This window comes from Pseudonaja textilis, chromosome 6 (assembly GCF_049901715.1).
Source record: "Pseudonaja textilis isolate UNSWEBS1 chromosome 6, rPseTex1.2, whole genome shotgun sequence".
Taxonomy (NCBI): Eukaryota; Metazoa; Chordata; class Lepidosauria; order Squamata; family Elapidae; genus Pseudonaja; species Pseudonaja textilis.
In genome coordinates, this window is record NC_141995.1 from 29,354,145 (window position 1) to 29,426,233 (window position 72,089).

The 72,089-nt window shown below is 35.4% G+C and overlaps 1 protein-coding gene across 4 annotated transcripts; it reads right to left on the bottom strand.

Moving 5' to 3' along the window:
• Positions 1-8,612: 8,612 nt before the first annotated feature.
• PCDH10 (protocadherin 10) lies at positions 8,613-56,128 on the bottom strand. 4 transcript variants are annotated; one of them, XM_087936140.1, is made up of 6 exons: positions 52,511-56,128; positions 50,532-50,590; positions 49,854-49,960; positions 39,881-40,186; positions 15,401-15,476; positions 8,613-9,194 (listed from the first exon to the last, which is right to left on the bottom strand). In XM_087936140.1, the coding sequence occupies exons 1-5, from the start codon at positions 55,160-55,162 to the stop codon at positions 15,442-15,444; spliced, it is 3,159 nt and encodes a 1,052-aa protein (XP_087792266.1). In that variant the 5' UTR covers positions 55,163-56,128; the 3' UTR covers positions 8,613-9,194; positions 15,401-15,441. The 4 variants fall into 4 exon arrangements, with proteins under 4 accessions (XP_087792266.1, XP_026553593.1, XP_087792267.1 ...); XM_026697808.2 differs by lacking the exon at positions 15,401-15,476; XM_087936141.1 differs by lacking the exons at positions 8,613-9,194; positions 15,401-15,476 and adding an exon at positions 34,968-35,115.
• Between the last annotated feature and the right edge of the window lie 15,961 nt (positions 56,129-72,089).

The window sequence follows — 72,089 nt, forward strand, 5'->3', positions numbered from 1 at the left end:
ATCTAGAATCCAGCCATTATCACCAAAGTAATCTTTATTTTCCACCAACCTTTAAGTAAGCAAACAAAAAAAAAAAACCTTGGCCATTAAGCCTTTCTTCAATCTATTCAGGAGTCTTCCAAATGCCAGGCTGAGAAACATAAATTAATCATGTCTAGGGAAAGACGATATCTTTCTTTTTTCAGTAATCAAGCTTGTCTGTTGGTTCTATTTTAGTTTCATTCTAAGGAAAGGAAATTAATCTTAATAAAATATAAGAGTGGAAATTGTTCCCTGAACTTGCACTGATTCAAGTTTATATATTTAAACAGCACATGGTAGGTTAAATATGCTGTCTACTCAGTGAAAAATTCATTAGCAAGTCTTCTTTTTTAAAAAAAAAAAATAACTTAAAATTTCCTGGGGAGAAGCTTGAGAGTTAGGATAGTGAACACCTTAAGAGAAACAGACACCTTATTCTGCCCCTAGACACCTTAAACGACACTCACCCATTAACATCTGCAGTGAGAACAAACAGATCTTTGCAAAAGTAAAAATGGCACAATCAATCATGGCAAGAAATACACTACAGACGACATGACCATTCAGCTGTATGCCATTTAAGCAGCTACTATGACCTACTTTAGGAAGTTTAACTGGTTTATCAGAAGAAGTCAGTCAGAATACATTGCACTGCTTTTCAGTTGATTTACAGTAGCACAACACAATACATAATCTTCCAGGTTTACATAAATTCTTGAGTAATAACCATAGAGACCATAAACATTGGGCCTAGGATCACTAAACACAATTAACATGTAAAAAAATAAATATTATGGAAAAATATTTATTTAGAAACATTAGCATGGACAATCCTTGCAGCCATACTTATAATTTGATTATAATGTAACTGGTTTATGATAATGTCTGGATGCAGTAATCAATGTAGCATATTACAACTCAGATAGTATTTATTAACTGGCATTGCAGTTCTTACGATTGGTCAAAAAAAAACAACCCAACTTTCTTGCCACAACTGTTTTGGTTGTTCTGATTGAAAAAACTGCTAATCTTGATATTCTGCTGAGATACAGTTAACTGATTTATATTCCACCGAACACAATCAACTGCAAAATACAATGTTATAAATAGTACAGTTCAATATTACTGTTTTATTCATTATGACGTGATCTTTATAAACTTTCCCCAACCTGTTTTATTACAGATGTTTTGGAATTGCATTCTCAGAACTCCCAGTCAGCAGAGGCCAAAGGTTTTAGCCAAATACCTGAAAATTCTAAAAAAAATGAAGTTTTTAAGGTACCAAGCTGGGAAAAGATGACTTACATGGTTATTACTCATGAATTTAAAGCAAACCTTGAGATTATTCAAAGAGACAGTGGGTAGGGGCGAAGTGGTTATCTCTCTGAATCATATACATGAAAGGTGGCCTCAAAACATGCATTGGGATATCTAATGTCCTTTTTCAATTATAGTTTTTCAGAGAAATATTTAAAAGAGATAAGGACTTCTACAAATGTGTTTTAAAAAGCAGTGGTACCCAACGTCTGGACCACAGACTGCTTTCGGTCTTGGTCTGTTAGGAACCAGGCTGCACAACTGGAAGTGGGTAAGTGAGTGAAGCTTCATCTGAATTTGCATCTGGTCTCCAGCACTAGCATCTTCGGCTCAGCCCCACATCATATCATCAGACTTTAGATTCTCATAGGAGCAGAAACTCTACCATAAACGCCACATGTGAGGGATATAGGTTATGTGTTCCTCCTCCTTCTGGAAGAAAAAAAAGTATCTTCCACAAAAGTTTGGGGCCATTATTACAAAGGGTCAAGAACTCCAATCAAAACAAACATTGCTTAGTTGCAGGGCTTAATGGGTCTCATATTTGAACTCATTCCATGGAGTTTCTGTAAAAAAAACTTATACTTTGCCAGCATTAAGAAACTATGTACTGTGTATAATATACCACAATATACCTCATGGAGTTATTCGGGGGGATGAAATGAGGAAAGATTCTCACATAACTCACCTTGAACTTTTGGAAACATAATAATATAGAAAAATAAAATGTCTAATTCCTTGAGATTTGTTTTCTTTGCTTCAGAATGAGTAAGACAAAACTTTGCTTAAACTAAAGCCATGATGAGCATTTTGTTCATAATGTAGGTAGGTGGATTTTTAAAATACTAATCTATGTTTTAAGTGATCCTTTATTTTTTTGATTAACTTGAGAAATCAAAACAATGAAAGAAAGGGGGTTTGGAAATGATGAACAACATTATGTTTGAAATAATTGTCCTTCGCTTCCACTTCTCTCAGTTGCCATATTCTGGGCTTTTTTTGTACTATACTTTGTATCTATATTTTCTTTTGTAGAACTGAATCCATATAATTTTATTTGGATGGTTTTTTTCCCCCAGTCAATAGAATACTGTTCCTTTCATTTAAATTCTAAGTTCACTTTAGTTCAAGAAAGTATATGTGGAAGAGAAAGTTATCCTCTAAAACACATATACAGTAATAAATTTGAACTCTGTGAGAAAAACCCAGAATGAATTGCACATTTATACATATCTATATATTTTTCTGTTTTCTGTGTGTGTATATAAGTGTGTGTGTGCGTGTGTGTGTGTATGTGTATCCATTTTGTATCAAGACTTATCAAATTAGAAAAGAAACAGAAGATGGAAGCGCATTTTTACTCCCATTTCTTAATGTTTCCGGACATCAAAAACCACACAGTAACACCATAACTGTGATCATCACATAAATTTATCAGATACCTAGAACCATGAATATGGTCAGCTGATTCTGCAGACACCTGTTAGATAGAGAGGAAAGTACTGCCCATCAATTTGGAGAGACTCTCCTCTTTTACCATGAAGTTACACAATCCACAGACAATCTCATTCAGGATTTAATTGATAAGGATGAAAAGTCTTTTGCTTTATCATTGAGTTCCCACAGATCAATAATAAATGCCCCAGGCAACTAACCTGTGGGGATAGGGATGTGGGCTACTGGGTTAAACACTGAGTAAAATTTACTTCTTTTGACTAGCTATCCTGTCTGGCAGAAGCAAAAAGCACTAGCTCCATCCCCACAGCACTGCTCATTTCTTTTTTGAAAGAGTGCTCAATGCCCACTCACAACAAGCCATCAGTCAGCTAAGCAATGATTGGCGGGGGGTGGGGAGGAAGCTGCTAAGTAAGATGAAAGAACCATTTCTCCCAAGAGCTATTAAAAAAGTCAGTTCTCTTCTTCAATGTGCAGTTTCTTCCTCCCACTGACCAACTGTTCAGTGGCTTCATGGTGTTCCTGGTAACCTAGCAGCAAAAGCTACCACCAATTTTGGTTTTTCTTCTCCAAGGGAAAAAAAAAGAAATGGGGTGAGAAAATTGTCTTGGACCTCAGAAGACACACAGAACTAACCCAAAGAAACCAATTGTGATCTGCATTGCTGCCAGCATATTTTCTTTCCTTTAAGCTATCAAGTTGTCATCTTAAGATAAAAACACTACTTTAATATAAATGTAAAACCTGCTTTCTCGTGCATAAGCTGAGGGCAAGAATAAACATGAGTGTTTGTGATATGGTCAGAGCAAGGGAGGCAAAATCCAAAAGGACATCAAATTTAATAAAAATTATTCTACTAGACTAGAGCAAAACAGATGCAATTCTCATTTGTTTTAGTGTTTTTTCACAGAAAATCTGCTGCATAATCTAGAGTTTTTAAAAATCTGCTTCGTTTAAAAAGACCTATTCTATGTGGTGGTTCTCTTGTTTAATGATTACAAGGTATAAAGCCACCCCTTTGTTTTTCAAAATTAAATTGCAGATAAATAAATCCATGAGTGTAGGAAATGACACAGTGAAAAAACACCTGAATCAGATAAAAGAAGCACAAGCCAAACTTTTAAAATATGCCAGATGGAGTCTATAAAAAGAAACAAACCTCCACTTTGCAATCCTATTTTGTTAGTTGAAATCACTTTCTACCAGCTGTTTCAGAAGACTGCCAATGTAACACAAATATATCACCAGAAGAAAATTAGCAGAAAGGAGATTCGGCACGAATTATATCCAAAACCAAAGCACAATAAGAAAACAACCATAATGCCAGCACAAAGTAGGTACATTCAAATTCTTATTCTGTAAATTGCTTGGTGTTATTCTTATTGAAGACAAATAAATAAATATATCATCCTGATTTGTAAAGTGGCTTATAGAAACCTGTGCAAACATGTTCATTAACAAACTGATCATGGGTGAACAATATTAATGGTAAAATACTATCACCATTTTAGAGTTCATTGGAAGCTAACTACTGAGTCAATTTGTTCAGCTCAATCATGAAAAAAATGACTGTTCAGATTAGTATAGAAAAATTCCTATTAAATAATGTAATCATATCCCAGGGATGGATATCCCCAAATGGGTAAATGGTTACTAAATGTATATTGGAACTTCAAACTTTATTTCATTGAAATTTACTGTTGGAAAGAGAGTGTTCATAACACTGTATAAATTTTTGTTTAGGCTAAGCATACCTCCAACCTTAATAAAAAAAACTAGTAATAAATGATGGAAAATCTGTTTTTTACATTAAAATATATCTCTATTGCATTTCTATTTTTCCATGTAGTAATTAAAAATACCTTTCAAAAGATTTGTCTATGGAGATTCTCAATCATCAAAGATATGGTTTCTTATTGTGCTTTTTCAAGAGGCAATTTGACTTTCTGGATTTTTTTTGGTTTCATTTCTCATTCAAGAAGCTTCTTCAGCTCTGAATGGATGTTGGGGAATGGAAAAATGTTTACTTCCAGGTGGCCTCAATGAAAGAATGCAAATGACTAGCTGTCTGCAAGGAGTATAAATCCTTTCATTCCCCACTATCCACTATCCTCCTTTTTATAATTATATAAAATAATTTATTATTTTTATTAAAGCAAAAACAGTGACTCCTTACATTATACCAAATAATGCTGTGCAAATCTTTTGCATTTGCAAAAATGCAAAAAACACTTGCTAATTATAAAGAATATGGTCAGAGACAGGAAGGAGGCAGATTAGTCATGCTATGTGCAGAATTCCAGAATACAATTATTGGAGTGGACCTCTAAGATTTGTTATTTTGTGTATACATTTGACACTGAGAAACAATTTCATATTTATAAACATGGCTCAAGAAAGCAAGACATTACTTATGTTTTTCCTTGTCTTCTAAGGAAACAACCATTAGTTTTAAAAATATAAAGGATTTTCTTATAGATGATAGTGAGATAGATTGTATGTATTCATAGACAAATATGTGAATATTAATGTATTATCTGTAGATTGAATTTTTTTAAAAGCATATAAGTTAACAGCACATTCTTCACTTAAGTCTTGAGAATAGTGAAACTTATCCCACAGAAAATGGATATAAAACTTCAAGTTAAGATGTTCATTCTTTTCCAAGGTGCTGGATCACATACAGTATCTGAAACAAATATATTTATGCTTCCTTTAAGAATCCAAAGTGGCTTCCATAGATTTCTTAGGCAACTAAATATATTGTTTTAATAACAGGTCTGCATTCACGCAGTCTGGGATCCATTTAGACCTGTGAAGACATTCAGCTTCTAGATTAGTTCTCTCTAAGAAGATAATGATTTCAGGGGAAAAAATAAATTCTTGAATTCATCTTGAATGTTTATATATTATACAATAGCTATGTCTTCACACTGCATCTAAAGGATCTAAAGCTGGGAAAGTTATCTTCAGATTCACATGATGAGTATTAAAATGTGGAACAAATTGATTACCATCCTATTCCATTCATGCAAGGAAATTAGATAAAAATCCCATTCCCTTTTATAAAAAAGCACCAATCCATCAGGATGACTGGATACAACATTCAAACCACATTAAGTTTTTGACAGTTATATAATTGTTGCTTGATTTTACCACATTGGTTTTATGTACTTTCATTTAAATCATGTGCTGTTGGAGCAAACTCCAGTTTGTACTCTTTGCTTGTACTTAATTTCATTTTTTTCCCTGTCAGGCATCAAGTTCAGCGATTGCTAAGCATCAAAATATTTAAATGAAGTATTTACCATATTATACAAATACCATGCCACTTTTTCATAAAGTTGTGTTAGCAAAGGAAAATGGTTATGATTTTATTCAACTTGTGAAAACAGAGCATCATAAGAAATTTTCTTTGAATTTTCTTTCTTTAAAACTGGTAACCAAACCTGGAAAACCTCTTTATGTGTGTAAATCTCTCTGGCTTTCATTGTGTAGTTTATATATTTGGATGAGAGTAGGAAAACCTAAATCATGAAATGAACTGATGCATATACATATCAATTGCGGATAGTTAATCACAAAGAGAGATGGAATTACTGCAAGTGATGTAAACATTTTCACCAAAAAAGTTGCATGCAAAATGTGAGGGAGATTTTTGGTAAATAAAAAATACTTTAATAGTCTATTTAAAAAAAAAGAAAATGTGATTATTTGTCTCCACAAGACTAGAAAGAATTCTAATTAACAGAAAACATCTCTACAGTGAGAGGCTGTAAAAATAAAGCAAACCAATTCCAAGAGGGGTTTTCAATTTCTTGCCTTAAAATCAGCAACAAGTTGACAGACTGTTCAATTCTTCACACATTTCATTACTAAAATAGCCCATTTCCCCATAAAACTAACAAGGCATAAAGGTGACCAAACTTCTATTACCTAAAGCTAAAGATTTTACGGCTATGTTTCTTCAAATTAAATAATTGTTTTCTGTGTTTCCCCCCATCCCCACGGTTTAAATATATTTATACATTGTTCAAAGGATTGCAATAAATTTCTGTCAATATACAAATATTTTAGAAAGAGGCATTCAAAATTTTCAGCAGAAATAATTCTGTGAACAATTTGGAAACTGACATTAGTTATCATTCCATTGCTGAAGTATTTTATGAACATACTTCCCATTCATACTATAGGAATATTGCAAGAAAAAATATTGATAAACTAAAAGGTAGACGTTATTCCATAGTTAATGTGAGTTTGAATGTCTTACAGACATGGGATGCACTCATACCTGGAAGTACAAAAGTATTCATGTGAAATGCTCCCCTCTCTATTGTCATGAATGAGGACATTGACATATAAAGAAATTCCTTTCGTGCACTGCTTCAAACATGGGGTCCAGAATCAAAAGCTATCCATGGATAAGTCTCTTTTGTTTTTAATAATTTTAGGGCTATCTTTTTTCACCCTCACTTTTACTAAATCATAATTTGGACAGTTTTCAGATATGAATAATGAAGCAAATAGTTGTTCATAGGTGTGATCTCAAATTTCCTGAATAATAGAGGATGCTATTCATTAATTCAGAAGCATGCTTGCTTTCAATTTCAACCAAACCAGGAGTTCACTTTTTTATCTGAACCAAGGGCCACACTTGGGCTGAGTAGGTTTGATTTCATTAACACTTAATAAAAATAATAGCTAATATGATTTCTGTTCAGTCATGTTTTAATTATGACTTCCTATTACATTAAAAATGTGGTAAAAAAAAAATTCTGAGGGCTACACCAAAGCTTTCAGAGACTGCACACAACCCTATGACCTCAAGTTCTACAATAAAACAATTGTCTATATCACAGATACTGTTTTAAAATTTTCTTTGTGCACTAGTCAAGGAAGGAAGAAAAGAAGATAGGCAGGTTTTTACAGTTTTTCAACTTAAAAATTATAAAACAAAGGTAAGCTTTGTTTTCCAGACTTATGAATGTTTGACAATTTATTATTTTTCTAGTTAAAATACCCTTTCTGACATATGTCAAACCATGAAACTCTTATAAAAATAACACTGATGGGATTAAACTGGTTAACAGTGAAATTGCATAAATTAAAATTAACTTCAAGTTGCATTAGTATTAAAAGGACCAATTCAAATTAATTTCTGATTATGACTCTGTCCTTGACTGTTCTTTAAAAAAATCAATTCAAGCCTTCCTGAAAAGATATATTGGCACAAAACTATGACAAATGATTATGTAGATAAGCTATGTTTCTTGGAGAATGGGAAGATTTCCTTAAATTAGTTATCTTCGTTTATATCATATATTACATTTCAAAATGTACAGACACCCAATGTACTTTTTTTTAACAACATATACATGTGAGTTTATAGAGTCATTATAAAAAGTTTTTGATTCTAAATTAAAAGCAATAGAAATAGAATCAAAATAATGGAGGTTGATAGTACAGTCAGTGCTTATTTTCATAATTATTGACAGCTGTATCTTTGGCATTGGAAATTCAGTACAATTTTCAGAAAAAATGGTGTTGCTTACAGCTTTTTAAACAAGGACAAACAGGATTGACCAAAGTACAAAATTTGGGGCATTATTATTAAATATTTATTTTTTAATATATTTTTAGGCAAGGTTAATTTAAGGACCCTGAATTACCTTCTCATCTTAGGGTATGGTGCAGACTGTATGAATTTATTTAAAAATCAACTAAATGGTACCACGTTTCCCGGAAAATTATATGTAATATAATATATATTTTTATATTTATTTAGAAGCTTTGAAATAGTACAGTAAACACTTTGCAACACGGTGTATAAACTACAGAATGTCTCTGATATTTGTGGGCTTGCAGATTAACAACATATTCAAGACCCACAGGTGAAAAGAACATGATTCACAATTTCTTTTGTAAAGTTGGAATAGTCTGGGGAACACTTGATCACACAAAAATAATATAAAACAGTCAAGTTTAAAACAGTGATATTGCATTTATAATGCACGTTTCCTTTGTTTAAAATCTGTACGATTGGCTTCTTGTGGCGAATATAAACATCTAAAGGGCTCAGTGACATTTTGGAGAGAGAAGAGAAAGAAGGAGCTATATAGTGCTGTAAACAGGCACACACTGATCAGAGAGACAAAATCAGTTGCCTCTTTAAGTTTCTATAGTTCCATACATTTCAACTCATTTCTCAGGCCTGCTGAGAGCAAGTAGGTCCTATTATTGGCCATAATGTCTTCAACAGCACAATATTTCTTCTGTTAACACAGAACTGGATGGCCAAGATAATGAAGTTGAAAAGTTGATGCTTTTGTTGGTCGACTTTTGTGCAAATCATGCTGCTTCAGGTAAGTCCTGTAGAATTGACTAGCATATCCTTTTCCGTGCTGTGGGGGGACAAAAAGGAAGGGGGGAATCTTAGATAAGTAAAGATTGACATGTTAACAGGCAGCAGTATTTATTAAAAAAAGCAATAAATTATGAGATAATTTAACATTTACAATAGTCAATAGTCAGACTTCTTTATTTCAGAAATGATATAATTATCAAATTATTCCCTGCACAAAAAACTATAAATTGCTTATTACAATATGTCTTTATAAATCTTTTAAATTTATATTTAACTGGATTATTGTATGACTTTATAAATCTTTCAAATTTATATTTAACTGGATTATTGTATTATAGCCAGAAAAATTCTTTGCCAGTACTCACTCTTCCCCTTCCCTTTTCCAAACTTCGATTGTCTAATTTGGTGGGGTGATGATAGGACTAGCAAGGACTAGCAAGGACTAGTAAGTGGAATTTTTCAATTGTGATTGTTGAATCTTACAAAATAAGACTAACACTGAAATAATAATCTTTCTTATGATTGCTTCTGCTATTTATCATAGCACCATAGCTATTAATTAAATGTGGCTAATTAGATATGGCTGAATGATCCAAGGAAGACCTTGAATAGGTTCAGAGTTGGAGTGCCTAAATGTAAAAACTATAGGCTCAATTGGAAACTATTAGCATCTAACAACATACTATGTTAATTTGGAGAGATACAGAGCCGAGCTCGTCTGCTGGTATGTCAGCTACTACCAGAAACATGTGCAAATAATAACTTATTTTTGGCACATGACAAAGCCAAGAAGTGGCTTCACTGAGGTAGTTTAAACTTTGATGTAGTCATGGAAGAAGAAGAAAAAACATTGGCAATGTATTTTCCATTAAGTTCATTATTATGCATATCAATACAAATAAATTCAAGCTATACTAACATTATAATCAAATTCTAGAAGATCAAAATTATATGAAAAATATCAGACAGAAGGATATTAGATCTGAAATGACTGGATTGTCTTAATGTAATTTTCTTTAAAGAGAATAAACTGCATTGCACAGTTTTAAGAACTGTGAATGTTGAAGATTTCTATAATAGAGATTAATAAGCAAGTTTTACTATATGCATCAATAAAAAAAAAAACATGTTTGGAGACAATTTGTATCCCAAGTATTATCAGTTCCCTAACATATTTCAAAACACATCTTATTTTTTGTTACTTTGAGTTAATTAATTCCCTATCAAAAATCTCATTCCCCCTCCCAATTTGTTCTCATGTGAAGTAAATAAATGAAAAGACGGTCAGCTACTTTTCCTCATAATGTCTAGAATTTATCTATTACTATAAATAATTATAAAAATAAATAAAACGATCTATCTATGCAAATATTACAATTATTCAAATACTGATTTGATTATGAATAGCCAATGGCTAGAGATGATATAGAGAGAGATCAATAGTATGATATAGCTTCACTGAGTCTCTCCAAACTGCATCTGAAAATTATTTCCAAATGGTTAAAGTTAAGATGCATTGCAAAAATACTACTACATTCACAGTGGCTACATAGTTATACATTCCTTATAAGGAACAAAACTCAGTATTTCAGTATAATTTATTTGGAGCAGTCAGGGCTAGAATTCTTCCTACATTTAGTTTCACTTAAATTCCAATGAAATAAGTAAGGTAATGTAGCTGAGACTTATGATTTGTGATTTTAAATATATAGTTCTAAAGAGAATAATAAGCATTATTAGAAACAATGGTAAATGGACTATGATGCTTTTGGAAGGACAGTATTAGTATATATCAATTAACATCTATAAAAAAAAGAAACAAATTTGACTATAATTTCAAGAATCATGAAGCTCATCCTAGAAGCCTTTGGTGATGGAGTTTAAAAGCTCTTTTATCTAATAAGATAGCTGGAATCAAAAGCTAGCTTGTGATCCTGTTAGAGCTAGTTTTCAAAGGGAAAAAAAATTTCTAACATTTTGATGCTTGGTGTAAATGTTCAGTTTAATAGACTTCAGATTCAACTGAGAAAATGTGTATATTGTATGTTCCTTTATATGCATTTAAATCCCACTCACCATTTTATATATGTTAAGCTACATAAAATCCAATATAGATTTAGTGGACATTCTCTTTTAACAGACATTCCTCCCTCCCATTAAATCTCTTACATTGAGGTTCATAGTATAGCAAATACAGCAAGTTGATCAATCAAGAAAACTGTAGATGGAGAGAGGATGGCTCCCTTAAAAATAAACTAATTATTTTTCATTCATTAGAACAAATATTGCAAAATTATTGAGATAAAATGTTGTCTTTAATGCAGTTTACTTAATTAAGCATCACCATCCATGTGTTTTGCAAAGCCGTGAAGATCAAAATATTCTAATATGTTTTGACCTTGTTGACCTTTAATATGCAGTGCTATATTTAGTATATTATTATTTTTTGTTGTATTGTAAATTGCAAAGTAAAAATAAATATTTATTAGTACTATGCAAAGCTATTTAGGGGGATTTACAAAGAACCCATCTGAATGTACTGCTTTTAGTATCAAAGACCTAATCCATTAAAAATCCAGCATAGCCTGCAGAGCAGGGGTGTCAAACTCACGTTGTCACAGTGGCATCATGTGACATATCAGGACTTTTTTCTTCTTCGCTAAACTGGGCATGGACATGGCCAGTGCATGATGCATCCAGCCCATGGGCTGAGAGTTTGCTGTAGAGGACCTTTTTTTGTTGTCTGAGAAAATACATTTTCTCCCAATGACAATGTCATTTTTGTATGCATTTGCAGGTTCAGATCACTTTCGAAGGCCCTCAAAATAGCTATGCTGAATCTCTGAGAGAGCACAGCACTTCAACAGTTGCAAAACTAGTTACACACAGTCCTAGTAGCGACCACTTTATCAGATATATCCTATATTGGCATGTTTATATGCACAATTTTATATGTTCTTCATTAATGGTGTAGTTACAAGAAAAAGAACTGCAATAAGTATAGACTGTGTCAATTCCATTAAAGCTTCAAGGTAGATGAAAATTTGTATCCAGTATCAATGCAACAACAGTATAAAATACTTCTATTTTATTACTTAGTATCACTTAAAAAAATTTTCTCATTACAGTTATTGCAAAAATATCCAAAGATCTGTTTACACAGGTTAGTATAACAAGTTTGAACTCAGAACAAATTTCTAATATTTCTACATGTTTATCCTTGCAGGAATCACACTCAAACAGGGATATCATCCATAGGTCTCTGTTTCTAGTTCATTTTTTTAGAATTAAAGTTGTAATGCAAACAATAGTAGCATTATTAATACTAGGAAAGACAATAATACATTCAGTAAAGGAAGCAATTATGAATAACTCAAATAGACACTAACTAATTAGCTTTAACTTCATAACAAGCGCTATTCTATTATTATATAACTTTTTTCCCCTAGGGGCAAGGATGTAAAAACAGTATCTTATCCAATGTATCTAACTGTGTTTTTTTTTAATGGTATACTTTTCTTGCCAAAGAGGATCATGATTCTATGAAAATCATAACAATAAAGTAGAACCTGATTTGGTCGTGACCGAACCTAATTTTGGAAATTTGGTGCTTACACAAAATATGGTGATTCAGAAGGGGAAATTGGCCGTGAAAAAAAAAAGTGAATTTTTTGGTTGGAACCTGATTTGGTCATGATCAAAAGAGTTCGTGACCAGAGGTTCTACTGTATATAGTTGAATTCTATCCAGATAATTATTATGCAATTCTGTAAATAACTATATACTGTAATATGAGAGTTGGTGCTGTCATGCAGTTGGTGTACCACTGAAATCAATATTTCCCATGGCCACAAGTTGGACTCCTTTATTTAATGTGTGAGATCACTCATAATGCACAAAAAGTACTTAAAACAATAGTTCATAATCATTATATAATTTATTATATTCATAATTCATTATCATATTCATAATAAATTATTATTGAAAATAGTGTCATTTACTATAAATACTATTATGTAGTATTTTAGCCATTTGTACTTTTATGTGTTTTAAATCACATTCACTTAATTTTCTATTATGTATTTTAAGTCAACATTCCAAAATGCACAGATATAGACTAATCAAGTCACACACACACACACACACACACACACACACACACACACACAAAGGAATGTCCCGAAGGTCCACACAGAAGTTCCACTGAAATTGATCAATATTATATTCATGTAAGTCTATTTTCCCAATCTGCAGACTCTAGAACACACTCTAAGTCTATCTCCTCAAACAAAAAGAAACAAAATCTGCAATTTGAGTCTGGCTCATGACAGGCTTTGTCCCCACTCCACTCCACTCTACTCCATTCCCTTCCTTTCTCTTTTTCTTTTTCCTTTCCTTTTCCCTTTCTCTAAGCTTAACCTGAAATTAACCTGAAAAGTAGTAAGTACAATTATATCTATATTTAGCCCTACAGCTAAAATATAGCCATACAACTCCTTCAGCTAGAAGACCCATAGGAGCTGTAACTCCCTGATGGAATCAGTAATTAGTCTTCCATTGTTCTTGCTAGTCCTATTATTATCCGACTAAATTAGACATCTGAAATTTGGAAAAGGGAAAGGGAAGATTGAATACTGACAAATAATTTTTCTGGATAATGTAATCCAGTCAATTATAAGTGTTAAAGTTTTATAAAAAAATATTATAAGTAATCTATAGCTTTTAGGGAACAGTATACTTTCTTAAAGCTGAAATAAATGTGAAGTCCAAAATGCCTATTGTTAATATTAAATTATCTTATATTTAATTACTTTTGTTAGTAAACATTTGTGCATTTTATTGATTTGGTGCTTTATGTGGACTGTAGCATAAAAACTGAACAGTGAAGCTGCTTCCACAGTTTGAAAAAGAAAAAGAATCCTACTTAAAATTATGGCATATAAAATATTTATCAGTTTCTTTTTGTCTGAGCCAAATTGCCCAGACTTAAGTCAATTTCAAGGGGAAAAATGTTTAAATTTAAGGACTTAGTTTAAACTGTATCTAATTTACCTTATTTATCTAAATAAAAATATCTCTAATCACACAAGCGTCATAAACAAGAACCAATACCTCTGCAGTTTCTTGGGGATGTTGGAGAAGTGAATTGTAGACTTAAGCTTTTAATCTTTGATTTCCGGCTTCGGGCACAAAAGTGATCTATTGATGGCTTTGTATGTGGAAAATATTGTTCTGAATCCTCATTAAACAATATGTATGTACATACACACACATATTATCTGTTTAATTATCTATTTAATTACTGCAGATATAAGTAAAACTTGTACTTAAATCTACTATCATATAGGTAATCTTCGACGTACAACAGTTCATGTACTGACCATTCAAAATTATAAGGACACTGAAAAAGTGACATGACTGTTTTTCACACTTATCACACTTAAGTCATATGATCAAAATTCAGATACTTGGCAACTGACTCATATTTATGACAGTTGCATTGATCCAGTCATATGATCATCTTTTGTGATCTTTGAACAAGCAAAGTCAATGGGGAAACCAGATTTACTTAACAACTATGTTACTAACTTAACAACTGCATGATTCACAAAACAATTATGGCAAGTAAGGTTGTAAAATGGAACAAAACTCACTTAACAACTGTGTTGCTTAGCAACAGAAAGTTTGGACTCAATTGTGGTCTTAAGTCAAGGACTACCTGAATTTCTTTCTGAGTATTTCTATAACTATTTTTTTTTCAAAAGTTGATTCTCTGAAACTCATTTAATTTATTATTATATGAAATAATATTTTCCTTTACTCCAAACTCCTAAATGAATATGATTGGCCTCTAAAGTGGGAGCATAATTAATTTTGCAATTTTCTGCAGGCACTAAAATGTGCCAACATAGAAAATTTGTCTCAACCTGTATTATTATCCTTGCTTTACAGTTGGGGAAATAGAGTCAGAGAGGTTATATGGAAAGAAGAATTATTCCATAGTTAAAGGAAAGAATATGAACATATCTGAGCTATGACTGGCTTTACCTTTTGCAAGGGGGAAAAGGAAAAAGGAAATAAAATAACAGAAAAGTCTAAACCCGCAATCCTATATTCACTTACCTGGGAGCAAATCCCATTGAACTCAATGGGGCTCACCTCTGGTAGGAGTATATAGGATTGCACCTCACACCTCTCTGTCCATGATTCCCCCATCTGTAAAAGGAGAATAATAATGCTTACCTATCTCACAGAGGATCTGCAGCTCTTTAATCACTATTCTTTTATAATCCACTTTGTGATCCACAAATGGCAAGGCCTAGAGAGGTGGAAAGCATTACAATCAGTATAAGAAATCATAGAAGAACCAAGAATTCTAAAGTCTCAACTTGTCTCTTACAAAGAACTTTATAATCTCTTCATTATGAAAATAAATTGAAAATAATAGATTTATGTTCATCCCTGGCTTATTTTGAAAATTATAATTAGAAAATTTAAATAAAATTGACATATTTATATATCATATATATGATTTGGTAATAATATTTGGTAATAAGAAAAACAATTATCACAGAGAAAGCAAAAAAATCCATAAAATATAGGCTTAAAAAGAAAATAATTTTTGAAGTTAGCACAGACAATTTAATGACATAATAAATTCTACAATGATCTGTCTAAAAATTCTACTCAATATAGTTTTAAAAAAATATATATAGAATAATACAAATTAAATTTGAATGCCAATATATGGTGTAACATACAATAAAGGCTTTATTTTAATTAAAAATGTGTTTATTAAATACATTTGCTGTGTTTCGTGCTCATCATTATGAAACCAAGTGGACTAATTTCCTAGCAATACAGTCCTCATTATCTGTCTCCTTTACTTCTCTTACATGTTGATTTTTTACAAAGAAATCCTGCTGTGCATTGCATCAAATAAGGTGCAACACAAAAAGGCATCATAACTTTAATATGCTTATTTCACAGTCCATTGTTCCAAGGGGCAAATCATTTACATATGTAGAAAACATATCCATGACAAAACAAGCTTTATTTGATCGATCAGTTTTTACTGTATGGTCAGCTTATCACTGATATCAGTTTTGCAAATTTTGAAAAAATAGGTAGAGCTGATAAGCATGTTGAAAAAGTGATAGCATCTCCAGAAGAAATGGATCATCTGGAACTGTGATAATCAGGATTCATGTTGAGGTAGAGAGCAGAAACTGCATCAGTTAATCTTACTGATGAGTTTGAATAAAATAAGGATGGTAATCACCCTTATCCTGCTTAGATCTCTTAAGGACCTTTTGTTGGTATCTTCTATATATTATCTGCTTATCTTGGGATATGTTTTATTGTAGTTGGATGGGCACAGATATTGGTTGAGAGTGGAGAAATTGAGCCAGCAGGCACTTCAATATGAAGACCCCCCAGGACTTCTTTACTTTCCATCACATTTAATACCTACACAAAAAGGTAGAAAAAGGCTATCCATCAGTATAGGTTGAGATAGCAATATGCCAGTGATATCAATTATACATGATAAATTGGTAATTACAATGGCCAGATTTCTATTATTTAGCTATGGGTTTTTCTCATGTTCTTCAAGGTTATTTTTCACAGCCCATTAGAAAAGCTGATTCAGGGTGATACCAAGTTTGGTTTCTAATGGGGATCTGCTCTATTTGAAAGTGCACATTCATAGTATGAGAATATGAGTCCCTGAGCTCACAGTTCAGAATATGGATCTCTGAGCACACAGCTTCCATTGGAGATCATAGCCAGGAAGGTTATATGAAAACTGCTATCTTTCTTAGAAGATTTATTGATGGTAGCCCCTCGTGACCTTATTACCTTATCTATGGATGGCCATGATGTGTTGTACATGGGGCTTCCCTTGAAGTTCAATGAAAACTTTCAGATGGTACAAAATATGGCCACATGTACTTAGTATGGTACTATGATATAATATCACTGGTATGAAGCTTCTCAGCAGTGATACTATATCATAGTTATTCCTGGTTATTCCTTGTTTATTAAAACAATTCAGGATGCTGATATTACCTATAAAGTCCTATGTTGCTAATAGCTTGTTAGAGGTATTTATCTCATGTAAATTCTCATGGAGAGAAACATGCCCAGTGTTCTCTTTTGGAAAAGCTTACCTCCTAATCCACAAGAACAAACTTATTCTCCTAGCCCTTAGAGAGCAATTTAAGGACTGCTTTTTTTCCAGAAACTCTTTCAAGATTAAATAGCCAAAGTTGTTCCAAACATTGCTATTGGTACTCTATTATAGTTATACTACTCCACTATATTATGACATTATTGTAATGCTAAATACTACATTTTGAATTTAAGCAATTTATGAGTACAGTAAATAAAGAACATTTTTTTAAATGCTAAATGTATATAAAGAAAAAAGGTACTTTTTAAATTTGTTTACAGTCAAAATATCAGCATCAATATCTATGGTTTATTGACACAGTTTCTTTGAAAGGAAAGCACAGGGATTTTGAAATCAATAGCAAGAAACTCCAAAGTCAAATGCCACAAGATTTGTACTATCTTTCAGCTGACTTTATAATAACGTGCTGAAGATGGAAGTTTTATCAATATAAAGGCAGGGAACCTTTTAAACTCATCTGAGAATATGAAGAGAATATTAATGGGATGAACTGATTTATTTAGAAGGAAAAATGAACCTGGCTGTGTACATTTAGACCAGATCTAAACTTGCATGTTTGTCTTTTAGCAAAAACATTCTCCTTTTCCACATTAGACAACATTTTTGTCATTACACCAGTTTACACCACTTTAAAAAAGCAGCACAATGAGCATATTTTATTATATTGATGCAGGAAAAGGTTACAAAAAATCTGTAGTGTAATTACAAAAAAAAATCACTTGTATCACCACCAACCTAGATGAAAATCCAAACAAAACCAAGAAATAATGAAAACAATTCCATGTCATCAACCCTTAGTACAGAATACTTGAGGATGGCTTTGAGTTATTATGAAAAGTGGCTTTTCCTGAAAAGTAGAACTATATCTTCAGGCCCCACCTTAAAAAAATTTTTTTTTTAATCCTCAGTTCCTCTCTGTCATCAAATATCTCATATTGTGTGTGTGTGTCTAGAGAAAATTAAAAAAATATTTCTGTAAATCTAAGTCCTACCAATTGTTCCTTAAGACAATTTGCTCCAAAATCTTTGTTACAGTTACTGCCCTTCAATATTAAAATGTTGTTGAGAGACTAGTGCCCATCTTGAGGGATGTTTGCAGACTACTAAATATTATTGCTATTCTGTGGTTCATTAATTGGCTGTCCCCATGAGACTTTTCTTACAGAAGAAAAATAAGAGGGAGAGTTAATTAAACAAATATGATTATTCATACTATATGTACCTTACTAAGATGACACTGTTAAGTTTCCATCCAACTCTTATATGGAGCAGCACATTTCTATGCATAGATTGGCTAAAAGTTTTTTTTTTCTCTCTCTCTTTCTTTCCTCCCCACTGCTCTCTCTCTTCACAGCAGATTAGTTCTTCAGTGTGGTATACAGCATTTTGAATAGCTCTCTCTCTTTCACTCTCGCCATCTCTCTCTTCATATATATCCCATTCAAATTATTGTGTGTGGATTAAAATTGCATCCCTTCTTTTGTGGTACTATTTGTGTTTGAGAACAAATACTGTACATTGCATGCACGGCTAAGTAAAATCTTTCTTAGGAGATGAATAAGGTGAAAGAATTCTATTTTGAAAGGATAAGCATTGGATCTTACTTAAGATTTTATAACAATGTTGTCTTAGAAGAGTAGCATATTTCTTCAAATTTTGCAACATAACCAGCATTATTTCCATGACATTATTTCAAGAAGGAAAAAGAATGAAAGAGGAAAACAAGATGCCTGCAATTTACCATTCAAGATATATTTTCAGTTTATTTCAAAACTTAAGAAAGTACTTATCTTTTCATCCCTTTATAAATGGTATTTTCTGTTTTACTCATAATACACATGTATATTCTCCCACACAGACTACTGTCTAAACTTCTGGACCTTGGGCTTTCTAATTCAATCTGCCTTTGGATTATGGATTTCCTGTTTAGCCACTCACAGAGGGTCAGATTAGGTAATCATACCTCTTCAGCCCTTATTCTTAACACTGGTACACCACACACGTTTATACTCTTTATGTGCATGACTGCATTCCCACTCACACTAGTAATATTATTGCTAAATTTGCAGATAAAACAACAGTGCTGGGACTTATCTCCAGGAGGGATGAGTCTGCCTACCAAGATTAGGTGGACCAGTTGCTTTCGTGGTGTAGAGACAATAACTTGGTCCTCAACACCAATAAGACCAAGGAGCTTATAGTGGATTATAGAAGGAGCAGATCAGACATCCAGCCCTTGCTTATCAATGGAGACTTAGTGGAGCAAGTGGCCAGTTTTAAGTTTTTGGGTGTTACCCTAAAAGAGGACCTGACCTGGGGTGCCCACATTGCAGCCTTGGTCAAAAGGGCCCAGCAGAGATTATACTACCTGAGACTTCTCAGAAAACAACAACTGAATGAAAAACTGCTGGTGACCTTCTACCGCTGCACCACAGAGAGAATTTTAACATATTGCACCTCTGTATGGTTTGCCAATTCCACTGTGGCAGATAGGAAAGCATTCCAGAGGGTTAATGTCATTGCCCAGAAAATCATTGGTTGACCTCTCCCCTCTGTGGAAGAACTTTATAGCTCCCGCTGCCTTAAGAAAATTCAAAACATTCTCAAAGATCCATCTCATCCTGGGAACCCTTTTTTTGAACTATTACCATCTGGCAGATGGTACAGAATAATAAAAACAAGGTCAAATAGGCTGAAAAACAGCTTCTATCCCAGAGCAGTAGCTATTTGGAATTCTGCTGTATAATGCAGTGTTGGTGTGGTGTCGGGGGTTTCCGGTTCGATGTGTGAAGGATGTGTGTTTGTGTTTATTTTCATGGTCATGGTCATGATGTGCACTGAAGATGGTGTTTGATTTCATTCTATGAGGTGCAATGACAATAAAGTAAACTAATTATATAAAATTGTTCCTTTTAAAAGAAAAGAAATAAATTGGGTTGAAAATTTTGACACATTTTTTAAAAAAACTAAATAGAAATTGAACAATAAATTGAATAATGTAGAAACCAGGGAAGAACCTTGTTTAATTTCCTAGATTTCCTAGATGATGCATGCATTAGTCATCAAAACTATATAGTCATTAGAATGCCATATAATTTCCATATAATTAGCCATATAATAGATAATTTCAAATTCAAAAATGCACTAGAGTGACTTTGGATCAACAGTTTGACTCCAGCCTAACTGCCTCTTTAGAAGCTATTGTAAAGATTAAGTCCATCCCCTCCACTCTGCAGAGTGCTTCTAAAGTCTACAAAGCTCCCCGTTCAAAAACTGATTCACTATACGAGCAGTAAAAAAAAATATTGGGCAGAGCTAATGTGTCTCTGCATTCTATTCCTTTAAGCGTCTGTATAGCTGACTATGTCTTAGGTGGGTTTGGTTTTTTTAATAATGCTGTACCCACAGTTCTATGTTTCTGCCCCACCCAGCTTTCATCTCACTTGAATACACATTGTCTGTGCAGTAGAATTAATACCTGAACAAAATATCTGGGTTAGTAGCAACATTTCTAAACTATTGCATATTTTTCTCCCAGCAAAAACATCTTCCTCTTCCACATTGGACTGCATGTCCCAAAAAAATCACAAAACGTATAACAAATATCCAGCATATCTGCCACATCATTTTTGCTGTAATAGATCATTTGAGCCCTTCACAATATATTGTTCTACTTTGAAATCCATGAAAGACATACTGCAGCAGAAAAAAATATTCAACAGGTAAATCATTTTGTAATGGCATGAAATGAAAAGAGCTCAAGAACCATTTCTAATGATTTTTTAGGATAGATTGTAGGCAGAAAAGAAGAAAAATTGTCTGGTGGAATGATTGAGACTGAACTTTTAAGGTACATAAGAACATCAATGCCTTTATCGGATTTCATTTCTATACAAGAAAGTAGAATATATTTATCTTTCAATCACTGGTAGATTGATATAAACCTCTATAGATAAATAATTCACTACTTAAGAAGAAAAGTGACACTTTAGTAATCAAGAACATGCACTTTACATTTCTAAATAGAGTTGGAAAAGAATATTGCCTAATATATTGGACAACCACTGCTTGTCACTGTAGACAGAACTCTGTAGAATAGACCAGGAATAAAACTCAATACATAACAGATTTCGAAATTCTTCAGTTCCAAGCAAGCAGAAAATGAGATCCTACAGCCAAACTTAAGAAATAAAGAAAATTAAGAATGGCACAATTTGGTATATAAGAAAATTATCTGAGTGGTTTTGATCTGTGATTAAAATAAAATCATTTCTGTATTGCCTTACAAGCTTAACATCATTGCAACATGAACTTCATGATAATCAAACTGGCTGCTTTAATTCCAAGAAAAAAAAAACCCATATCAGCTCTCTCAAAAATGCAACTATTACACATTTAATTTTGTTCACTTTATGATCTTTTTTACTGATGCATTTGAAGGGAAGCATGCTAGCTCACATTTTAAAACATACTCCGTAATTTTAATTAACAATATTTGCAAACAGTTTTGCTTTTCTGAATTTTAATCTTGCTTTTAATCTTTTTTTTCTTAAACAGGCTATCATATTTTTCTTATGTATGGATTTTTATTGTGAATTACATTCTTGGCTTTGGAGGGCATTTGAAATCTAAAGATGGGAGAAATGAAAGCAATAATATGCAAGAAAACTGAATATAAAGATGAATATAAAAATGCTTTTATATGCACATTGCTTTATCACTTTAATTTTATTATCCAAGTTTTCTTAGTTATTTGTTTGATTAATCTCATTTATTCTATAAAGGTTAAGGTGTTAAATATGTTACTTTCTCTTCCAAATTTTCTCTGCTACACTTTAATCCCAGCACATTATCCCAAACAAGCAATCTTTGTTCAGTTATTTAGAGTTGCTAAAAAACATTTGAAATGTTCACATAATATCATATGTAAAAGAAATATGACAGTAACATGATCATTGCCCTCTATCCAACTGACATTTCTGAAACCCCTTGAACCAGGTATTTACAATTATGAATGAATATATATTCGTGTGTGTGTGTGTGTGTGTATACACACATATATATGCACACACACAATTTAATTGCATATTACAAAATTCTAATGTGTATGTGTATGTGTGTGAATTTTGCAATATACAATTAAATTGTATTTGTTCGTATGTCCTCTCATTCAAGAAGCATTAAAGTATTGCAGCTGACTTCAGTATTGGAGCACAAAAACAATCAAACATTTTTCTTAATTACTATACATAACTATACTTTATTATCACTAATGTCCTCTTAATAACTGTCAGTAATACTATGCTTAGCATTAAGTTTGAGCCATTATATTTAAACACATGCCCATAAAGTTGCTTTGAATTAAATCGTTCACTTTTTGTTTATGTAAAGAAAATACATTGTTTCCACTTCATATTGCTAATTTATTCATACACATTCACACCACTCATAATGACTAAATAGTGAACATATGGGTTTCCTAGCAAAATGTCTCGAATTTAACCTGTGGTATACTGAACAATGCACTCCCCCTCCCCTGTCTGAGGACCATAGCTGGTCTTGGAGCATCATCCTAGGAAACACTCTTCATAGAATAAGTAGAAGCCAGCATTAAAAAAAAAAAGTTCCACTTATTTTATTTAAATGTAATAAAATCAGTAAAATATGTAGTCTTAGTATAACATACAGTTTGACAACTACTTAGGTAAATATCTGGAAGAGACACTTAAATACATATGGCCATCAGGATTAAAATTGTACACTTCTAATGTACAGCCAGGAAATAGTCCTTGTTGAGACCTCCTACAGCTTTACAGGACAACACTGACATCGTATATCAATGCATAATGTACTATGTTCCAAATATTGTGGTACCTTGTTATTCATTGTTAATAGGTTCCATGAGGCATAATGACTACAAAAAATGATGAATACCAAACACATTTTTTCCCATAAGGAATAATATAGTGAGTCACAAAGCAGTCAACACCAACAAGTCCTAGCTTCCACACTGAGTACCAAACAAACAGTAAGTACTTGGACAAAATTTTCCCATCACGATGCACTGAGTGCAAATTCAATGAGTTTCAAAGCAGTTGAGCAACAAGGTACCTTGTATAAGAACCCAAAATTTTTAAACACTGTAACTCTTGCTCATTTTCCTTTTTCAGGAAGGTTGTTGACATGGTGGTGGTAAATCAACTAAGGATCACCTTAAATGACATGGCTTATCTTTTAGGCCCAGCATGAGTTGTTTTCATTGAAGATCTCAATCTGCACCTGGATAAAGACTCTTTTTATATCTCTCATTGGTTTTGATATCAATGATTCAGTTACCTTACACCGTTTATCATTGAAGGCACTCCTTCATATTTCTGCTTCTTCTTCATTGGAGAGATTTAGTCCATTGGAATGAGGGGGGGAGGTCAATTCAATGGCCCTTCCTTTGCAGTTTCACAGGGATCAGTTCTCTCTATATATATATCTGTAATATCTATGCAAAGCTGCTGGACAAGATCATCTGACAATTTGGATATAGTTCCATCAATATACAGATAATGCTGAACTATATAACACTATCCTGACCTTTAGGGGAAAAGCAATTGATGTTCCTTCTTGGAGCTGAGATGCCCTCAGACTCTGGATGGGAAAAACAGCTGAGGTTTAACCTAAACAAGACAAAAATAAACCTCTGGTCCTCGTGACCAACCCAGATTCAATCTGGTAAGACAGAAATAGTTTGTCCATTGAAGTTTTTCATCAATACTAATGTTATATTTAGATAGGCAGCCACTATCCTTAAATAGTAGGTTTGTGATTTTGACAGCCTTTTAATATATGGCTGTAGATTAGGGCTGTCAAACTTGCAGCCCATGGGCTGGATGTGTCACGTGCTGGCCACACCCACGCACAGCTTAGCAAAAGGGGAAAAAGTCATGATACATCATATGACACTACCGTGATGACGTGAGTTTCACACTCCTGCTCTAGATAGTTCAGTAAGTGAAATCTATCATTGGAAGGGTTTTTCCTTTAGTTGCTGCACTCGCTGGGCTTTTATCTGCCATAAGAATATCTCACAATGGTAACTCACAACCTTATTACCATTCAGACACCTGCACTTGCTGTATGCAGGAGTGGATTTGTTGGAGTCCTGACACAGAATTAACTTTAAAGACTATTTGTAAACTATAGTTATTCCAGAATGCAATAGTCCATGGAGTAATTGACACATACCATTAAATATATATTATTCTTTGCTAGCATTCTGCATTGGCCACTAGTTAGCTTCCAGGTACAATTTAAAGAGTTGGTTTTTACTCAAATAAATCTATTATTGGCTTGGTACTTGGGCACCTTGGAATATTAGACTAATCGTGGCTGAAGCAAGTGATGCAGAAATCAAATTGCATTCTGAAATATGCTGAAAACAGAACTGTTTTGGAGGACAAGCTAATTACACTAGCCTGTCTCTCTTTTATTTTTATTAGTAGTTTCATTCTTATTTTAGTTATGATGCTATTCTGATTTAATAGCGTAGAGTATAATAGGAATAGGAATAGAATAGGAATACAAATAGAAATAGAAATAGAATAGAATAGAATAGAATAGAATAGAATAGAATAGAATAGAATAGAATAGAATTTTTATTGGCCAAGTATAATTATACACACAAGGAATTTGCCTCTGGTGCATAACTTCTCAGTGTACATCCTATCAAGGATGTTTTAAACTTTTCTCCCTATATAACATTAACTGCCAAGAGCTGATTGCAGTGGGACATCCTCACTTAGCACCCACAATCAGGACTGGGAATTCCATTGCTAGGATCTGCAGTCACTAAGCAAAAAATCATTTTCCTCACTTCCCATTTGGTCATTAAGTGAAGTACTGTGTGATCAAACACCTTCTCTATTTGAATTGTTTGTATTAAGCCAGTGGCAAAGCACACAAATGCTGATGCTGTACTGACACTGCAACCATCATAAAAGTGTGCTGGTTTTACAATATCATAACTGAATGGTCAGAAAATGAGACACTCAGTAAGTGAGGACTACCTGTATAGGAATCCACCCCATTATTGCCTATTATCACACTGGAACAGTGTACAAAAAAAATCTTCATTATTAATCACTATGACAGCATAGCTTCCAATAGAGTTAAGAATAAAATAAATTCTGTGAAACTAGCTTCCAAGTATGCAGGAGCAGAAGGCCTCCTCCTACAAGAGAAGTCTAAATTTGATCCAGTTTCAGAATACAAAGGGGGCGATGCTTATTCATTCTAGATTTTGCAATATATTAAATTCACACCTCTAAATAAAAAAAGACAAAGTTTACTCAAGCATGTAGTTTTATTTAAAAGTTTGCAAAATTAAATGAGGGATGTGAAATCATATATCTAGGCAGTAAATAAAATAAGGACTTCAATAATTGTTCTGTTTTCATTACCAACCAAATAATTAAATCTCCTTTACACTAATGATGTTTTTATTCCTATTTTGAGGATGCATTAAAAATGAGCATACCTAAAGTATAAAATATGCAATAGGTGACACACAAGCAGTCTTTCAGAGTTACATTTAAGTGCAGGTTATATAACTACTTAAATAAATTCAAATATTTTTTGGTGATACTGACTCCAAGGCAACTATAGACAGAAAAGCACTGATGAATGTAGTAATAACTATTCTCTGTTTTCTACCCATTCATATTCACTCTGACACTGAAACTGTCACCATTACCATTAAAAGGGAATAGATGGCTCATCTAAATGCACATTCTCTACAAAAGCATATTTAGGATACTGGACTAACAATCAAGAAAATTTCCTTCAAAGGTTTATGAACCAAATACCATAGACATACATATATGCTGCTTCATTAGTTTTAGCACCAAACAGGAATTATGTGCCAAATAACTCTACCTTATCATTTTCAAATGATCAGTGTAAGATACATAGCCAATGCTTTTCTTCTTGCCTAATTTTTAAAAATTCTTGAGCTGCAGTCATGTATTCAAAATGAAGAGTATGTCTAAAGATATACAGTGAGAACAGCTTATCAGTAATGTTGCATACAACTGAAATGCCCACATGTGTTTAACATGTAAGATACCACTGCTTTGGCTATTCTAAACTAACTGAACTGAAGAAGCTTCATGGATGAAAAGTGAAATATCTTCAAGGAAAAACAAAGTCTAGTTGTCTTTTGACAACCTTTGCAACAACCATGACTTAGATGACTGAGAATCTCCATAAACAGATTTTAAACTAAATGTAATTTCTGAATGTCAGGCTCTTCATATTCCAAAATCAAGTAAAGCCTAGGTGTATTTGGCACTGAGGAAAAAAGAGAGTTTATTCGATATTGTATTACATAATCAACAGCCAGTGTAATGGAAAGAGCTATTTCGGACAGACACTGTGTCAACTGACTGCCGAATGCATGAATCCAAATTAAAATTAAGAATTCTCTGGCACTGGGCCAGCCATTCTTTAAATGTATCTAATAAAATGGAGCTCTTCATCTGCCTTTGTAATGGGTTCCAATGTTTTGATGTTTTTACTTATTGTTATATTACAATGTCAACTGTTCATATAACATTTCCAAATATTCTTTCTTGTCATTTATTATCATTGTTCCATATAATGAGTGTGGAGGGAAGGGCAGGATTAGATTGATGAAAGCAGCATTCCTGTCTTAGTCAAAACACTGTGTACATGTTCAAAAGAGACAAAAGGTATAGAACTTGTCACATCACTATTTTTGACATTTTGATGAGAGCAATGAGATAATGTAGATATCACTGCCCATATCCTTGCATTCTGACCAAGATCTTGCTATTCTTCTGCAACATCTCTTCAAATACCTGAAAATAATTGTCACAGCCCTACCACAATCATATTTTTTTCATGGCTAAAAATATTTATTCCCTCAGTCTGTTCTTCAAACAATTGTTTTTCTATCTCCTATTCATACTTGCCACCATTATTTGTACCTGTTCATATTCTATGAATCTTCCTTAAAGAATAGTGCCAGGAACTGTTCAATGTGTCAACACATCATGGCAGACCTAGCAACTGTACTTCTATGATATAATGTAAACCCCTTTTTAACAGCCTTATAATGCTGCTGGCTAATATTCAGTTGATGAACATCTAAAACTCCAGGATCCTTTTCATATATACATTTGTCAAAGTTATTTTATCTTTTACCCTTTGTGCAATTTTTTCTATTAAATGAAGAAAAAAAGATATGAAGTATGTTGAATTGAAAAAAAAAATGCTTTGGAATACCGTATGTAGAGATGCAAACATAGCACCAGTCTGCAACTCTTTAAATAACTTTATTTTATTAAATTTATATGTTGTACATCTTACTGTCAAGCTACATATGCAGTCCTGAAAAAATAGTTGCTTTAGAAATTTTCAGAAAGATACTACGCCAAAAGTCCTATGGACCTGCTTCAAACTATTATTTTTTATTTGCAGCTGAAGCAATCATCACCTTAATGAGTAATCTACCTCTACTAATTTACCTGTACTCTCTCAACATTATTTTGGATCTTTATTCTATCTTCTGGATACCAAGTTCTTTTTTTTAGTATCTACAAATTTGATGAAAATTTCTTCCACCTATTTATTCAAGTCATTCTGTTGTCCCATCCCAAACCTGGGTTCTTGCCCAGGATGCTGAAGCCCAATTGAACACACCGAGGTAGAGATTCATCACACAACTTTATTCTGTGCAGAAGAAGGACATGGGAAGGTCTCCTTCAAATCCTGTGTAACATCTTTGTTTACAGCAAAACTTTTTATAATGATAAATTACCAAACCCACAAACTTGATCACCATCAAGTCATTCCACTTTTTATGTACATGTATTTGCCTCTTTTCCCTTGCATGGCTAAAACTAGCATTTACAAATATATTCATGTCCATAGATTAACCACAAGATTTTCATAATACAACTATCACTTCAGCAGGTTTTATGTTCTATATGCTTATTTATGTAATATGTTAGCAATGCTTGCAAGCCTGTAATTTCATTTCCCACTGCACCACTTGATGCAAAGTACCTCTAGGAGTTACTCAATGCAAGCCAGGCTTCTGGCCTTGGGATAGTTTGGGGTCACTCTTCTGCTTAGCTAGGCTATTTGTTATTTTCTCCTATTAGAGTACTTTCACAAAGCTATCTTATTGATTATATGTGTTAGCAACACTTATTGATTAATATCATACATTCTGGGTTGTGAATTGTTTGTCATTTCTCCTTATCAATTCATTAAAATGTTTACTGGCAAAGAACTGAGTCCATTGGAACTACAATTGACAATTAACTTGAACTTTAGAGTCAGGAAATTTAAAATATATTTTATCAATTCAAGATGCACACTCAACTGTTTATTAGAAGATTAGAGGCTACTTTTTTGTTTCCTTTCAAAGCACTAAACCATTTCTTAGCCTTTTTCTCCCCAAATTTCTGATATTAATATGTGAGGTGTTTTTTTAAGCATATCCTGCTACCTTTTCAGGAACTGACCTTTTAAAAACAGAACTGTAGTTTCATAATAATAACTATTCATTTACAAGAAAGCTTTCTAAAAGAGTAATATAACTTACATTAACTAACACAAAAAAGTCACTTTGCTTGCTTAAAGTCCTCTAGTATCATCAGACAACTCTGAAATATCTAATTCCTTGTTAATTACCATACCCATCACTGTCTATAACTAGTTGGAATGAAATTAGAGTACTCAGGTTGATTATTTCCATTTTCATTATGATCCATGTATGATGCTGTGGTGTAATTTTTCAGAGTAAGGTAGGCTTTATTTAATAAATAAAAAATAAATTACAACATTGTCAGGGTCCATGTTCCACCCAGAACATACTTTTAAAGAATCTTCTGAAGTTAATATTTCAAACTCATAGAGAGAAAACCAAGTAAGTCTATGATTCTAAGAAGCTGCCTCACCACTGAATTATATACTATACTATATCATCAAAACTTTCCACCTGTCTTCCATTTCCAATCTTACCTTACATCATTTCAGGTGCCTGTCCAAAGTTATGTATAACTTTTATCATTTTGGATTGTCTTCTCTTACTTCTGAATCAGTGGAGGAAAAAGACTGCATCCTAAATTAATGAACAGCGAATAACTGTTTTCTACTGTTTTAGCAGCAGCATGGTGGAAAGGAGATATTTATACTTTGGGGGAAATAGTCTTCACAATTATTACACTAATTGCCAACAGTATAATTCAAATTATGTATATTTCTCCTGTATATGTATAATCTATCACCCGTTAATCTGAAAAGCATTACATTTATCATGGAGATAAGAAGAAAATGAAAAAATGAAGAGCAATAGAGCAGATGGTGGGGGGGAGAAGAGGAGGATTTAAGTCATGCAAATGCAATGATAGGCCAGCATATATGTTTTTGTGCAAACATTCATTTATAGGCAGATGTGTATTTTTTAATATGCCAGTAATTTGCTTGATATTCCCTTCCTTCCTCAATTGTGAGTGTTAATTTTCTTCTAAATGAGAACAACATTCATACCAGAGATTTAAGAGGAAATCGGTTATATTATTGTTTTATGGGATCCTTTAATACTCAAGATCAGTAGACAAGTAATTCCAAGACATTGATGGTATATTCACAGCTTTATCCACGAAACGAAGTTTTTTTTTTTTAATTATCAAGTATTTTCCTATTAGTGTAACTCATGTTTTTTTAATGTCAAATCTACATTTTAGGATGACCTGATTACAATTGTGGAGCAGCAGTACTTAGAAATGTAAATAACAAAAGGCTTTACAGAGTCAGTGCAATTGTAACTATTCTTGCTTACTAAAAGCTAGTGTCTCAAGAGAGGAACATCCTAGTTTCCTACATATTGTAAAGAGGATTCTTTCCTCCCTTTTAATGTGAAGAAAACATTACAATATGCAATTCGTAGCATATTTCTAAAACGCTACAGAAGCATGCTTCACTTAATGTAAACAATGCATGATTGCTTCAAAATATGAACATACAAAATGAAAGAAAAAAACCCGCATTCTAGCCATGACTATATTTTTAATTGAGGTTTCCAGTCCATTTTGCTGTCATTTATTGTAGCAGAAATTATTAGATTCGATGAGTTTTTAATGAAGTTTATTCATCCTCATTGTCCACAATATCCCATATTTACTTGCTTTAGTCTTTTATTTAGCATTCAAGAGCAAAGCAATTATGTCTTGATTTGAAGTGCTATCTTATCACATTTCAGCCCATCCTTCCAATTTATCAAGATTATAGAGTACTTAATTGCATTTGGCATAAAGATCGGCAATCTTTTCCAAGCTTGTATTGTTTAAATACGTGATTAGCATATTCTTCACAGCAATGTCTAAGTCACTGATGAGTCATGCTATATAATAAATAGGCCACTTGTTATCTTCTTCATCTCAGACACTAGGGTCTCAACAACAATTAACTTGCCTTGTTATCATGATGTTTCATTTTGGCTTTTGTTATATTTCTCCATAAAAAGAGACTGACATAATAGCTTTCATTGTGAATTGGAGACACTTGATGTTTCTCTAGTGCAGAATTGTAGGAAATGTGTCCTTAGCTTAAAATAGCAGTGTTCCATGTGGAAGCGGGAGCTAGTGCCAGCTCAGCTCAGATGTGAGGTGAGGTTGGCGGAAGAAAGTCCAGATGACTCAACATCCCCAAATGCTAGTAGCCAGCTGGTACAAAGCTAATTCGCCCCCTGTGGTGTACTGTGGATAGTGCACATGCATGAACAAAATGAACTAGCAATGAACTACTTTGTAGTAAAAAGCATTGTAGACCTCCCAGGGTATTTATGCCACATACTTTTTAAAAAAATGCTGCTGGAAAAGGTGTTCCTTCCTAATTAGCTACAAAATTATACAAAATGTATAATTAAAAGTAGACTTTATCCAGATATTTTATTAACCATGAAAAGTTAAGTACCTACTTAGATTAACAAATCCCAAGTATTTCTGCACCAAGTGTAAAAATTTTAAAAATGTTATTTAATAATACTTGAAGTTGTTAAAGAATTTTCATGGAATTCTTTGTTATTTTTTGTTGCTACTGAGCTGGCATTTTACTGTAATTTGGTTTTGTTATATTTAATGCCAATTTTAAAAATAAAATTATATTTTATTTTATTTCCTACAAAATAGTTATATTTGCCTGTAGAATGATAATTATATAATTTTCAGTAAATTGTTTGGTATAAACTTTAGGTATGAAAACAGGCAAGAAAATGGATTACTTTGATAAACAGATACAGCACTTGATAGAGTTTGCATGTAAGCCACAAGTTTTATGTACAGAAAGGTTAATGTATTTCAGTAACGAGCATAACTGAATATCAAGAAAACAATGATGGAAAAATATATTAATTTGAAAAAAAATGCTTTTTGTGAGATATAAATAAAAAAAATATAGTATGTACTGGAAACAGAGGTGGAATTTGTACATTTGTAGATTTGTCCCTTTTTACCAATACCCTCTGTGTGGTTGAAAAATAATTGGAAGGGTCAATTGGTCCAGGGTGTATATACTGAAAACCATGCAAAAGGAGACTGCTGAAATATTTAAACTAGCCTATTGTTTCTGGTCACAATATGGGAAGATGATCATAAAAACAAGAATGCCTTAATTTGTCATATAAATCTATTGGAGAAGTTCTTCTCTATAAACTGGGTTTTGTGGAGAGTAAATTGCAAGAACTGGAAACCCTGCACATTCTTAGCAGTTTCCTAGGCTCTAGAACTCCCTTATTGAACAGTTACCATATTTTTCACACTATAAGATACACCTGACCATAAGATGCACCTAGGTTTAGAGGAGGAAAACAAGAAAAAAATATATCAGGTGGAGCCCGAGAGGACCACAGATAGGGGTCCTCTCATGTGCTAGTTCTGCCTATTGACTCTTGCACTGCAAAAAAGAGATAGAAGGGGCAGGCAATGACAAAGACAGAAGAGGCGGGGTTCAGCACTGTAAAAGGATCCTGCCACCACAGCCCAGCTGCTATTCACCAAAGAACTGGCATTGACGCAGACATTTCTACCCATCTTTGGAGGGGGAGTGTGTCTTATGGAGTGAAAAATACAGTATATTTTGCATGAGTGCTTATTCACCCCTACCTACCACCCCCCTCTCTCTTTCTCTCTGTTTGTCTGTCTGTCTGTTTCTGTCTTTCTCCATATATGTGTTTATGTGTACAAAAGAATATTATTGGCAAATTATCAAGTTGGAAAAGGAATTAAAAATTATCCACTCCAATATCCTCCTTCATTTTATCCTTAACAATGAGGACGAGATCATCATATACCATGACTATTTGATTCCATTGCAAGGCTTCTCTTAACTGTACAGTAAGTTCTGCCAAGTCACAACACAATTTACTAGGATTGTGTAGTGCTTCATATTCTAATAGTACACCAGACATTGCAGGGGTGCTCACATAGCTTAGGTCACATCTTGCATCTTTTTCCAAGGTCTGTGACTGTCCTCACAGCTGCAGTGTGGAGTCATGAAAAGTTGCTATTTACAGTAATTTGTTTGCCACCTGGTGTTGTTTATATTCATACACATGCCTTGAATTATGTATTTCCATTTGAATCTGAAGTATTGTTTTATAATCCATCTTCTGGTGAGTAGTGAAATATGTGGTTTCAGAAATTTAAATATGCATTAATCTTGATACAGACAATTCAGTAGAAAATATTTTCAAATCTCCAGATATCTGAAAAATGCTAAAATGCCCATTTTACCCCTCCCTTTTATTAGTTTCTTTTCCTGACTAAATAATTTCAGGAAATTAATAAACATCCACTCTCCAAAGAAGCATATATACATTGAAATGATAGGTGTATAAATAGACATATTGTAACAGTAGTGGAGGAAAGATGTGCTTCATTTTTATTGCAAGTCACAGGAAGGGCTTGCATTTACCCAAAGAACATGCTATTGAAAACAATATACAGTATTTGAATTGGGAAAATTGCTTTTCAACTTTTATTTTGGTCACAGCAGAAAAATCTGGAACACATCATGTTCAAGCCTTACATATTTTTTAGGCAGATGGAGGTAGGGTAATTATGTGAGTAATCTTTTAAGGTGTGGGCCTAGAAACCAGAAGACTCAATTTTAGTCTCACCTTAGGCATGAAAATAAATTGACAGGGTGACTTTGGACCACTTTCTCTCAGCCCAACTGATCCCACAGAGTTGTTGTGAGGAATACAGATAGTCTTTGATTTACAACCACAATTAACTCTAATTTCCATTGTTAAGCATGACAGTTGTTTTGCCCCATTTAAAACTTTTCTTGTCAAAGTGGTTTATCAAATCAATGTAGTTCTTAAGTCAATAACACAATTGTTATGTGAATCGGAATTATCATTGACCACATGATCCTGGGACACTAAACCATCATAAATACATGCATCTGAATTTTGATCACATAATTATGAGGATGCTGCAATGGTCAAGAGTGTGTAAAATTGACAGGAAACACTTTTTTTTAGTGCCACTGTAACTTTGAACAATCACAAAACAAATGATTGCAGGTCAAGGGCTACCTGTATAAAAGGAAGAAGGAATGTTTCTATAATTACTTCCTTGTATCGCAAAATAAAAATAAAAATGATAAATAATAGTAAATATAATGATATCTAACACCATTGATTGATTGATTGATTTTATTACAAAATGCCATTTTCATTTTCATTAAAAATGCTTTGGTTGCTAATTATGTTCTCTTTTCTACTTTAACATAGCTCATTTTGCTTACTTGTATATATATTTATGTCTACAACAGGTGGCAGCACTTGCCAACCATAATCAATTAAAAAAGCAAATCAGAGTTACTGCTTGGATGGGAAGTCACCAAGAAATCCATGGCTAAACTAGAAAGCTACAAAGAAAACATTCTGGGAAGTTTAGCACTTTCCCACTGTTGCCAAGAAGATCAAATAGATGAGATTTTGAACTTATAAGAAGCTGAATGAGATCTGAAAGGCCTTTTGTCTTTATATATGTGTGTATGCATATACACATTTTATTTTTTTCATACTTTTTAAATTTTTACTTTAATACTTTTTTCATTTGTCTTAGTATCTTCTAAGGCCATCTCTTTCATACTATGCTTTCACAATATGCCTGTGACGTCCATGTTCACTGCTTATAATTTCCTAGATGATAATAGCATGTATTATGAAGGATTTGCATTTGGCCATTACACAGAATTAGATGAAAGAATCAGATTACTAATTTAGTATTGCCTATTCTTATTGGATAAACAATTCAAGCATTTCCCAGTTTCTATTACTTGAACCTTAAAAAAAAGAAATGAATTGGATACGGCCTTCCTGATTTAGTTTGACCTCTAGCCAGAATTAAATCATTATATAATTGTACTATGTAGTATAGTTATCAGATTTTGTGTATAATTATATATGATTTATTTAAACATATGAAGAAAAATTCAGATTAATCTTAGTTTTGAAAGCATATTTTGAATTATATAATCATCAATGTATTGATTCATTGCCTTTTCAAGAGATTGTATTTTTATTCATATCTAGTAGTTGATAGTCAAGAAGAAAAGCTTCTCAGAAGTCTAGTTAAATTTTCTACTCTTCATACAATTCCTTCTACTGAAGACTGAAGGTACTTGAAAGGAAGTCTTCTTTATTCAAAAAAGTTGTTTTGGCTCCATGGAGCTTGGGATAGTAGTGTCAAAATTGAACCAAAAATATAAGCAAAAATGTAATATGAAGACAGATATTGTTATGCAACAGATTAACAAAAATAGAAGGAGAACAGAAAGTGATACTATATTTTCCATTCTTCACAAGGTTGAAAGGTCAAAGAAAGTAGATGTTTAGAGGAACTGGTAGAATCAATCATTGTACTAACAATTAAATACAGTATTTATGTAAGCTACCTTATTAAATGACTCACAAATGTACGAATAGTCCATAGTTTTTTATTTATGTAAAGTTTCTATTACTCTAGACTTTAGAAGATGACACTCTTATGACAATAGGAATGGTGGAACCTACTCAACTTGATTGATATTGGAAAATCTAAGCAGTTCAGTATTTAGAAGAGTAGCAATATTCAGAATTGTAGCCTAAAGATGAAAAAAAATCCCAAACAAAGAAAATGGCAGTCCGAGTCCACATAGTGAAGAAAAGTATATGGATGTGTTCCTATAGTTACTGGAAGTGGAGATTTATTTGAAAACTTATACTTATGATAATATTCCAATAATATTCTTAATTGGTAAAAATGAAATAATACATTTCAATAGCATAAATATAAACTTGAGACAGAAAATTTCCTCATGCATTAAAATAATCCTTGTAAATGTATCTGGAAATAAGCACTGTTAATTTTCAGTTCCCTGTAAAACCCAAATGTTGTCCTATGCTATTTGCATGTCTTTGCAAAATTTCTCTGACTGTCCTGGTTGATGAGTTAATGTTACCTATTTTTGATTTTGTCAGGTTTTATGGTGATTTTGCCTAAAAGATACTGAGTATATTCTTTTTTGTTTTATTACTGAAACATTCTGCTGAATTCTTTTCAATGACTTTGAAATACAAAGAATTAAAATTTCTGTAATTATTATTTTATAAATAATATGGATATTTTAAAAACTTTTTCTTGATTATTTTATTGATAAGACTTCTGAATGTTGTCAAGTTACATATGATTGACTGTAATTAAGAAATGTGTTTCAGAATTTTATTATATATAATTTTTATTTTTTTCTAATAGTTAAGAAAAAAATATCTTGGAAATAATTATGGTTTTCCACTTTAGATTCAGTAACTTCCTCCTAAAAACACAATTTGATTATGGGTAAACTACTACCTTAGATCAATAAGAGTACTAGTAAGAAGTGAAAATATGATAAATATGAAATGAATGAAGTTACTTCTTCAAGTTCCCATTATTTTCCATTAAAATCATATAATAAATAATGACATCCTTGTATTACATCTGTTACTTCATTTTTCTTAATAATATGTCTCCTGCCTTATTTGTAAAAATATATAAGTCTATTTAGTGTTGTCAGTTCTGAAATCAGCTCTTTTAAAAGGTCATCAAATTATATATTACAGATCAGCTGCTAATGTGACTCAGAATTTCCATATATAGATAGCCCTTGTTTAACAACTTTCTCAGATAGAGACCATTTACAGTTATGATGGTAATGAAAACGTAACTTTGCAACCAATCCTTATACATATAATCTTTGTAGGCTTCTAAAGCAAAGCAAAGATAAAGTAAGGTGATAAACACTGTCAGTTTCACTTAGTGACCACTTTGCTTAATGGTGCAGTTTGCCAGTGCCAATTCTGGTTGATAAACAAAGACTACTGGCATGTTCTTCTTTTCTGCATGCAATTTTTTATCATAAAATCGCAGAACTTGGTTATAAGATTTGAGTGATTTATTTAGTTTGTGTAGCATAAAAGCTTATTGAGATCAGTATAAATATACTATTAAAGCAGATGCTGAAAGAATTACCCTTGTCCAGATATAGAAAAATCTACTGTTTTTACTCATTTGAAAACTCTCATCATTTGTAATTTTTCTAATACTTTAAAGGAGACTTGTTGAGATGGGCAGCTATAGAAATGAAAACAAATAAATAAATACAGTAGATTATATCTGCCGAGGATTTTAAAGTATTTTGAACTGCAGCATTTTCTGAGTTGAATTTAATTTAAAACATGAGCATTGCCTGGTGATTTTTATTTTTCAAGTTGCAAATTGACTCAGCTTTTTCCTAAAATGTATTTGCAATTGTTGGATGAATACCATCTGGTGTAGGCAACTTCTTTTTATTTACTGCATCAATCTATTCCAAAATTTTGTCATGACTTCTCAGATAAGTCCTTTAACCTGTCACAAACTTATAAACTTATGAAATTCATTACTCTATCATATTGGCTACTTTCAGTTATGCATTTTAATTATGCACTCATTTTTTCCAGCATTAAAAAACAATTCCAAGGAAAATGTTCAATGTATATCTCAGTGCCAATCCAAATAGATTTTATCTATTTCATCAATTCTTTAAATAGTTCTAAAAAGCTGGTAAACATTCATTTTTTTCATAATAAGTAGCTATGTATTTTTAGCTAAATATATATTTTTTCATTTTATTTTCTCCATTTACAGTATCTTACAAAGTTAATATTCCAATACTAAAATGTATTCTGCCTATAATCTGCAGGATTTTTTAATATTTTCCATCTACCATGATGGGGTCAAAGCCATAGCTAAGTACTTTCCATAGTAGTCCATTGAGAAGAAGACAAAGAAAGGTATTTCTGTTTGATTCCATCACTGAAGCCAGAAAAAAAAATCATTTTTAAAATTATCCATGTAAACATGTAGGTAGTTGTCTGTGTTTTTATCTGGAAATTCTGAGACTGACTTCTTAGTGAAGCACAAAACAGATTTCCTAATCAGATCCAGGCCTCAACCATATACAGATCATGTACATCAAACCATTATCATTATTGTTACCATCACAATTTTAATGAAATAAATTCAATAATTCCAAATCTTTTGACAATTAAATGTTTATTAAGTCAAATGAAAATATATTTATCCCCTCCATTTCTTCCTCCTTTTAAAGAAATAATATGATTATTGATCATATTGATCATATTATTATATGATTGATACTTCTTCAGTTTTATCAATTAAACTAATGTGGCTAGTGTGCTGCATACCCAGTAGATTCTATCTTTGGGGGCTTTTCTTATTTAGTCTTTTTATTTAATTCAAAATGTAAATTTTAATGTTTTCTTTTTTGGTGTAATCTGACCAAGGAAAATTCTAAGCTTGATTATGCTATGGACATTATTAGCCATTCTACTACAATTATCTTTTGTATAAAGTCTTGTTTTTACCTTTATAAGTGAAATAAAAATAGATTTTTCATCTATCTCTATCTTTGCCTACCTATCTGTTTTCAATCTTTTCTCCACATTGTGCTATTAAGGCATTGATTTCTTCTCTTAATAAATATATTCTATAAAAATATCAGCTATGTATTTTTTAGGTTTAGTACTGAGTGCAAGAACCAAAACCACCTTCCACTCCACAAATATATATGAGTTGCTATTAACTTGTAATACAGGGCTTATTTCAATTCATTGGGAAATTACATGATGAATTCTAATGAAAATTAAGGCTTTGCAAATTTAGATGCTAGGTTGTCATTTTTGACACACTTTGTAAACTGAATAAAACAAACAAAGAAAATATGGTAGATCTGAGTTTAGGTTGTGGATATTAGCAACGTGCCTCTAAAACAGCTGTTGAATGGAATATGCTTGGGATGGAACTTGATGTGAACAAGAACTCCATCTATATCCAAAATTTCAAATGTGCACCAGATGTTGTTTATGGGAATGTATGTTTTTTTTTAATATGAAGATCTAGTAAGTAGTATCTAAATCTTAATAGTAATATAAAAATCGTCCATTCTCTCAACTATTCAATCTAAAAGAAAAGCTATATTTTACAATGGCATAATTTCAAGACAGAAATAAGGATGATTAAATAGATCAAATGAAGTACTCTAGTAGCAAGTGTATTGTTTGAAATTGCTGATATCACCTCTGCTGTCTTTCAGATTTTAATTTCCTTAAAAAATTCCCTGAAATATTTGCAGTAGTTGAGTAATATTAAATAAATGTTTTGCTGATGAATGGTGACTTCTTCTGTTCCAATGATATAGATTTTAATAATCACTGAATATATTTCTAATGAAAGGAAAAATTCCAGTCTTGCAATGTAAAAATGGGTTGATAAACATAGCAATATATCATCTTCATTCAACATATTTTACCTAGCTCATGATGTGAAGCATATAAAGAAATAACTTTCCCAAGCTATGCAACATCTTCTCTGTTGCCTACATAAACATTACCATATGGATGAAGATCATAAAAATTCAGAAAACATCAAAATAGAAAATTCAAATTCATTGAAGTATGATCAAGGAAACAAAAAATAATAATAGTGGAGTAGAAGGAAAGCATAACTTCCCATAAGATGTCCTCTAAACATTGCTCCATAGTACAAACATTATGATGCTGAATAAATTTCAATGAAGAGCACCACAAACTAATAATGTGCAGAAATGATGAGGTTGCTAATTGTTTACTTAAGATCGTGTATAGTAAGGCAGAACTTCTAAAAAACAAGCTAGGCATTTTTGTTTAAAAAAATAAATTCATCTTCAACAGTGTCCTAGAAGTAGAAAGCTTAAAATGCCACATCTGTTTTTAAAAAAATCAATGCTATATGGACAGTAATTATGAGGGTGAAGAATTTCAGAAGAATGTTTTTTTTCTCCCATTGTCTTTATCTATTCCTAGCAAGCATATTGGAAATGATGTTTTACTCCTACAAAAGGAACACTTTCTAGCATCCTTTTTGAACAGTACTTACTCAAATATGGTGGTTTGTAAGGCGCTCGTGTATTAGACAGCAGTCCATCCAGTTCCTTCCTCTCCAGGGTGCTGTGAAGGGCCTTCTCTTTGCCAAAGGTGGAGAAAGATCTCTCTGCCCCTGGCTGGGCTTCTGGTGTTTCAAACACTTCGGTGTCTGGAACAGAGTCCATTCCAGGTACATGAAGATTGCTGCGGTAATCCGCAGCCTGCCGTCCATCAGAAGGAACAAAAGAGGGCATCCAACACCGATCTGAGTGACCCAATGCTTTACATTCCTCTGTGCAATTAGAGAAGAGATCCATGCCTATAAGCAGGAAAGAGAAAAACTGCAGATATAACCTTTAGTGTCATCACCTGCTGAAGGCATGGTGATAAAAAAGATACTTTCTATTCTATTATCATCTTACCAGTAAAAGAATTTGATTATTAAGTCTTCAAAGAAGCTTCATTATTTAAAAAAGAAAAAGAAAGAAAAAAGATAAGAAGTGCAAGAATGTTCCACAACTGGCCAAATAATCATAAGATGACAATGGGGATCACTGTTATTAAAAAAATTCTTGGTTCCTGCTTTGTTAAACCTTCTAGGGACAAGTCCCATTTTCCGAAGGTGAAGGTTTCAGCTTAATGACCATTAATAGACTACATAGGTCTAATATCTATGCAAAATTGTGACATAAAAAATACTGATAGTGGGGGGAAAATGTTGAGAAAGTTCCTGAAAATTTCAACAAATTAGGCCACTGTTTTTTTTTAAGAATACGCTCCTCAGACTTTTTTTCCATTTAATTTCACTAGAGTCCTAAGTCACATTAGAAGCCTATAAAAAGAAACTGCTAAAATTCACAGCAAATCTAATAAGACATAGATCCAGCTTGTATGACAAATGTGAGAATGCTTACTCTATACCAATATGAATTCCTGACAACTGAAAACAGTATGCTTACAAATCCTTTTAAATGTATTCATTTCTCAAACAATAAGCAAGGTTTTCACTCTGTGTCTTATGATGGGTATTTCTTTTTTCATATGAAATTGAGTCAATTTTTTAAAGAAATAGCAATGTACTTAAATGAAATGGTCGATGGGGCTATTAATTGTGATAATATTAACACATGTGTAATAAAAGTTAAAGAAGTAAAAAGTTATTTTTTACAGTGTTGCTCAGAAAAGAAGTGAAGAGCTGTTTATGCCTGTACAATAAACAAGGATACTCTCTTGCTGATTTGGTTCAACAATGATCAAATTATAATCATTTTCATATACATACATGTCACCCATTCCCTACACATTATAATTCATTAACATAATAATGCTAAATGTTAAACATTATTTGGTCAGAACATCATCAGGTAAAAGATTTATAACCATTTTCCAGAATTATTGGATTCATTGGAAGTATATCATGGAAGAATTCCAAATTTGCTGATAAGCTGTAGACCACACAAAGTAGGAATTATTTGCTATAACAAATGTACCTCTTCTGTGTCAGTACCCAAGAATGATATTTGGAGTCTAAAGATTATATTTTCCAACTGAAGAATGCCTGCTACTGAATAATAATACATCAACATGAATACATAAACCATATGATCAAAAGTATATAACCCCAAAGATTAGTAGTAAAGATAGGTTAGTATTCTCTTCTACTAACTTTCAGCTTAATTGGCTTGGACCCATGTTGGTAAAAATCCCACAAAGTTACCAGTAATTTTTTTAGGAAGGAAGGAAGGAGTATTTGACTTAATTAATACTTTATAATAGAAATGTTACTTTAAATTCAGAAAAAAAGAATTTGGTTTTATTTGAAATCTTCTACAGATAATTGCAATCACAAAAGTTTGGATATAAATAATGAGTAAACCATTGAGCAATGTACATGTAAACATCACCTGGAAATAAAATTTTAGAGCAGCAATACACACACACAATACAAAGCAAATTATATACATGCACACAAACATATTATATACATGCACACAAACACAAATATACAGTCCTCAATTTATGACCACAACTAGGACTGAAATTTCTGCCATAAGTCAATGTGAGTCATCATGTGATCAGACATGATGTTACCATTTTAATGCAGTCATTAAGTGAATCACATGGTTAAGTGAATGATTGTGGTCATTAAGCAAACTGTCTTTGTTTTTCAGAAGTCATTTGGGAATGTTGCAAATTATGATCACATGACTATATGACATTGCAATCATCAGAAATACAAGCCAGTTGTCAGGCACTGGAATTGTGAATACATGACTGCATGGTGATATAATAGTTATAACTTTGAACACAGGTACGATAAACAAGTCGTTTTTTCCAAGATTGTTAATAATTTTGTAAAATTGTTAAACTATTGGTTCTAAATTGAGGACAACCTGTACATTATAATGTAATATAAATGCATGCAAAATAAATGGCTAGTTTACTTACTACTGGTAAAAGAGTAGATACAAATATTAATCCAAAAAATGGAAGGGTTTTTTTTTCATGAAATGCCTGTTTATATTGAATACAGTTCATTAATCCATCTTTGTTCTACCTTCTGCTCTCCAAATATGATGGGACCCCAATTCCAATTCTTTTGGGGGACAGATCAAGAGTGTACTGCTTAGTTTTCCAGGAGATATATGATAATAATAAAATCAGATGAAAATCAGAATGAAATTATCATTGTTCATGCCAACTAAAGTGATTTGAACTTATTAAATTATACATTTAAATATATGATAAAATATATTAATTTACACAAAGCCTTCAAATGAGGAATTATGAGGCACCTGCACAATTGCTAGTCAACATAGCTACTTGTTAGAAAATACCAACACATCTAGAAGCTATTTGGCTAGAGAAGGATACAGTATCTAAAAATGTGCCCTTACTAATAAGGTCAGTTGACTCACTGATACAATTATTCACAAGCTTAACACTGCACTCAATAAATGTTAAAAGCATACATTTTGAATAACTATTTAATAATATTTAACAAAAGCTCATGTCCAGTCTCATAAACTGAAGCTATCAGACCATTTTCCTTTATAGTCCAAAAAATTGAAGCCAAAACTCTGGTTTGAAATTATATTCATGTATATAAACAGATACATGTTTGTAAGTCAACAACACAGACACCTATACCTGTTAGGCAATCTCAATGTAGAAATTTAAAGCTTGTTACAGGATTTCTAGCAGGTGGTTCTTCACAGTGTCAAGATATTCTAAAATTCTAAAGACACGGTGTTATTAGAAGCACAGTGGCTTACTGCCGGTGATTTATTTGTTTTTTTTCCCCTTCAAACATGACCATCATAAAGGTTTAGGGTACAATTCTACACATTTTATGCTTACTGTGGAAGCTAGACCCAATGAACTCAGTGTATGGGCAGTGATTAAAGATAATAATACAAAGAAGTATATAAAGAAAGAAGCTTTCATTTTCTGTTATTTACCATTTCACTTTTTATGTAAAGGGCTAATTTTTTATATAAAAACAAAGAAGTGTTTCTAATCACTAAGTGGAAAATGTATTTAGTTTGTGTAATAGCACACAAAGATGTACATATGGTTTGATGTGTAAGAAGCATATTTTGGGGATGACAACAATGGTGTGTTAGGCTTGATTTCAAAATATTATTTCTTTAAATGTATGATCTGCTTCTTCCCAAAGGATAGAAATGAACTTAGATAACAATAAAAATATATCCACTCAGCCAAGCTATGTGTTACAATAGTAAAATATTGTTAAATATTTTGTAGGGACAAAAAATATTAACGAATGTTCAATAACATTTGTACTACTGACTTCCAACCAAAATTAGAGCTTTTCATTATTTGACAAACCTCCTGGTTAGAACAGATTCCTGGCATCAAGAAATGTGGCAAGAACTATTAATTCCATAGTCTTTTATAAACCAAAAATCCCAATATTATATTTAAAGGAAATGTTCAATCCATTCAAACGCTTCCATTCTCTCACGTAATCATTTCAACACTCAAATAGTTTCTCAATGAATACATTTGTTATTTCAGCCAATTAACAGAAAAGGAATAGAATCTACAAATAAGTATGAGTATGAAAGTTTTTCTTTTTTAATTAGCATTTTATAAGTACATTTGAGTTATAGATTTTCATGTGAGTTATAGATTGTCAACATTTATACCAAAAGAATACTAATAATACAGTGTATGCTTTAGGTTCATTACTCTTCTTCAGTCAACTGAAGTAAAAAAGGATTCCAATAACTTGCAAACTATACCTTTCTCCAAAAAGCAAATGTGGGAATTGATAAAACCATGTGGAACATGAGTGCAGAGATCTTGCTAAGTTCATTGAGATTGATGTAACCAAGTACAAGACCATGACTATCACAAAATATTAATGTTTACACAAAACAATAATAATTTAATTTTCTTATTTTGTTCTGAAAGTCTGATATTTGCTTTCTTGAAGTAAAAGGGGGAAGATGGGAGAAGTGATACACACAAAAAAACCCTTCTCCAGAGATATTAAGTTATTTCCAATATATTATATGTACTAATGATCCAACTATAAGTAATTGATCTGCCAGGTTACATCTATTTTCTACCTGATGTTACATTTTCAATAGCAACAGTGTTTCCACTTCTTTCATTTGAAGGCTGGTCACCTAAACCTTCCTTTGAACAATCTATATCTGTGAGCCTTCTGTTTTCTCTTGTCCGACCATGCAATTGCAAAACATCAATCCCACAGCAGAATCTAGACCATTTTGATTAACAACCAACAATGGGAAAATTTTCAAATATGGTCACTGTCAAAGAACTACCAAAAGCCGTTTTAGCACATATCCCTGTATAATTTTGTACAAAGCAACTGAAATATCAGAATCATCTTTAAATAGAACTGAAATAAAAGTCAGTGTGGATTGGATAAGGAAAATAGAAATTCTTTTCACCTTTGTCCTATGCTCTTTGTTTTCCACCCAGAATTTGCAAAGTATGTCTTCAAGATTCTATCACTAAAAACCTCTCATTTTGCAGATGGCAAGAAATGTTTCTCAACTCTCTTGACAAAAATCTATCCTCTAAAATTGTATATATTCAAACTATTTAGTGTGAGTTCTTTATACACACTAGGAACAAAAAAGGACCAACATGTTGCATGCCAGACAATGTTGCATTTTAAGTGGTGTTCCACTGATACGTAATAAGCAAGTCATTAGTACTATCTACAATCTAATCCTGTAAATCTTGGATTTTTGTACTATAAGTGAAGACTAAAAAGATACAGCCTCTTTTTCCACACTCCATTAGAAATCAAATTTCAAAATCAGCATTATGTTTTAGAAAGGATGAAATGGTACATTTGTTTCAAGTCTAGCTCACGAGAGAGATGGGTGTTTACAAGATATAACATAAAAAACCCACAGAAACAGATTCTTAGAACCTACGTTAAAACTGTCAGAATATTATTTCTTTTTTATCCTGTTTTTATTATTTTTATAAATACCACTAAGTCAAGACAGAGGACATACAAAATACATCTTCCTCCTCCTATTTTCCCCACATCAACAATCCTGTGAGTTGGGTTCAGAAAGAGTGACTGTCTCAAGGTCAGCCATTTAACTTTCATGTTTTGGCCAGGACTAGACTCACAGTCTCCCAGTTTCCTGCCTGCTGTCTTAACCCCCAGAGCAAACTGGCTCTCAATAATACCAGGTATAACATAAAATAATACATTGCCCATGGATAATGCACAGAAATAAATTTAGATATTTCATCTCCAATACTGTATTTCACACTCAGAAACCAAACTTAAAAAAAATAGAGGACTTCCTATCATCATTTATCGTCTACTGTTCTCCTTGGATTTTAAATTCATTTTTACTATGAAGCCACAAGGCTTTGCTTTGATATATTCTAGATAATCCCTTTTCTAGCCCACAAATGTTGTTTGCATTATTTTGTTACAGACAAGATTTATTTTTTTAAATGTAATAATATATTATTCAAAAAAACTTTTTCAGAAAAATAAATATTTATAATTTGTTTTAACTGAGCTATTATTCATGTGAAGGAATTTTCCACAATGCTTTATTGAATTATAACAGAGAATGTGACATGTAGTTTAGATCTTACAGTTCTCTAACTTTACAAAAATAAATCCACTTTTTTTTAGAAGTACCAGTGCAATCCACTTCTGAGCTCATTTATAAACACCTAGAGTCGGTTTATCTTGAATGTGCTTTCTAAATGTATTGGATTTAAAATGAAGTGATACAGGTCTGTCTACAAAGAAAGAAATTTTCAGTGGGGATGCTCTGATTATGGAATTCATGTCTTGGACATGCTTAGGTTGATATTTCCATTGTAATCTTTTCCATTCCAGCTGAAAATGTTTTATTATTCCAGCTTTTTAGTTTAGATTTTTAAACCACATTTAGTTATTTTCAAAATACTATTCTAGTGGCTTATTTTATTGCTATTGGCTATTCATTCTCTCACAGCCCAAACTGAATCAGGGGTTGCTGTGGGGAAAACAGGAGGCCAGAGCATTATGTCTACTGACTTGGATGTACAAAATAAATGGTGGGATATAAAACTAATAATAAACACACACTATCGCTGTTTTAACCTGATTTAACCTCTTTTTCTGTGCATTGAGCTGCGATGGTAAATGAGGCCATTCTGTGATGTGTACACTTGTTTTTTTTATTGCAACTCTTTATTATGTGTTAATTATACATTATGCTTTTCGTTTTGTTAGATTTTTATTAGATTGTTTTGGTTTTTTTATTCTTTCAATGTTTTTGTCTTTTGACAGAATCACAGATAGTGAAAGGGTGGCTTTGTAAATCTTTTAAATACATAGATAAATAAATGCTAGTCTAACATTATTTTAAAGCATTTATGAATTTTAGCCTTATAACTTTATTTCCACCATACAAAGTGTCTCAATGTGAAGTGATATATAAATATAAGATACGACTGGTTAGGAGATGTATTTCAACAGAGCCATTTGTACCTGTTGTCCTTAAGATAGAGTCCAAGCCATGACACATTAATCAACAATAGGCAATTTGGTCTTGCATGACCAGATAGGAAGAAAAGAAGAGGCTGAAGCTTTATTTTTCCTTAAATAAAAAAGGAGGAACACTAAAGTAAAATCTATTCAAGTTTCATTATAGTATGGCTTGAGACCTAATGGGTAATCACAGTTGCTTCAGAAAATGTTGGCTCTTGAATACGTGCTAAATCGGGGGCATCACATTGTCACGTGATATATTGTGACTTTTTTCCTTCACTAAAACTGGGGTGGGCATGGCCAGCACATGATACATCCGGCGGCCCACGGGCTGTAAGTTTGACATCCCTGTGCTAAATAATTAGTTGGTTTTGCTTTTTTTTAAAGAAAAGAATTTACAAAGGAATATCAGTGTAATGCTGTTATAAAGTAATAAGAATGAGAAGCAAATGGAAGGCATAAACTCAAATCATAAAAAGAAATGAAAGATGGCAATAAGAGAAACAATGGGCCAAAAGTTGTTGTAAGGTCCAAATAAATACATAAAAAGTCCTGGCAAGTATTGAGATTTTCCAATAGTTAAATCAAGTAAAATATAAAAATTTTGAAAACTTTAGTATTCAGTATCATATTTATCTGATGCTAGTGAAGAAAAGTGATTTTGATTGACAAAATGGAAATAAATTTAAAATCATTTAGTATATTTGGTGTCTTTATCTCTCTATATGAGACTATTAGACTATTGATGAATTTGGCAATTGAAGTATTTAGCTAAATTAGTTTCTTTACTTATTACTTCTGCCTGAACCAACATTGTTTAATTATTATTCATATTATATTTACACAATAGCATATAAACACAATGTTCTTTAACGTCCTCTAAACTAGGTAGAAAAAAAACCTGTACGTTTATCAGATACTCTAAACCCATAGCCCCAGCATCAATACTCATCTATGCAATCGAAAAATAACTGAATGCAAACTATGATTAATATACAGTAAAAATCATATAAAACTCTTCATTCTGATTAAAAAAACAATTGCTGAATGCAATTTATTCCTCTCTTATATTTGCATAAACTTGAATCTAAAGTTCACAGATCAAAATACAAACCAAATATACAGAAAGTCATGAATCTGAAGTCAATTAAAATCAGATTAAGTGAAAACATTTCAACTTATTAGTAAAGTATATTAATATCTAGTTTATAGAAAGAGTTTAGTTTCAGAGCCAGCTTTCATGCAATCTAATTCCAGGTTAAATAATCTTAAAACAAGAATAGGGAAGTTAAGTATACCAACATTAGTGGATTTTTTAAAAAAATGCCTTTTGTTTGATGTGCATCCTAAATGATTGTATCTATTCATTCTGCTTTCCCATTCTAGGTCCTTGGAAAAATGTTGCTTCTCTTGTCTTACACTTTGTTACCATGGTTCATTATATTGAGAGAGAAACTGGCTGAAGATGAAATATTCATGAACATGAGTGCTGCAATAACATTTATTTATTTATTTGAATTTATGAGCTGCCCAACTCCAATTTGTTTCTTTCTTTTAAAAGACAGTAAGAGAACAATTGAGGGGTATAATAAATAAAGCTTTTGTTAAGAAAAAAAAAACCCTTCAAATATTAATTGTTGCCTTAAACATGATGCCAGAAAATTGGAAGAAGACTGGGGAAAAACAAACATTCAGAATATAATAATTTGCAAAAATAATAATAAGATATTTTTCCAATGTACACTTCTGGCAAGAGTTGGTTTGTTATAAGGTTCCCATACACAAAATAGATGCTGTGTTCACTAAGCACGAAGCTCTGAAAATTGCAGGGAGCTTACAGGCTCTTGGCTTTTCTCAAATCTCATTAGGTCTGCATATTAATGACCTGCAGCAATATAAAGCAGTCCTTGAATGGCATCCCAAACTCCCCTTCCCCCAGGTGCCTAAACTTCTCATAGCCAAGCATAGAACTCTTCAAAAAGGCTGGGATTCCTTCCTCCTCCATATAGACAAGTGTCAAGGTTTCTATGTTTCTGGGCAGTTGAGGGCTTGCCTTAGAATATGTTTTAGGGAAGATACAGACAGAAAGAAAGAAAGGGAGGGAGAGAAAAAACAAGCATAAACCTGGAAGGCATTTTTGTAGCAGCAGCTCTCTGGAGATTTTACCAAACTAGAAAAAGCAGAGATTTATTACTACTAAGCCTAGATTCCAGGAACTCAGTTGATTACAATCTACTGACAGGTGCCTCTAACACCTGGTAAACTGCAGGGATGCTGCTCAGTGAAGCAAATGCTAAAAGAGTCAGCATTCCTCTTAAGTATACAGATGCAAAGTGAGAATACTATCAGATTTACCAAGGGAATGAGAGTCAAATTCTCTTCAACCAAGCATTACAATACTTACTACTTGAAAAATACCACATTTCCAAGAATTTTCAAGCTTCCAACTGAAGATAGAATGACTGTTCTCCATCATACATACATACATACATACATACATACATACATACACATAAAACAGTCTACTCTGTCATGCATTTGAAATTCTCCCTTGTTCAATTCCCTGTGGACCTATCGCTTGAGCATAACTCTGAAAATACTCAGTTCTGAGCCAATCTGAGAATTGCTATTGAAAACCAGTCTGAAAACATCCCATTAGCTTTTCAGGATTTAAGAAGCCCACCAAAATATATCAGTGTGGTTGTATCAATATAACAAAGCACGATTAATGTTTCAAAATGATCTACTTTGCAAAAGACAGCCAGCATTAAAAAAATAATAATCTTCTTATAAGTGTGTTACAACTGAAAAATCTATTTGTTACATCTAGTCAGATGTACATTAGCATGAAATTATAAACGCTCTACATCAAATTACTTATGGCCATTATTAATTTACCTATCTATAATTGCTCCTGATGGTCCTATTAAAAGATCAAATATTTAGAGTTCCCTCTCCTCATCAAACTTACCAGTGGATTGACCTCGATTAGTGGCGTCATGATCGCTGTCTCCTTGTTCACTGTCTCCATGACCACTGTCCTTAGAGCTTACTATGTCTGCTTCCTGGAATGCAGAACTAGAAATATAAAAAAAGAAACTTAATGTTTGAAGTACCAAGAAAAGAGAAATTCATAAAACATTCTTCTGCCATCATATGGCCACAGGTGGTGCTGCACTCATCTAGATGGGTCTTTGCTATACTGTTTCAACTAAGCAGCACTCTCCATCAGAAGCAAAACTTATATTTTCAGGGACAGTAACCAAATATTTAGAGTGCTTGTTATTTCCACCATGTGTATTCAGTGTAAATTATGCTAGACAATTTTGTTAAATAGTCAAGGATCTAAATTTGGACAGGTAGTCCGACAATGTTACCTGTTAAGTTTTTGAAACATAATTCAAATCAGTATAATATTTCTCTTTTTTCCCCAAGAAATTTCAGTGTGATTCACCAAATGCCATAATTTAGGAGATGTTCATTGCACATATCTGGTGCCACCTGAATACATTTATTTTATACTACTCAGCTGCTATTTAATACCTTCTGTAAGTACATATCTGTATGTTCCTTCACCTTTAAGAAATACATGTCAGGTTGTACAAAATTCTGACCCTAATTTAGGAAATCAGAAATGTGAAGCTCCTACCTGTTTACACGCCGAGGTCTGTCAACTAGATAACTGAGCTCCGTACGTTGATGTTTTGTCTAAAAAATAATTAGGAAATAAACAAATAAATAAATGATTGTGAATCTTTAGTCATAATAGCACAAATGTATGCAAATATACTTGCTTTTAATCAATTAAATAACTAATACTTCTGGTACATCTCATCTGTTTTTTGCCATTCTCTTAAATTGAATAAGAAAGAATTATACATTTGTCTCTAAATTAACAATTAACAGCAACTACTCATCTAATGTAAAATCCACAACCATTACTCAAACTAGCCAACAACATGTACTGTGGATGGGGAAAAAATTCAAATGACAGTTAATTAAACACCACTTCAAGGCAAACTATCATGGAAGCAATGACATGTTTAAAAAATAATGTATAGCCATAAAATTGATCTATCTCATTGGATAAGGGAGGAGAATTAAAGCTGTGTAAATAATAATTAAAAACTCTCTTCTACTTGCACTCCTGTGGTCATTTACCTGAGATTAATTCCTGGTAAGTTAGTAGGCTTTACTTATGAGTAAATATATTTAGAACTGCACTGGAAATAGGTTTTACATTTTCCCAGCAATATGTACACAGAAAATATAGCAAAGTTATTTTGTATCACATCACAGGTTAAAAGGCTAAACCCAGATTATAGGATAGATAAATATTATTTACACACTAGCTTAATACAAAAGTTCCATACTTATTAAGGATGCTTTCAGTTGCATTTTCTCAAGGTACCTCTTTTGATGGGGGAAAAACATAGAATAATAATCTTATGTAGCGATAATGAATGGATTTTTAACTATGAAATTTTAATTATCTGCTTGCTAGTTAGATGTTCATATTTCATAACTAAATGTCTGCATATCCTCAATCACAAATAAAGGAATTTCTAAAGGGTTGTTTGTTGATTTCCCTATAGAAATTATCCTCAGACTTGGTATCTGTTCCTGAAAAAGCGATGAAAATAACCATAGAATTAATTCTGACTAACCATTCTACACAAATAGTAAATACTGCTCAAGCTATGCTGCTTTGATTCTGAAAATGGAACAAGCAAACTAAAATGCTCACAGTATGGCCTTTGTTAAACTGTAACAATATTTAAGTTGTTCCTTGACACTCCTGCATCTGAAAAGAAAGTGGCTGAAAAGTGACAAAGATGGTGCAGAAGAAAGCGGCACTGAACTGCAGATTGACTTATGTACACAACAATGTCTTCCAGACAAGAGCTTGTGTTGTTGGTGAGTTGACATAAATCAGGTACATATTCATCTGCAACTACTTGCTATAATCACAATGATAGTGGAAAATCTATTCAGGTTGAACAATACACTTCTAATAACAATTAATAGTGAGAAATGTCAAAGTACAGAATTGTAAGCATTTGTGAAAAGAAAACTATCAGAAAAAATGTATCAGGTTTATACTAACTCTAGAATTGACACAATGCTACCAGTATTAATGCTACTACTTAAGGCTACATATTTTGACTGGAAAAATCTGGACAACCATAAAGTGGCTACAAAGAATTTTTGTTTTCCTTCCTTTTATCTCTTTGTTGCCTTTTACTGATTGTGCAAGTTTTGTGTTATCAATAATAAAAATGTAGGGATATTTGTCAATTGTAATAATATTCCAATTATTATTGTAATACTACATTAGAAAAATAATAATTGTAATATTGCAATATTAGTTATCAATCCCATAAGTTGCATGAGAGGAAGTTTCCCCAAATTCAACAGGCAGCCCAAGCCAAAAGGTGTAGTAGACTAGTCCGGTTAGGAGGCAGTGATGTGTAGACCTTGTAGGTATTTCTTTTCAATAAATCGAGGTTGTATTAGGACATTAATTAACCTCAACTGGTGACATTTTTAGAGGGAAATTGAGGAGAATGCTGCAATGTACTTGGCAGGAGTGGCTACTCCGGAAAGGTGGAGAAGCTAGCGTCTTACCTCACTAGACAATATACTGCCATTCGAGATGATGTCGGGCTGCTGGTCGGTGTATCCAGTGACGATGGCCCCGCAAGGATTGTGCTCCGCCTCTGTGCTGCGGGAAGGGCTGCAAGGCTTGAGGAACATCAGGTCGGTCTTGGCCGATTCGGGTGTGAGGCAAACCTGATAGCAATAGTTCTGGTTGTGGTGATGGGAACTAAAGCTTGCCGACTCCTCTACGGGCACCTGGACCGGGTTGCTGGGTACGTTAGAGCTCTGGACCAGCATGATATCCGATTTGCTGAGCTTCTTCTTACGGGCTCGCGCCTGGCGGCTGCAGCAAGAACAACAGCAACAACAACTCAGGCAACAGTCGCTGGCCAAGCACGTGTAGATGTTGAGCTTTTTCTCCTTCTGGCAGCGGACGGCCAGCACGATCATGGCTAGCAGGAAGATGAAAGAGACCGAGCCCAAGGCGATAATGAGGATCAGAGTCAGGTCCAGGGAGGTGTCGGCGCTGCTGGCCCCGCCCGAGCGGCTGGGCCGATGCTCTCCGCCCGGGCCTCCTGCGCCCCCAGGGACTAGGCCCCCAGCGCCCGCTCCTCCCGCGCCCCCGCCCGCGCCCGCCCCCTGGCGCTCCACTGCGCTGTCCACCAAGACCACGTGAAGGGCGGCGGTGGAAGAAAGCGGGGGCTGCCCGTGGTCGCGGACCTCGATGACCAGCTCGTAGGGCCGCTGCGGGTCTCGCTTGGCGGGCACTTTGCGCGCCGTGCGCAACTCGCCGGTGCGCCAGTCCATGCGGAAGAGGCTAGCCTCGTTGCCCCGGGCGATGCTGTAGGTGAGCCGCGCGTTTTCTCCATCGTCCGCATCCACCGCCGCTACGCGGGAGACCAAGTAGCCCGGTTCGGCGCCTCGGGGCAGCACCTCTCGCGCCGGTGTGCCGTTGCGGCCCGGCAGCGGGCTGACGATGGCCGGCGCGTTGTCGTTCTGGTCCACGACCACAATGTTGACGGTGGCGTTGCCGGCTAGCGCTTCCTCGCCGTTGGGTTCCCCCTCGCCGTTCCCTCCGGCTGCGTCGCGGGCTTCCACTTGGAAGCTGAACTCCTTGAGCTGCTCGTAATCGAAAGAGCGCAGCGCGTAGAGGAACCCGTTCTCGGAGTTGATGGAGACGTAGGTGAAGACCGACATGCCCTGAATCTGGCTCTCCAAGATGGAGTAGGCTAACTGCGCGTTGGCGCCCTGGTCTCGGTCCGCGGCGCTGACGGCATAAATGTAGGCTCCGGGCACGTTGTTTTCGCTCACGTACACCTGGTAAACGGGTTGCGAGAAACGGGGCGCGTTGTCGTTCACATCGCTGACTCGTACCTGGATGGACTTACTGGTGGTCAGCGCCGGTTCGCCCATGTCCCGCGCCACCACGGTTAAAGTGTAGGCGTCGCCGCCGGGCTGCTCTCGGTCCAGGGGCCCCTCGGTGACAATGGTGTAGTAGTTCTTGAAGGAGCTTTTCAGGCGGAAAGGCGCGTCGCCTTGCAGCAGCTCGCATTGCACTTGCCCGTTCTCCTCGGAGTCTCGATCCGAGACGCTGAAGAGAGCCACGACCGTGCCTGGAGCCGCCGCCTCACTCACCGCTTCTTTGACGGTGGAGAAACTGATCTCGGGAGCATTGTCGTTGGCGTCCAGCACCCGCACCAACACCTTACAGTGAGCGGGCACGGCATTGGGCCCCAGATCCTTGGCTTGGACGTACACCTGGTACACGCTACTCTCCTCGTAGTCCAGTTCGCCGTTGACTTCCAAGCGGCCGGTCCGTGGGGAGATGCCGAAGAGTTCCCGCGCCCGGGCAGAGATGTGACTGCTGAACGAATAGATGATCTCGCCGTTCTGGCCTTCGTCCGGGTCGCTGGCATTGAGCTGTAGCACCAGGGTGCCGGGAGGCGAGTTCTCCGGCAGGGAGACGGTATAAACGGGCTGTTCAAAGGCGGGCACATTATCGTTGGAATCCAGTACCCGAATAGTGAGCAGGGCCGTGCCGGTCCGTTGCTGGGGCTGCCCACCATCCACTGCCGTGAGCACGTAGCGGTGCACCGCCTGCTGCTCTCGGTCCAAGGGCTTGGACAATACTAGTTCGGCGAAGCGATTGCCATCGGGTTGCGTCTGGACGTCCAGGGAGAAGTAGCTGTTGGGGGTGATCTCGTAGGTGCGCAGCGAGTTAGTCCCCACGTCTGGATCAAAGGCGCTTTCTAAGGGGAAACGGGTGCCCGGCGTAGCGCTCTCCGAGATCTCGACGGTCAGGTCGGGCTCCGGGAAAGCAGGCGGGTTGTCGTTGATGTCCAGCACTTCGATTTCGACACGGAACAGCTCCAGCGGATTTTCCAAGAAAACCTCTAGGTGCAACTGGCAGGACGGGCTTTGCTTGCAGATTTGCTCCCGGTCGATCTTTTCACTCACATACAGCACCCCGGTTTCCAGATTGAGATCCAGATAAGGGCTTCGCGAATTAGGCACCGTCTGGAAGCGGCGAGCGGAAAGTTTTGTAATGTCCAAGCCCAGATCTTCGGCAATATTTCCCACGAAAGTGCCATGTTCCTGTTCTTCCTGCACCGTGTAGTGAAGCTGAGAAAGGGCTCCCTCCACCATCCAGTTTAAGGCAAAGAAGAATAGCACCACCATCTCCAAAAGGGGGAAAGAGATCCCCCTCTCCGACGCCAACACTTCCTCCTTCTCCACAAAAAAAATCCCCCTCCTCCTTCGAGAAATACCGTGTTTAACGGGCCTGGAGAGGAAAAGCAAAAGACTGAGACGAGCGTCAAAAATGATTTATGCTCATTCCTTTCCCTTCATTTTCTCTTCTCTTCCCCATCACCCTCTTCCTTCACACGAAACTGGAAAAAAAGGGAAGGGGGGGACGATGACGGAAGGCTGGGGAATCATGCAAGACAGGCACGGGAGGCTGCCAGGCAGAGCTCCCACCACACCAAGTGAGCTTCGTAAGAAATGGCTAACCAGAGGCAATAGGTAGGGTGGCTATATAGACAGAAGAGCCCGTGCTAATTTATTCCCAGTGTCCAGGCACTGCACCGCAGCAGCAGGAGGAGAGGCGGTGGAGGCAGCAGCAGCAACAAATCCGGGGGAACCGGTATATTTCAAGATTATCCTCGGGTTGGCTTCCTTGTAGGAGCAAGAGGGGGGAAAGCTGCCAGAAGAACCGATGGACATGCCCCTTTCGGTTGAAGAAAAATAAATTTGACCCAAGAAAAAGCTGCTCTTTCTCCCTCCCTCTTCCCGCGGAGGAGGAGAGGGGAACAGATGAAACTAAAAACAGCCAGAAGATATTGCAGCCATCGAAAAGATGTGGCGGGGTGAGAAGAAGGTAAAAGAGCAGTTCGGCGACCCTAAACTTTAAATCCCTGAATTTCTCGAGGACTCAGTGGAGATTCTCTTAAATCTCTCTCGCCATCTCTTCCTTGAATGCCTTTTCTCTGAGAGCGCTCTCCCTCCCCTTCCCTCTCTAACGAGAGTCCGGATCAGTTTTCTTCCACCCTCCTCTTTTTTTTTTTTTTTTTTTTGCTATCTCTGGCTTCCCAGACTCATTCACTGACTCGGTGGCTCTCTTTCTTTCCTGTCCCAGCTCGAGCTTCTGTGATCTCTTGCTGGCAGTTTCTGAGCTCCGAGCGCTCGGCTGGTCTGTTTTTGCGCAGCGATCTGCTTCTGCCAACCAATCGCCTTGTAGTTACAGGCCTAGGACGAGAGCCGATTGGTTTAGCCGCCCGTCGAGCAACCTCCGTCAGAGAAAAGGGAGGAGAGAAGACGGGAGAACCCGTTGCTCTTACTTTCTGTCTGTCTGTCTCTCTGTCTGTGTCTCTCTCTCTCTCTCTCCCCCTCTCTCTCTCTCTCTGTGTGTGTGGTGTGTGGCGGAGAGAATAACCCTGACACTCCCGAAGCGCTTACTGGGGATTCTCTGCCTCGGAAAGTTACTATTCCCCTGTTGCAGTTACTGAGCAAGGAGATTACTTCTCGTCATCAGGCAATACCATGACGCTAATAAACAAGCTGGTCCTTGGAGATGGAATTTCCACCTGCTGCGGACTTTCCCTTTCGTCTTTTGACTCTTTCCACACGCTCCTTGCTTGAAAAAAGGAAAGCCCTTAAAATAACAAAACAAACAAGGAACATTTGAGGTAGATTTTCCTTTTTGTCTGCTGCCTCATTAATTTTGCATAGTAACAAAACACATTCGAGAATTTGACTTTCCAGCAAGGTTCTGAAGTTGACTCCTTTCTGTAGGGAGGGCGGTGTTGCTCGTATTGGAAACATTTGGCCGCACTCCCTTTTTTGCGCTTTAATCGATTTGACTGTACCAACTGATTGGCAGAAGAAATTAAACAAGAAAAGAAAGGAGGGGCAGATTAGGAGACTCTTCGAAGTCATGTGATGCTACTAAGAACTACCAGGAATAGAGTGGTAGAAAGCTGGTAAATGTTTCAGATAGGATTTCCTGAACAAGGGTTTGCTTCTTGACGTCTCACGTATACATATTCTAAACAATCTTTCCCAAAAGTGGTGGACTCCAGAAATAATGAATTTCTACGATACCTGGCCAGGGCTACCAAATTATGGGGGTTGAAATCCAATATGCATAGAGGGCACAAGTTTGGGAGAAGCAGCCGAATTTATTGCCCTAATTATAAACATATTGGCTTAACTGGCAGGGGCGACAAGCAATGTATCCAAGTTGGGGGCAGGAAGAAAGAGAGCTTTGTCTTGGCTTTTATGATAGCTCTTGGCTCTGCATTGTGATGGCGAGAAATTAAGATCAATAACTATGCCTGTTCACCGCTTAAGCCTACACTTAGACTCCTACGGATCGGCTGTTTACTACCGTTCCTGGCTCTCCTGATTTAATATGGTGGCGCAGAGGAATTGTACTATAGCAACGGATTCTAGTGCTCTCTTGGTGAAACGCTGCTTCTCGACTTCTTAAACTTCCTGGAGCCGCAAAACCCCTGAGGCTAACTTCGCCCCCGCTGGAAAGCCTTAGCGCTTGCAGGAAAGCGACGTGCGTCGCCGACTACGTCCCCCTCCTTCTTCGAATAGTGTATCGCTATAGTAGTAGATCTGAAGCATCACTGTATGGTGAATTGGAGCAGAATGGCGGAAGATGTTTCATTAACCAAATACTTCGTAGGGCTTACTACTGAGCAGGCAAGCTTAAACTTCAATCGCTAGGGTTCAAGCAATTTCCACCAAAGCATTTTTTTTTTGGGGGGGGGGGAAGAGTTGGAAGATCGTAGCATAAGTAGTCAGTAAGGTGGCCTTCCAAATCACGGGTAGATTGTTTTGGAAATGGCTGTTTACGAAGGAATCTTATATATGTGTGCCCCAAAGTAGTTCTCCTGAAAGCAGCCTGAAAGAGCTCTCCAAATACAGAATTCGAAACGGAACTATTACGGGATTGTTTTTACGGAAATCATTTAAAAATGGAGTCTGGGCTAATGATTTTTTTATTTTATTGTGCTGCCAAGGTCTCCGCACAGATATGGAGGACACAAGGGAGACGCCGCGTTCGGTTGCATTCAAACATTTATCAATCTAGTTGAAGATAATACCTCTTATTAGCAAGCGCTAAACATGTATACATGCGCCCCTTCAGCTCCGTACATTACATTTCGTCGGCTTCCTTAAAACAAGGAATTTTAAGGTAAATGCCATTTCTTCAGCGACGCTGGTCGAAAACTCAATTTTCCTTTGAACATATTTAATCTTCTATCCCCTTTATGTTTCGGGTCTTAAAGCCTAACCGATAAATCGAGCGGTCCATTTGGCTCTTATGCTGTGAAGCGTCATATAGATTTCCGGGAAAGATGTGGAATTACAAGATCAAAACAGCCTTAGATAGGAAGAGAGGAGATCCCCGGAGCCGTCAAAACACAACTGCCTTTAATGTAACAGCATGTGTCCGTTTCTTCCACCCGCTGCAAAAAGGGGATTCTTAGCTTTCTGAGAAGCTGTCTATCGCCCCCCACCCCCGTCCTCACCCACCGCTGCAAGGCACACATCTCTGAGCATCCTTCTCCTAGCACCTTTCCGGCTCTCCGCTTCTTTTCACGTGAATAGGTCCTGCCTTTGAGCAGAGGAGAGCCTAAGCTGCCAGGGAGAAGAAAAAGGGGGGGGGGGCGGAGAGAGGACTTGTTTTTTAGCTGCAGTAAATTTACGGACTGGCAGAGCAAAACTGCCCGAAAAGCCGCCGCTGCTACTGCAGCGTCACACGCTGGTGGAAAAGGATGAGAAAGGCGAGTGAAAGCACCAAGGAGACCTGTGGCTTTCCCGGAGTCAAAAGTGGGAATTGCTAGGCGGGTGAATATTTCTTATTTGCGCGCGCACACACACACACACACACACACACACACACACACACACACACACACACGAACTTCCTTTCCGCGATTTATTTGGGAGGCTGAAAAAAGATTTTGGACCTCTGGAAAGGTTCACAGCTGTGTGCAATGGTTAAATCTTGCCTGTTTTAATATATTGCCCTAAATCAAGGGTGTCCAACCTTGGCAACTTTAAAACTTGTGGACTTCAAGTCCCAGAATTCCTCAGCCAGCTGGCTGAGGAATTCTGGGAGTTGAAGTCCACAAGTCTTTAAAGTTGCCAAGGTTGGACAACCCTGCTCTAAAACGCCATCAAGGATGGCTGAACGGGTGGTTATGTGTTGAAAAAACCCAGACAGGAAGGGAGATGAGAAAACGAACATTCAGCCGCGATTAAATTCTCCTTGAAAATGAATACTGTACATTTCACAGGAGAGGGGAGAAAATGACATGGAAGAATCCGGGTAGCAAAATAAGCTCCGGTATCTACAGATCATTCTTTCTTTCTTTCTTTCTTTCTTTCTTTCTTTCTTTCTTTCTTTCTTTCTTTCTTTCTTTCTTTCTTTCTTTCCTTTCCTTTTTCTCCAAGTCGGAAGATGGAGAGAAACAAATCTCCCTTTGTGGCAAATGTAAGCAACAGGCTCCTCCTAGCGATCAAAACGAGTTTCTGCCGAAGTTGTTAGGTCGGTTCGCAACGCCGTGTGTGTAAGTAGCCCTAAACGCTAAAACGCGGGCGCGTGTGCACGGGCCCGTCCTTTTCTCCCTCACATTCTCGCTCCCGCTCGCTCCTGACTACGACGGTTACCTTACGCCACCGCGCGCGCCCTCTTTCTGAAGGAGACCAAGCGGCTGCAGATCGGCGTTTCGAACAGAAATCTAAAGAACCGGCCCACTTCGTAAACACGTTGCAAGCCTGCCATTCGCTGCCCGGCTTTTTCCTGCTTTGGAAATGGCTGGCTGGCTGGCTGGCTGACGTGCGTGCGATGCCCGCGGTTTCCCTGTGGCTGGGCAGACTGCGAGTTTTTTTTTTTCCATATCGGTTCATAAAATGACCTCATTTTGTCTTTCAGGTGAAATTCCCGCGTCTCTTTATTTTGTCTCCCGAATAAATCCCTGTTTTCATTTCTCCCGGGAAGCCCGATTCCTTTTACATTAATCTCACGCAGGACTTTCTGCTACCACCCCTCCCTTCCCCCAATCTGTCAAAAACCCACGTTTCGATTTTTTTTATATACAGAAGCTAAGTGAAGTATCAAGTTACTCATTTTGCCTCCTTCCCTAATAACATCGAGGAAAGCTCATCACTTAGCTCACTTTGGCTTTGCGAATCAGACCTCATGGTGTTTTGGTGAGCAATCACCTAAAAGTCTCAGAGCCAAAGGAAACAGAAGGTAGCACCATTGCTATTGCTGCTAAGAAAACTGACTGGATGAGCCATAAAATCACCAGGTGTGTGTCTGCATGAAGAATTTCTTTACAGAGGGAGGGCAAATGTACAAAATCAGAGACATTCTACTTGCATCCTTGATGTGATTTAGACCCTTTCCCTTGCTAGTGATTTATAGGGTTATGCAGTTCTCCAATCACTGCTGTGCTGAAGAATCAGTAATGAAGATAGGCCATGTTGATGGCTAAGTGATGTTATAAACTGCTGTAAATCACTAGTGTGGAAATTATCAAAAGCTGTTTCAGTTTTCAGTGGGGTAAAACAGATTGACTTCATTATTGATATCTTTTGGGTATTTTGAGATTTTCTCTTGTCCTCCTCTTTTTCATATTTTACTCTGTTTAAAAAATCCTTGTTTTTCTTTTAAGAATTTTCATAGAGAAGATGGAGGAGAGCAGGAGGAAAATGGACTTTCCATGTTAAGCATTTTCCTTTGGGAAAAGGAAAGTGGGCCAGTTTGTTAACATCTGGATAAATGACTGCTTGTGGTGATTTAACATGACTTGAAAGCAATCTGTTTCTAAATCCTCTTATTATTGTGCCATGCTTAGAGCTTTCTGAGAGGCATTTTTTTCTCTGAGTAATTGAGGAAAAACGGGAAATCCTGATGGAGTAATAAAAATTCTCCGAAGGAGGGGAAAAAGATGGTCCAGATAGGATAATTAACCAATAAAAAATGTGGAACAAGGGGCAAACAGAAACATATTTCTTCATGGTGAAGAAAATTTAAAACCCATCAAATACAGCAATCTTCCAACAACCTGTTGCCTTTGGATATATGGAAATGGATGGCATACTGATTGGATATGATAGTAAATTTGAAGCCTAACATTTGGAAGGGATGGGTTTGGAAAACTGGAATAACACAAAACATGTTGTCTAGTGATCAGAACACAAAGCAGCTTTCTCCTTTTAATTTTTGAACATTGTCTCTATTTTCTGGATTCTTTTGGTATGTAAACCTATGGGCTAGGACATATAGCTGAGAATGACATTGACATAAACGAGAGTATGGCTGCATAAATTTAAAAAGTTAGGAATGCATTGGGCAAGTAAGAAATATAAGGTAGGTGTGTGAACCTTGAAATTATGCATCTGCTTTAATGAAATGCAGACAAGTGCTATGATTGCATCCTTGCATGTTCTGCTAGAGTTTTTGTAATTGACTCCTAAACAGTGCCCAGCCCATTTAAGGAAGTTCCTGTTTAATCTATCTCTGATCTGTATCTAAGTACTGAAGCAGAAATACCAGAATGCCTATGCTACAAAAAAAAAAAAAAGATTTGGAAACAATTTATAGCTCATTTTAGCCTTCTCCAATCTGGGTGGCTATCCAGATATAAGAACTAGCTTCCAATATTCTCAGTAACAGCCCTGTTGCTTGGAGAATTCTACTGGAGATTGTGTAGCTAAGAGAAGGCTAGCTCAGTTCACACAAGTATATATGTATGTTGGCTATACCGTTAATCCTATGCATATTTAGACAAGTATAGTTATACTATATTTCCTGGAGATTAAGTATGCATAGGTTTCATTCTGAGAGATTTATTACATATATTAATGAACTATTGACATTTAGTTGTGTAGTGTTAGTTCTTCTCCCTACTTGCAGTTTATTATGGCTTCATCACCTATCTTCCCTCTTGATCTCAATATTTCATCCTTAGCCCCTGATTTAAGACACTTGAACTGTGACTGTGTACTGGTAATACAAGTAATACTTTATCCTTAAGTCTTCACAATCCTGCCAAAAGCCGATCTCATTTGGGCATGATCAGAGTTGTTAGAAGGGGACTGTTAGAAGGAGTGGGCATCTCGATCTAGTTATTATTCAACTTCCAGTGGATTCATTTTTCTTCCAGAGTTGTCCTTTTTATGAGCATTTGTTTTACATCAGTACTTTATATGCCTCTCTCCTTCCTGTTTTCTAATTTCAACTTTTTTGTAGGAGGTCAATAAGGCATTGGAGGAGGGAGCAGAATTCCATATTTTATTTTGGGAAGAAGAAGGGTCTTTTGAGCACTATTTTAATAGCAGCATTGTGATATGACCAAGCACCCACTATTCTATTGGGAGGGAAAGGGAATATTTTTATGCTTTTCCATATTAATATTACTTTGAAAAGTATCTTTAACTGTAACTAAATCATCTTTGTTTTATTGTAATATCCAGACAATAAAGAACTGAACTTTTGGTAGTATAATTATTTCCCCTATGTTCAACAGTATCAGTTCTACTTCTCACTTCTGCCTAAAGTAAAAATGGTGGCTGTTTCAACTCTTCTTACTCTACATATCCAAACCAGCAACACCACAATGGTAGAGTGCCTTCATGCTTTCTGGAGCTATTTCTTTCCTAATGTCTTGTGATATTCACTTAAAGCCTAAACAAATGGAAGGAAGTCTAGGCAAGCCAACCTAAAAAAAAATCCAACCATCACAAAATCAGACCTCCCCATTCCCATGGCAGTGGCTTACCTAGTGGAAGTGTTTCCCGTTGACTAAATGATATGTTGAATGGGGACAAGGGGGAAGCAAATCCAGAGTCACTTTGTCTGTATCGAGTGTCCCCCTCCCAATCAGAAGAATACCATTTGACAATCACTTGGAAGAGATAGGATACAAGCATGATAGGAAGTGTCAGTAAGAAAAGGAATGTCTGTATTGCTCATCCTATTTAAGAGTAGGTGGCTAGCATTTTAACTCAGTAATTGGGAAAAGACCTTCGTATGTAATTCTTAATAATCAATTCAGGAAGACAGCACAGCTTCAGTAGCTTTTGTTATAGTTCTTTCTTTTTGAATTAACTGCTACCATAGCTGTGTGCCAAATTGAGAAGGAAAGTCTATCAACTGTTTTAAACACATTTAAATTAACAGTGTTTGGAACTGGGCAGTTATAATAAATTTGAATAATTTATAAATCTTAAATAATTACAAATCTTTACTTTTAGCATTGAAAGAATCAAGCTTTCTATCAATTATAGCTCTATTTTATTACCAAATCTTTAAAAAATACATCAATGGCTTTTGAGAATATCTGTTTGAGGGTATTATTTTACATGAAAATCAGAATAACAGATCTATCTATCGATAATGCATATTTGCAATTGTAAAAACAGTTGGGAGTGAAGCAATGAGACTATCTCCCAATTTCTTTTGATTACACAAGAATATCTAGATTGGCTTATAAAAAGATTGTGGGATAGTAATGTACTGCGTTGTAGTGAATTGCACAAATAGTTATATTTTCAATGTTTATGAACCATGTATTCCACTTTCCTAGATATTTCCTGGGGAAAAAGAATCATTATGAATGTATGTGTACTTTGTTCAATATGTCAGCATGTAAGCTTCCACATTGAAGAATGCAATAGGCAGGTATGTAATAAAATATAAATTTATCATCTTTCTTTAGGTATGCCAGCAGAGGAGCATCATGTTTTTCAATATCCTACCTTAGAATGTTTGTCCATTAATGTTAGTAATCTAGACAGATAGATAAACAGATAGATAGATAAAAGTTATACTTCAGTGAAATAAAAGCAGACAGATCATTAATAATATTGATAGTGCGTGAAAAGAAATGTACACTGCTCAAAAAAATAAAGGGAACACTTAAACAACACAATGTAACTCCACGTCAATCACACTTCTGTGAAATCAAACTGTCCACTTAGGTAGCAACACTGATTGACAATCAACTTCACATGCTGTTGTGCAACAGATGGAAAGCATAGGCAGTTAGCAAGACATCCCTAACAAAGGAGTGGTTCTGCAGGTGGTGACCACAGACCACTTCTCAGTTCCTATGCTTTCTGGCTGATGGTTTGGTCACTTTTGAATGTTGGCGGTGCATGTGGCTGCTCAAACGGTCAGAAACAGACTCCATGAGGGTGGTATGGGGGCTCGATGTCCACAGGTGGGGGTTGTGCTTACAGCCCAACACCGTGCAGGACGTTTGGCATTTGCCAGAGAACATCAAGATTGGCAAATTCGCCACTGTCGCCCTGTGCTCTTCACAGATAAAAGCAGGTTCACACTGAACACATGTGACAGACGTGACAGGGTCTAGAGATGCCGTGGAGAACGTTCTGCTGCCTGCAACATCCTTCAGCATAACTGGTTTGGTGGTGGGTGTGGGGTGGCATTTCTTTAGGGGCCGCACAGCCCTCCATGTGCTCTCCAGAGGTAGCCTGGCTGCCATTAGCTACCAAGATGAGATCCTCAGACTCCTTATGAAACCATATGCTGGTGCGGTTGGCCCTGGGTTCCTCCTAATGCACAACAATTCTAGATCTCATGTGGCTGGAGAGTGTCAGCAGTTCTTGCAAGATGAAGGCATTGATGCTATGGACTGGCCCACCCATTCCCCAGACCTGAATCCAATTGAGCATATCTGGGTCATCATGTCTTGCTCTATCCACCAATGCCACCTTGCACCACAGACTGTCCAGGAGTTGGGGGATGCTTAGTCCAGGTGTGGGAGGAGATCCCTCAGGAGGCCATCCGCCACCTCATCAGGAGCATGCCCAGGCGTTGTAGGGAGGTCATACAGGCACGTGGAGGCCACACACACTACTGAGCCTCATTTTGACTTGTTTTGAGGACATTACATCAAAGTTGGATCAGCCTGTAGTGTTTTTTTCCACTTTAATTTTGAGTGTAACTCCAAATCCATACCTCCATGGGTTGCTAAATTTGATTTCCATTGATAATTTTTGTGTGATTTTATTGTCAGCACATTCAACTATGTAATGAACAAAGTATTTAATAAGAATATTTCATTCATTCAGATCTAGGATGTCTTATTTTTGTGTTCCTTTTATTTTTTTGAGCAGTGTGTTTTCTTACTCAAAATATTGTTAAGCCATGTTATAGGCCATATATTCCTCCTAGAGTAATTTACAGATTGAAATTATATAGACACCTACCAAATTCAGTACAGTTGTTCTTTGGTTACAATGGCAATTGGAGTTGCTGTTGCTAAGTGACACAGTCATAAAGTGAGATATTACATGACTTCATTGCTTAGTGACAACCGTCTGGGCAGTCCTAGTTATTAAATGAGGAACACATGGGTAGTTAAGCAAGGACCACATGTGATTGCAATTTACAAATTCCTGCCTAACTTCCACATTAATTTTAACAGGTAACAGATAATCAGAGTTGGAAGGGACCTTGTAGGTCATCTAGTCCAACCCTCCACCCAAGCGTGAGACCCTACACCATTTCTGACAAATGGCAGTCCAATCTCTTCTTGAAGGTCTCAAGTGATGGTGCTCTCACAACTTCCAAGAGCAAGCTGTTTCATTGGTTGATTGTTCTCACTGTCAGAAAGTTTCTCATTATTTCCAGGTTAAATCTCTCCTTATTCAGTTTCCATCCATTATTCCTTGTCTGGCCTACAGGCACTTTAAAAAATAGCTTGACCCCTTCCTCTCTGTAGCAGCCCCTCAAATATTGGAAGTCTGCTATCATGTCTCCCAAAGTTGGCTTTCATGGCTAAGGCAGGATTGGAATTCTCCATGAGCCACGGTGGTGCAGTAGTTAGAGTGCAGTATTGCAGGCTACTTCTGCTGAGTGCTGGCTGCCTGCAATTTGGCAGTTCAAATCTCACCAGGCTCAAGGTTGACTCAGCCTTCTCTCCTTCCGAGATATGTAAAATGAGGACCCAGATTGTTAGGGACAATATGCTGACTCTGTAAACTGCTTAGAGAAGGCTGTAAAGCACTGTAAAGTAGTATATAAGTCTAAGTGTTATTGCTAAGTGCTATTGCTATCTTTTGGTCTAGCCTGGTGCCTTAACCACTAGACCAAACTGGTTCTCCTATATCTTGATGGTCCAAGCCAGAAAAACTCTGTACAATTCCACTTAGTGTCCATAGAATTCTATTGTATAATTTCCTGTTATTTTCATGTGTAGCATAGGAAAATAACTTCTCACTGATTGCATCTACTATGCATAAGCAAAGCATTAGGCTAACAGCATACTATTAACTGCTTCCCGCATCTTTATCTCTTCTCTGGTTTGTCCAAGCTATGTGCAAGGGTACTCCATTTTCATACAGTCTCACTTGTCAGGCAGGGCTGGACAGCATTTTGTTAAACTCTAAATAGTGAATTAAAAGCACTGATGATCTGAAGCAACCCCTAATGCAAAATGATAAATTGCACTTAGGTAATACATGAACAAGAAAATGATTTATAGATTTTCACAATGGTCTGAGCAAATGAAGGCAATATGAATTATATATCCTAATGCTCACTATATCATTTTCTAATAATACTGTTCCAGCTGCAATGCCAAGCACAACTTTCTTCAATGTAAGTTATTGATTAATAAGAAGTCCAAATCTAGTTTTACAGCAGACATGCTTTTTCTTCTCTTATTAATTGCTTTAATGCCAACAAAAATGTTTTAAGTATGTATGCATGTATGTGTGTATTTCTAGATTTTGGAAGCAAATGACAGGATTCAATTGAGCACCACAGTTTCTGTCTGCTACTCCATATGTCATCATTTTAGGCTGCTATTACTTCTACAAATGAAGAATAATCTTTTATAAAAACCATATTTTCCTTCATGCTTCCATTTAGAAGTGTAAATAAATGGTTGTAGCCTGGTAAATCTATCTTTCATATTGAAATGGAAAATGAGCAACAGATTCCTTCTCCCCAGTGAAATGTCTGAGGTTTGATCATCATATGTCTACTTTGCCTATAGAAAATGTTTTCATTGGATGATCTAACAATTTAGATTCAAGACCAGGTGATTTTGAAGCCTGGTGTTAAAGAAACATAGTGTATTTTGTTTTGTTTTTATGACAGGAACATTAACACATTTCCACATAACTTTTTGTTAGTTTGTGGTTTTCTTCTGTGCTTCTCACATATTTATTTATTTTATTTTTATTTATTTATCTATTTATTTTTGTCAATTGCTTACAAGATAATAGGTATAAGTAAAAACATAGTTCTGAATACATGAATACATATAAGAAAAATAAAAAAAAGAAACAATAGGACAGGGACGGTAGGCACATTGGTGCACTTATGCCCTACAGACCTCTTAGGAAAGGGGTGAGGTCAGTAGTAGACAGTCTAAGGTTAAAGTTTTGGGGGTTTGGGGAAGAAACCACAGAGTCAGGTGAAGTATTCCAGACATTGACCATTCTGTTGCTGAAGTTGTATTTCCTGCAATCAAGCTTGGTGCGGTTAACCTTGAGTTTGTATCTATTGTTTGCTTTTGTGTTGTTATGGTTGAAGCTGAAGTATTCATTGACAGGTAGGACATTGCAATATATGATTTTATATACTATACTTAGATCAGACCGAAGGCGGCGTAGTTCTAGGTATTCTAGGTCTAGAATTTAGAGTCTGGTGGCATAAGGTATTCTGCAACAAGTAGAGGAGTAGAGAACTCTTCTTGTGAAATATTTCTGGACTTTCTCAACTGTGTTAATATCAGATACATAATGTAGGTTCCAGACTTTTGAGCTGTATTCAAGTATTGGTCTAGCAAATGTTTTGTATGCTCTAGTTAGTAGTGTAATATTACCAGAGAAAAAGCTATGTAAGATTAGGTTAACAACTCTTAACGCCTTTTTGGCTATGTAGTTACAATGGTCTCTAGGACTTAGGTCATTAGAGATGAGTACTCCAAGATCCTTGACAGAGTTTGGATCATCAGCAAGGTCTTGACTATTCAGCCTGTATTTTATTTTCTGATTTTTTTTGGGGGGGGAGGGGGGCAATATGTAGGACAGAGCATTTATTTGTTGAGATTTGAAGTTGCCATTTGTTTGACCACTCTGATACATAGTCAAGGTCTTTTGGAAGGATAGCAGTATTGTCTGTGGTGTTGAATAGCTTTACATCATAAGCGAAGAGAACACAGTTGCTCTTGATATGATCACAGAGGTCATTTATGTAGAGTATGAAAAGAGTTGGTCCAAGAACACTGCCTTGGAGGACACCACTATTGACAGGTACAGAATTTGATAGGACACTCCCAATTTTGACCATTTGTTGTCTGTTTGACAGGAATGCTTCTATCCAGTTATGCAGGTATCCAGAGATACCATAAGATTTTAGTTTTAGGAGTAGCTTGTTATGTACCACTGAATCAAAGGCTTTACAGAAGTCTATGTAGATTGCATCTATTGCTTTGCCCTGATCGAGTTGTGTAGTCCATATGTTTTTGCAGTGTAAGAGTTGCAGATTACAGCATAGTTTTTTCCTAAAACCAAACTGTTTATTAGAGAGTCAGTTGTTTGTTTCTAAGTGGAGGATGATGGATTAGTTAATAATTGATTTCATGACTTTACAGGTGACGCAGCATAAAGAGATTGGTCTGTAATTTTCAACTCTGCTGGGGTCTTCCTTTTTGAAGATGGGGATGACCGTGGCTTGTGACCATAGTTTTGGCAAGGAGCTGGTCCTGAAAGATTTTTCAAAGATTATGCTTAGAGGTTCAGCTATGGCAGTGGATAGCTTTTTAAAGAAGTAGGCACGTATTCCATCAGGTCCAATAGATAGAGATGGTTTTAGATTGCGTAGTGCTTTTTCAACATTGTCTTCTGTAAAATCGATATGTATTAGATCATTGTAGTTGTCTGTGGTTTGATTAGGAAATACTGGGCATGATCCATTGCTGTTCACAAATACTGAACCAAAGAATGTATTAAAGAGGTTGGCTTTAATAGTGTCGTTGTTGCAGTCTTTACCATTAGGTCCTTTCAGGGGTGGGATGGACCTTGAGTCTTTTAGTTTGTTGTTTACAAAATTGTAGAAAACACAGGTGGAATTGGTGCGTAGAAGGTTTTCTTCTTGTTTAATGTGATAATTGGTGCATTCAGTTTTTATATGGTGGCATAAATTTTTGTATCGGTTTTTGAAGTTGGCAATGTGACCAGATTTGTTTTTCTGCCAAAGTGATTTCTTTTTGGATTGAAGCTTCCTTATTGTTATGGGTAATTTGTTTTTTCTGGTTTTGGGAGTTGTTAATGGTACATATAGTTTGATGACTCTTTTGACTTCAAGTAAAAATATGTTGTAAAGGTCTCCTATAGTATTGCATTCAGACAATAGAAATTGCCAATCAAGGGATGAGAGATCATTGTTTATAAGATCATAGTTGCCTTTTTTGAAGTTATAATTGGGGATTCCATAGTTGTGATGATTTTTGTGTGGACGTATGTTGAGACAAAAGTCAATCATGTTGTGGGCACTGTTGGAAAAGGGTTCTTTAATTTTTATTCCATTCAAACTATTGCAGAAGATGAGATCAAGGCAGTTGTTAAGTCTAGTGTTATTGGTTACTCGTTTGAGTCCCAGATTTGTTACTGCATTGTAGAAGGTTGCATGTGTGGATTCAGTTGTATATTCATTAAGGGTCCAGTTAATATGAGGTAGATTGAAGTCACCAAGAAAGATAAAAGTGTGTGGGCAGGATGCTGCCCATATAGGACAGTTCACAGATGATGGTCTCAGGAATAGCAAGCTCCTGGGTAACTTGGATGTTTTTTAGATGTAGGAACTTTTTATAGAAGATAGCAATACCACCTCCTCTACGGATTTGATCTGATCTATGATCTGATTGGTAAACATGATAGTCTCTTATTGTGGTAATGGAGTCAGGGAGAGATGCATTGAGCCATGTTTCACAGACAAATATAATGTCAAATTTAGACATATTTAGTTAGAGGAAAAGTTCAAGTATTTTATTTACAAGGCTTCTTGCATTGAGTAGCTTGCATTTAAGGCCAGTTGTAGTTGGAATAGAGGTAGTTAGGGGTGTGCATGCCCAGTTTTGAGTGACGTTGGATTGGATGGGGTGGATATGGAGTTGTGGGTTGTGTGACTTTCTTTTGATGCAATCAGCTCTGTAGTCAATGTATAGGTCCTTTTCTTCATTGTATAGATGGTTTTCGAGTTCTGCGTGGAGTTCACGGGAGTGGATTCTTTGCAGTATAGATAAGTCTGGACTTGAACAAAGTTTTTTGTGGTTGGGATTGGTGTTTACAATGGCATTTATTGTATGAATGAATATGCATTTGCTGGACTCTTTTTGCATACAACTCTACAAAATCTTGGGGCCATAGAGCCGTCATTGTATTTGTACCCAGGGCCATCTCTGGTTATTTTAATGATACCTTCAGAAGAGATGTTTGTTGTATTCGAGTTGCTTATGATATCATGAACTTTGGTGATGTCGTCTGATTTTTTGGTGTCCTCAAGATCAAATAAGGTGGCATTTGGACCTTTCTGTTCATGTTCCATGGTGTCTCTGATGAGTAAGGAGATATTATTTGTGGAATTTTTTGGAGGAATAGTAATTGTGTGGCTGTGGTTTGGTGGTTATTTTTGGTTGTAGTTGTGATTGTAGTTGAGGTAGTGGTTGTGGTTGTTGTGGGATTTGATTCTGAGCTTATAGGTACTCACTTATCTGTGCTGTATTTTTTTTTTTCAAGAGAGATTAGGCTTGTATAGTTGTTTCAAAATGTGTTGCTAAGCGTTCTTCTTTTGAGTGAATGAGTGATTCTATGTTTTCAGTTCTGTCAGGTAGGGTACTCAGTTTGTTTAGCTTAGGAGAACATGATGGACATAGATAAAATAATGTATCTGAAATTTTAACCGTATTAGTTAGGCTTTTGTTTGCGTTTAAGCAGACAGGGTGAGTTAGATTATTGCATAGGCGGCATTTGAAACATGTGCAGGAGTCTGGGAGGTCATTGGTAGAGATATTTTTCTTTTGTTTTGGTTTGGAGTTTTTGGCTGGCATGGTCAATGGCAACAGTACACCAACAATTACAATAGCTAGTTAATGTGTTAGATTGACAGTTACTTAATGAATGTTGGTAATTAATAAATGTTAATTGATATGTTAGAGAACAAATCAAAAGTAAAGTTACTTATTACTAAAAATCAATCAATCAATTGGTTATTCAAATCACTCTAATCAAATAATTTTGCTAAGCAACAAACAGCCTAATTTATTACAGTAATTACTAAACACACTGGTCAATTAAATTCACTAAATTACTGATTTTACTAATCAGATATTCAGTAATTACACTATATGCACTAAACACTCAATCATACCAATCAAGAAAAACAATAATCAATTAATCATTTGATAAAAATGAATTATTTTAAAGAAATTGATTTTTGAGATAATGAAAGTAATGAAGTAGTATTGAGAGTTAGTAAGTAAAGGGTTATTGCTTTGCTTTGCTTAGCTGTTGTTGATATCTGAGAATAGGTTTATAACCCGTAATAAACTGGGCTGTTTGAAAACAATCAGTGAACAAGGGTTTACACTCTCTTTCTTGTTTTGTAGATTGAGTTTTTGAGATAGTAAAGATGCAAAGATGCTGAAGGGGGGAATCTCTGGCCCCTTCTTCAGCAGAGATAATTCACTGGGAGACAACAGGAAACATTTTGTTTTGTTTTCCCTTGATGAATGAGATTTCTGGCCCCCTCCTAATTAATTTAAATACACTTTCAAAATTTGTTGCTTTTAATAGAAAGAGGCACATGGATAGTCTTGCACTGGCAATTTGAACAGTTTATATTTTTACTATGTAGACTCAGATTTGTATTGAGCATTTGTTCTTGGCTTCAATATACTTCTGCTTCTATCACAGGAAATAAAATTGCTTCCAATCTTCACAGGAGTTCATTATAACAATACTTCCCTACTTATTGAAAGTCTAAAGTTACTGTCCTTTTAAAGAGGGAGTCTGGATTAGCAATTTGGTGAAGAGGAGGAAG

What these genes read in the sequence shown, in the direction of transcription:
- PCDH10 (XM_087936139.1), bottom strand. Translation starts at nt 55,162, where the DNA reads ATGGTGGTGCTATTCTTCTTTGCCTTAAACTGGATGGTGGAGGGAGCC. An exon ending in GCAGTATATTGTCTAGTGAG is followed by an intron (nt 50,591 to 52,510) that starts GTAAGACGCTAG and finishes ATTATTTTTTAG; the next exon opens with ACAAAACATCAACGTACGGA. An exon ending in AGACCTCGGCGTGTAAACAG is followed by an intron (nt 49,961 to 50,531) that starts GTAGGAGCTTCA and finishes TTATATTTCTAG; the next exon opens with TTCTGCATTCCAGGAAGCAG.